Here is a 50,773-nt window from a genome sequence, read left to right as displayed (position 1 = left end):
TGATGAGCCTAGGCCAGTTGTCTTGTAGAATATCCCTCATTCTGGATTTGTCAGATTTTGTTTCCCTCATGATTAGATTCAGATCGAGCACTTTAGCAAGAATACTACCTAAGAGGTGTTGCCAACTCACAGGGACACATAACTCAATTATATTAGTAATGCTAACTTTGATCACTTGGTAAAGATGGTGGCTACATCTCTTCATTCTAATAGTACATTTTCCCCCATTTTCCCCTTAGGAACTGGTAAGCAATCTGTAGATTATACCTTGAGGCCATATGAATACCCTGTTCCCCAACTGCTTTATACAGTCCTTCACTGACTCTGTTGTTACAATAGGAGTTATAAATGATTCTGTAATAGTATCATGCCTTCTGTGTTTGTTAACTGGCTTTCTTTCCACACCTCCATTTTAGTGTTTTCATCACTATGGGAATCAAGGTGTTTTTAAAGTTATTGATTTAAAGGGTTTTTTTTAATTCAATATAATATACTCCTTTAACATCGTAATTCTTGTTGATGCTCAAATTGTCCCAAATGTGGCCAGTGGAAGCCACATTAAGCCATCTGTGTCTTTGACGTATCCCTATTAGTCCTTGAATGCTTTCTTGCTTCGATAACACAAGCTTAACTTTGTATATTTCCTACCCAAGACCTGGAATTAGCCCTTGTAGTTTCCCCAAATGGTTTTAACTCCCAAAATCTAACCAATTTTATATTACTTTTTAAAATTTTTTCAAGTCCGAGTGTCAAACCTCGGTTTCCTTTTGCACTTTGTTTACACCTGTGAAGGAACTGTGGAGGAATTTTTTGGTGAACAATTATTTCTAAAGGTAAACAGCACAGTTCTCACTTTAAAAAAATGGTCATAACACTATAAATAGGCAGCACCATAAAATACAGAAGTGTCTAGAAGCTGGTAAGAGAGGGGAGTATGAAGTTAATGTATTCATACTCTGCCTATGGTATCCTTACCTTTTTTTTTTTTTTTGAGATGGAGTCTGGCTCTGTCACCCAGGATGGAATGCAGTGGCACACTCTCAGCTCACTGCAACCTCCACTTCCCAGGTTCAAGCAATTCTTCTGCCATAGCCTCATGAGTAGCTGGGACTACAGACACATGCCACCACGCCTGGCTAATTTTTGTATTTTTAGTAGAGACGGGGTTTCATCATATTGGCCAGGCTGGTCTTGAACTCCTGACCTTGTGATCCGCCCGCCTCGGCCTGCCAAAGTGCTGGGATTACAGACCTGAGCCACTGCGCCCAGCCCGGTATCCTTACTTTTTATTTGCATTTCCATAGTTAACCAGTTGGTCTGGAAAAATGTGAGACTATTTCTGATGTGACATGACTCCTGATAAAAAGTTCTAGTGTAGGCCGGGCGCGGTGGCTCAAGCCTGTAATCCCAGCACTTTGGGAGGCTGAGACGGGCGGATCACGAGGTCAGGAGATCGAGACCATCCTGGCTAACACAGTGAAACCCCGTCTCTACTAAAAATACAAAAAACTAGCCGGGCGAGGTGGCGGGCGCCTGTAGTCCCAGCTACTCGGGAGGCTGAGGCAGGAGAATGGCGTAAACCCGGGAGGCAGAGCTTGCAGTGAGCTGAGATCCGGCCACTGCACTCCAGCCCCAGCGGCAGAGCGAGACTCTGTCTCAACAAAAAAAAAAAAAAAAAAAAAAAGTTCTAGTGTATATTTCCCTGTTTGTATACGTGAACCAAATTAAAACTTAGCCCACATCAAACATGTCCTCTCTTCAGGATACAGCCCCATGTCATCTCAGCGCTTCATGACAACTTTGGCAGAAGCCTGGAGGGAGTAGGAAAGATTTGTCAGTTAACTCTACTCTCTAGTTACTGTTTCAGCCCGAGGAACTGCTCTACACTGACGCTGCTGACCTGTTTTGATTATCACTTTCCTGGAGTGGTGTCCAGACTCCTGGCCTCTGTTATGGATTGGATTGGGTCCCTCAAAAATGCATATGTTTAAGTACTAACCCACAGTGTGACTATATAAGGAGATAGGGCCCTAAGAGATAATTAAGATTAAATGAGGTCATAGAGGACGGGGTACTCTAACCAGATAAGACTGATAGCCACCTATGAGCCAAGTCTCACTAGAAACCAACCCTGCCTGCACCTTGATCATGTACTTTTAGCTTCCAGAACTGTGAGAAAATAAACTTCCATTTAAGCCACTCAGTCTGTGGCATCTTGTTATGGTAGGGTGAGGTGACTAATACAGTCTCCCAGCTCTAGCATAAAGGATTTCCTTCATTTTTCTCAATACAACATTTACCACATTTTTCTTCTTCCTTTTGGATTATGAGGGCTATTTTTGCACCATGTATTTCTAGCACAGACTCCATGGCTTCTGGCACAATGCATGGCACACGAACTCAATATTTAATGCATAAAATTAGTTTCAACTCCTGCAAATGGGGAAAGGGAGTAAGAGGAAGAAGAGGTGAGATAAGGAAGAGTGCTGTGGAGGAAAAATGGCCCATGCAATGAGAATGGAGCTAACTTTCACTCTAAGTACCAAAAGCCCCCAATAATTTATCTAATCTTAATGATCTTTTTTGTTCCATACAATTAGCATGTTTTCCTATCTGTACTATAAAATTTGTATTAATATATACTGCTGACATTTGAAAGTTGTCCCACTGATTGCTTTATCTGTTTCTGTCCCTACCCACATTGCAAATGCTTTGTCAAGGGGCTTGTAAATTCTACTCAGGCCAGGCGCGGTGCTCATGCCTGTAATCCCAGCACTCTGGGAGGCTGAGGTGGGCGAATTACGAGGTCAGGAGATCGAGATCATCCTGGCTAACAGGGTGAGACCCTGTCTCTACTAAAAATATAAAAAATTAGCCAGGCATGGTAGCGGGTGCCTGTAGTCCCAGCTACTCGGGAGACTGAGGCAGAATGGCGTGAACCCAGGAGGCAGAGCTTGAGTGAGCTGAGATAGCGCCACTGCACTGCAGCCTGGGTGACAGAGCAAGACTCTGTCTCAAAAAAAAGTAAATTCTACTCAATCTTCATAGTAACTAAGCCAATACTAGACATGGTAGTGTTCGGTGAAGTCATGTTAATCTAATGACAAATGTGTGAATTTCAGTAGTTTCTCTTTGATCCAAAGGAACAGGCTTATATTTTCTTGTCTTTCAACAGAGAGCCAAGAACTCTTCAGAAATCATTTTCATGGGTTCCAGGACAAGTCTTTCCTCTTATGGGACAAACTGAAACACTATCTATTTTGAGGATACTCAAAAAGCATCTTAGCAACTTCATGTTTTTTCAATGCTATGATGGTGACTTTTGCCAATGCTACTTGGTACTCAATGTCCAGAATAAACTAGAACACGGTATTGACCTCCAGGCTGGCCTCTTTACATAGGCCTTCTTTCCAAGGACTCCACTGGGTACATGACAGGCATCTGAGAAGTACTGAAAGGACTAACTTCAAAAGACCATCTTCTAATAAAAATTCAGAACCAAATAGTTTTTTTAATGGTATTTCTTCACAGGTATTTAATAAATGTTTTTAGACCTATGATAAAAATATGCTCCTAAATGTTTACATATGCTTATAAACATATTAAATTAAAACACAAAAACTTCAAAAGTCTAAAAGTTTATTGCCAGAATAGCAAACTTCATAAAGACACCTTTTTAAAGTACATCGAAAATGACAAGCAAAATAAACAGAAAACTTTGACCAAAGAAAAGCAAAGATTGCTGCTGTCATGCACATATAGTCAAATTAACACCAAACCAAATAAGTACGTCAAAGACTATATCGGTTATACAATCCACACTCTAAAACTAAGGAGACTTATTCCAAAATGCTTGGTTTTGGGTTGGGGGTTTGAGAGGGGAGCTGGTACTGGGAGGGTAATTTTCTCCTAATACAGAATATGGAAATATTTAGATGAGAAGCAGAATGACTAAAATATCAGTGATCCATTTAATTTTTTTCTCCAAGCATAGAAAACTGTATTATAGGCTTCCAAAATTAAAGAATTGATCAAAAATCCAAACACAGAAGAGAAGAAACAAATCCTAAGTTCAATTTGTGTTACAACTGATTGGCACTTCAGACGCACTGCATCCAAGTGTACTACTTATTTAAGATGAGCTAAGAAGATAAAAGATAAAAGCCAGAACAGCCTTTACTATTTGATTTCAATCATGGCTATATTTTCTGTAAGCATAGGACGTCCTATCACTCTACTGCAATAACTGGGATTTTCTTTTTTATTATTTAATAAATTGACAATTCATATAAATGAAGCCAAGGTATAGCAACCACTCCCAACTGACTACTAGTGCCCAATAGAACTACTGCTAAATGAGTAGGAGTAAGAGTAGGAAGAATTCCCTGTGGCGTCAAAGCTTCCTCTCCGGGACCCACTGCGGGACCCGGAGCGAGATCCGGAGCGGGATCCAGAGCGGGAGCCGGAGCGGGAGCCCGGAGCCGAAGACATGTTGTAAGGGCTGGGTAAGCCCTTGGACGACACGGAGGCGGCTTCCAGAAGGCGCAGCCCAGTGATATCTTCTACCATGGAGCGATTTATGGCATCCTTATAGGATATTTTTAATTTGGTTTTGGGGCATGTCAGGATTTTGGCATAGCTGCTGGTGTCTTGCAGCCTCTGTGCGGCGCGGCCATCAATGAAACCCTTCCGGATGGCTTCTTCTGTGCTTATCCTCCCATGCACTTCCGGGTCAACAAGACCTCCCGTGAGGTACTGGAACTCCAGGAAGCGCTGGCCAGCCTCGTACGGGAGCCATTTTTCTTTCACTGCCTCTGCCGCCGACATCTTCTTCTTTCCCTTTACACCCTCGAAGCCTATGAAGGCTTTCTGAGCAGGCTTCAGCCTGGTGGCCATGTCTTGGTCAATCACACCCTGGGAGACTGCATCCTGAAGTGACAGCTTCTGGCCCGTGGTTGGGTGGATGATGCCGCCTGTGCAGGCCTGAGCCTCCAGAAGCCTCTGACCGGTGATGCTGTCGACGATGCCCCGCTCTATACCTTCTGTAATGGAGATTTTCTCCAGGTTTTCTGTGTCAAAGATGGCTGCAATGGGGCTCGATTCTTCCAGGGTGTCGGAAAAAGAGCTGCTCCTTATGGTTAAATTCCTGACGCTGGATATGGTGGAAATCTTACTTACTGAATCATGGCGGGTGCTGCTAAAAACATCATCGCTGACACCACTGCCCATGCTGCTGCTGGTGCCAACACCATTTTTCAAGGAGATCATGTCAGCAAATTGAGTGAGGCTGAGGCTGCCGGATCGGTACTGATCAAAGAACTTCCTGTCAACAAGGCCCTTGTCAATAGCATCTTGAATATCATACTGACTGCCTGTCTTTCTGTCTACCAGGACCACCCTGGTGGAGCCATCTGATCCCGTGATGGTTATTTCTTCCCATTCACATTCCTGCTCACACAGTTCTTTGAAGGTTTCATAATCAATTAGGCCCTTCTTGTAGGCCTCCTGAACAGACATTTCTTTATTGGTTTCTGGGTCAACTATGACCACTCTACGCTTCCTGAGGGTATTCTTTTGTGATGTCTGCACCTGTTTCTTCTTTTCTTTCAGAGGCAGAAGACAGAGCCCTGTATCCTCATCCTTAATGCATCTTTCTTTTAGTTGCAGATAGGTAAGATTTTCTTCAGTGTTGGGGTCAAAAAATCCTTTGGTATCATCACTTGGATCTGAGAGAATCTCACTGAGTTCCTCATTGAAATAGCCCCTCTTATATGCTATGTCAACTGGTAAACGATGGCTCTCCTTTGGGTCAATGATACCCCCGGTTGCAATCTGTGCTTCTAATAAGCGAATACCATGGCCCTTTTCAATGAGTTCCTTATTCATGGCTTGGAACAAAGAGATGATGTTTCCTGTTTCAGGATCATTATACCCAGTGACAGCTCGTTCTGCAGACAGGAGCTTCTCTTTGAACTCAATGCCCACCAGACCTCTCTTGTAGGCTTCCTCCACTGGTAACCTCAAGTTGCTAACAGGATCCACTATAAAGCCAGTAGCTGCTTGGGCTTCCAGTAACTCCAGAGCAGTACCGGGTCGGACTAAGCCAATTTTCATGGCCTCATAAATGCCAAGCTTCTGTTTTGTGGTCTCATTGTATATGCCTGCTATGCAGCTTGAACCCTGGAGGAAGTCCTTAATTCTCTCACCAACCTCGTCATAAGAAATCTGACCAGACTCCAGTTCATTGACAGTGGACGGTCTCAATATACCAGAATCTACTAGCTCAGTGACGGTCACAGGTTGTCTGATTCCTTGGAAGGACATGCTTCTCTTCTGTACTGAAAGCAAGAGCAGACCAGTATGTGGTTCGATTCTACACCGTTCCTTCAGCTGCACATAACTGACCTTCTTTTTGGTGATTGGATCCACAAAGTTTTTCTGACTATCTCGGGGATCATTCAGGGATCGATACAAATCTCTATCAATCAGCCCCCGGGCCAAGGCGACATCTTTTGGCAAAAAGACACTGTTCACAGGGTCTACTACACCCCCTGAAGCAATCTGGGCTTCCAGCAGGCGCATTCCAGTTTCTCTATCAATCAAATTTTTCTTGATGGCTTCCGAAACAGATACTGTCTTGCCTGAAAATGGATCGTCAAAACCAGTGATAGCTTTCTCTGCTGTATATATCTGCTGGCGGTCATCGAAGTCAATGAGGTCCCGAGCTATGGCACTGTCGACAGTCAGCTTCTCATTCCGATGGGGATCAATTATACCACCTGTAGCTGCCTGGGCCTCCAGAAGCATGACTGTGGATTCTGGGCTGATTAATTTCTTTCTCTTGGCCTCTACCAAAGAGTACTTTTCCTTAGGAGAAGCAGATGCTCCAGCGATAGATCCTGCACCCCGAAGGAATGGCTGGATTTCAGAAGCAACTTCTTCCACTGACTTCTTTCCCTTCAGTAGTTTGTCCAAGGTTGTTTTGTCGATGAGCTGACACTCATAGAGCTGCATTGCTGTCACCTTCTTCCTCAGCCCATCAAACACCAGCTTGGAGGTGTCAACGGTCCACTCACACTCAGTCTGGGTCTCCCGATGGGACCCATATGGGCGCTGTCTGAGTTTATCGATCTCCCTCTGATATCGGGAGCGTTCTGTTTCTAACTGTGACTGTGTCTCCCTGGTAGAATCCTCCAGCTTACGCCTGCACCTCTCTTCAATTCTCTTGATCTCTGCTTGGAGTCTTTCGATCTCACTCCTAAGACTGTTCTTCTCTCTCTCACTCTTTTCTCTTTCTGATTCTATCTTCCTAATAGCCTCCTCCTTGCGGGAATATTGAGTCTTCCACTGATTCAGGTCATTCTGAATTTGCTGTTTCTCACACTCCAGGCGCTGTTTCACCCTGGTTTCTGCCTCTAGAGTTGCTTTTGCACGATTCAGCTCATCCTCCAGCCTCTGCAGCCTTGCCTTGTCTTGCTCCAGCACTTTGATTTTCACCAGAAGGCTCTCTCTTTCCTGCACCACCTGAGTGCACTGATTCTTTGATTCCTGAATCCTATTAGATGCCTAGAATTGAAAAAGAAAGAAATGGGAAAAAAATAATGTTTTGAATCATATCATATTACTATCACAACTTCTATTCTTGTATCTATCTTAAAAAAAAAAAAAAAAAAGCCTTGCTTATTTTTTCTTTCTACATTTTCCCTGGGTACACTGTAAGCTTGCTATTTTACAAATTTGTGGGAAAAATTCTGCAGATATATGTTGCCACTTTGATAAATGGCCTCATAGTTACTATTTTTTTCTATAGAAGGAACTATAAGTTGTAGACCTGTCTTACTCTTAACAATAATTATGCTTGAAAAATGTGGGGAGTTTTGTTCCAGGTTATCATACCGCTATACCTACATCTCACCTGTTACAGCTAGACGAACATACTTAATGAAGCAATACAAATATATGAAGGTATCTATTATAGATAAATATATAAATATATATTATATAATTTTATAATTTTATATATAATATATAATACATACATATATACACACACGCATACACACACCAACCCAGCCATACACAATATTTGTCTGTAGAAGTTAAATGTATTAGAAGTTAAAGAAGTTATTTTTAAATTAAGGGTTAGGAGAAGAAAAGCCAAACAAAAGGAAACACACTAAGGCCATGATCAAAAGCGAACACCAAATAATCCATGCAAAAAAATCATCTAAGCAGGCAAAAGAAAAAGTGTTTTAAAAATTGCATAGGGAAACACTTTAGTATGACTTCTATTTAAGAAAATTTTCATTACAAATGTGTGCCATAGCTCACTAAATAAGAGCTAACTTCTAAGAAGCAGAATGGAACATTTGGAGGAAGTTATACATGTATTAGTGTTCTTAAAAGCAGGGCCAAACACAGGCTACCCAGAGATCAGCATTTGATGCAATGAAAGAACAGCAGGGCACAGAGCATTGAAATTATTTTAAAGCAGTTATCTGGATTATGACAGGAAGTAGTAGAGAAATAAAAAGAAAAATTAGATTTTCTATAAGCATCTATTTAAGCAGCAAGAGCACAGTTCAGATTAGATAATAATGTGATGAATAATTGGAGAAACAGTGAAGCTGTGATCAAATATTTGTGAATACCTCTAAAGCCTGCTTTTGGAATTTCTCAATTTCCTGTCTCAAATTTTCCCTCTCTCTCTGTAAATCATTAATCAGCCCCTGCAGTTCCAGGGTCCGGTTGTTGCTGATCTGCAGCTGGTTCCTTAGTTCCGAGATGGTTGCATTTTTATCACTGTCCGCTTCGCTTCGTCCCCTCCTCAGGTCATCGTACTCCAGCCTCAGGTTCCGCAGTTCTTCTTCCAACATCAAGTGCTCCTTGGTCAGGTTCTCTGTGAGAGACTGCAGCCTCTCAATTTCTATTTTGCTTTCATTTAAGCTTCTGCTTTTATCTTCTATCGCCTTCTGGAAATGCTCATTCCTCAAGTGAGCTTGTTTGACACTGTCCTGTTCCTGGAGTAACTGCCGCCTCAGGGCCTCGACCTCACAGGAGAGCCTCCTCAGCTCTTCCTGGGTCCTCTGCTTTTCCCTCAGGTGGCCATCCAGCACGTCCCTCTGCTGCCGGAGGTCATCCTCGCTCCTCTTCTTAACAATGGACGCCTGCTCCAGCTGCTGGGTCAGGTTGGTGATTTTGATGGCTTGCTCCTTCAGCGACCTCCTCATGCCTTCCAGCTCTTCCTCCAGCTTCTTCCTCTTGCAGGAGTCTTCTGACGCCGTCCTCTTCAGCCGATTCAGCTCCTCTTCCACCTTCTGCTTCTGCAACTGCAGGTCTTTCACAGAGCTCTGGAACCGCGTGATGTCCTGGTCCTTCACAGTCCTCTCCTGGGAAACCCTTTCATAGTCGATTCTCAGGCGTGTCAGTTCTTGCTCCTGAACCTTCAGTTTGTTTATTGACTCTGTTGCACTACTGTTTGCTTTCTGCAGGTCATACTGGACCCTTTGTAATCTCGCGTTTTCATCTTCCAGGCATTTCCGCTCATTTGTTTCTTTGTCGATCAGTTGTTTTAACCTTTCTATCTCCTTGTTTTTATCCTGGATGGTTTTGGCAGCATCATCAAGAGATTGCTTATATCTTACGCTCTCCTCTGTTCGCATCTGAGTGACTTGTCTCAGCTCAACCTCCAGCTGCTGTTTCCTCTGAGACACCTCAGAGCCAGTGGCCTTTTGCTGTTGGACATCTTCTTCCACCCTCCTGAGATTCTCTGTGGTCTGGGTTAGAGTGTTCTTCAGCCTCTTTATTTCTTCAGATAAGCTCCTGTTTTCGCGGGTGAGATTGTCTATCTGAGCCCGGTAGCCACTGGTATCCTCTTCCTTCTGCATGGTGAGCTGGTGGATGGTGGTCTTGGTGATGTTGATCTCGGTCTCGAACTGATTTTTTAAGCTAATGATCTCCTCATCGTAATTGTTTCTTACCTTACTCAGTTCATTTTCATATTCCCAGCGGCGCTTGGCCTCCTCCTGAAACTCAGCTTTGAGTCTCTCGATCTCCTTATTTTTGTCCTGAATGGTCTTGGCAGCCTCCTCCAGGGACTGCTTGTGCCGGGCATTGTCCTCAGAGCGCTGCTGCATGACCTGCTTCAGCTCTATCTCCAGATGCTGCTTCTTCTGCATTATCTCAGAGCCACAGGCCTTTTGCTGAAGGGCATTTTCTTCAGCTCGCCTTCGCTGCTCAGTGGCCTGCAAGATGCTGTCATTGAGCCTGACAATTTCATCCTTCAGATCTCGATTTTCCCTTGAGAGTCTATCAAGCTGGTTTCTAAGATTTTTGGAATCATCCTCTTTTTGCATGGATATCTCCTTGATGGTGGTCTTCGTAATGTTAATCTCTGTTTCATACTTGTTCCTTAAATTACTCATCTCCTCATTATAGTGGTTTCTTACCTTTGCCAGCTCATTTTCATATTCTCTCTTCCGGGCGCCTTCGTCCTGCAGAAGAACCCTCAGCCTTTCGATCTCGTACTCCTTCTCCTTGATGGCTTTCTCAGACTCTAACTTCTGCCAACCAAGGTTCTCCTTTTCACATTGCCTTGCTTTCTGCAGTTGGTCATAGTCATTCTTCTGTTGGTCAAATCTGTCTTCCACAGATTTTCTTCTTCTCTTTTCATCTTCAATCTCATAAGTCAGTCGGGTGATCTTCTCATTGAGTTCTTTTATTTGGCCGTAGCACTTGTCTAGATTTTGCTTAGCCGACTTCCCGTCCAGCTCGGCCTGTCTCTTCAGCTCCTCCAGGCTCGCAAGCTTCGTTTTGAACTGGGAACACTCTGCCTGGTATTTCTGCAGGTTCTGGTCCAGGAATTTGTTCTTATTACAGTTTTCCGAGTTGGCATCTCGGGCCAGTCTGAGCTCTTCTTCCAAAACTTCGATCTTGGTATTTTTCAGCTGTGGAAGTGAAATCAGAAATTATGTCAAAAGAAAAACACCTCACATTACAAGAAAGAAGCAGTACTTTTCCCCTCCCAGACCAATGTGCATTCTCATTTCTCTTTACACACGTGGACACACATGTAAAGAGTGACTAGGCAAAAATTCAAGAAATCTGGATTCTCATCATAATTCTTCCACCAGCTGCTCATATGATCTTAGCAAATGATATATTACCTTTGAGTCTGAGCTACCTCATCTGTAAAATGAGGTAATTTCTTTCAAGATCAAAAGCTTATGATTTCATAAATTATGTTCCCTTTATTTCCAGTTTACACTAAAGTAAGTTTACATATAAACTCAATTTAAGTATCATAAATGAGGAATAAAGAGATCACTCAATATAAAAAATTCAAATATACCTAGTCCAAGATGTTATCCTTAATACAAAGAAATACAGCAAATTCCTTGACCAAACATTAAATAAAATGACTTGTTTAGCAAAGTTGTTGCAATATTATGAATATTACTTAAGTTCATTTAAAGCAGTGTATTGGAGCATGGAAATAACCCCAGACTTACAAACAAGCAGTATTATATTAAACCTTTAGAGGAAATACAGTTTTACCAGGATGTGTCCAAATCCACGTTATAATGTGGAAGTAATAATAAGGTTCTATTCTATTTTCTTTGTTGATGCTCCAAGGAAAGATAGTAGTAAATTACCTTCAGATCTTCCAGACTCTTCAGCATCTCACTTAAGAACCTGTAATAGTCTCCAGATCTTGTAAGTAGTTCAATGTACCGAGCATGAACATCTGCAGCCTTGGAGAAAAGGAAGGAAAGAAAGAAAAAGATATTGCATTAAAAAAAAAAAAAAAGTCCTATGTAATTTGACCAATTTTGTTTTCTAAAATAGTGAGATTATGAAGAGTGAATTCTCTTTTTTAGTGTGTTCATTCCAAAATCAGCAAAAGAAAGTACAGCAAAACAAAGGGCCAAAAATGCATCCCATTCTCATCTCTCCAGGCTGTTTCCCCTAAACCATCTGACAGGCGATAGTCTCTGACATGTTTGAGAAGAGGCTGTCTTTTAGAAATTTCTATATTTTCCACTTTTTAGAAGTCTCTCTCATCAAACCCACAAATTTAAGCCCAGTTTCTACAAAGACTCTAAATAACTGATCATTTCTGAAAATGTGTCATACATCAATGACTCACACCGGAGGGCGCATAACCTGCTATTAAACCTCTTAAAGTGGATACCCTATAACGGGATGAAATCAGCGATGGTAAGGAAGACAGGCAGGAGACCGGGAAAAGGGAAGAAGAAGGAGGGGCAGGTTTTAAGAGATACGCGATGACATATATACCTCTTGCAGAATCACCCCAGAAGGGGACTGTATCATGGTCCTCTTGATAGGTATGTTCAGCAGAGTTTCCAGTCCGGAGGTATATGAGGCCAGCTGCAGCTCATAATCCTGCAGCATAATGAAGTTTAAGAAAAGTGTTCTTCATGGACTTAAAAAGCATCACTAACAGCTACAGTTCCACAGTTTCAAATCATTGGACTGCATGTCTAATTGCCAACCCCAAAGACAATGCACCACTAGTGGCCAAGCAGCTAATACTACATTACAAAACCGGCCGGGAGTGGTGGCTCACACCTGTAATCCCAGCACTTTGGGAGACCGAGGCAGGCAGATCCCCTGAGATCGGGAGTTCAAGACCAGCCTGACCAACACGGAGAAACCCTGTCTCTACTAAAAATACAAAATTAGCTGGGCATGGTGGTGCGTGCCTGTAATCCCAATTACTCAGGAAGCTGAGGCAGGAGAATCACTTGAACCCAGCAGGCAGAAGTTGCAGTCAGTTGAGATCACACCACTGCACTCCAGCCTGGGCAATAAGAGCGAAACTCCATCAAAACAAACAAACAAACAAAAAACCATTACTAAACCAAGCAGTAGATCTTTGTATGCTAAATGAAGAATGCAGCACCTACCACCAGTCGAAGAATAGAAACCAGCCATTCAAATGGATACTACCAATGTAGAATAAATTGAAGCTAACAGATTTTTAATTTTTATGGTTTGTTCAGAAAAGAATATATACAGACCATAATTACTATCCTCAAGAAGTGTATACTCTTCACAACAAATCAGCAAGTTATGCAGTTAATAATAATCTTGGTGAAACACCAACATTCTTTATGAAACCAACATACCTTAATTGAATTTGCACAAAGTTCAGCAATTTTTTGTACTTCCTCTGATTTGTCTCGTTTGCCAGATATTTCATTGTGCAAGTTCTATACAAAAAGTAAAATATTTACCAGTGTTAATGCATACAAGTATTTTTAAATAAATGTGATTTCACTCTTTTACCACTGTTATGTGTACCTTTTTTTTCAGCTTATTACTACATATACTTGTCTCATATTCTTATAGTTAGAGCTTAGGAGATGAGCATTTTTTCCATTCCAAAAAGAGAAGCAAGCTCTTTAACTTACTATCTGTAAGAGTTTATTTTCTGTTCAGCCTGTTTTCTGGGCCTATCCCCTCAATTTATAAAGATGATTTATGATAACATGAAGAGAACAATATTACATTATTTCTATGTTCATAATTGCATTTCCTTATAGACATCTCAGTTGCTTTTCCTCTGGGCATTCTTTAAGCCTTCACAAAACGGATTAATAATATTAAATATTCATCATTTCAAACCTAGGCTCTGATGCAAAAGCCAGAGGAGAAGACGAATTACACCCAATTAATCTCAAAACAGCTATGGAACAAAAAGTTGGCTTATACCTTCTGCTCATTCAAAAACCGCATGACTGTGTTGGAATCTCCAAATTTCATGGATTCTAAGGAATCCTGACGGCGTTTAGCATCATAGAGCCACTTGCAGAAGGCCTGATAGTTATCACGATAATTCCTCAATTGCTTGATTTGTTTCTCCAAGTCCCATAATCTGGGGGGAAATAGATACAATAAAATGATTATCTTATTAGTTCCTAAAATATGTAACAGAGAGTCAACCAGAAATTCACTTGGTATAGACCCAAGAAAACTGGTCATATTCCCACACAAAAACTTATACATGAATGTTCATAGCAGCACTTTTTATCCCAGCCAAAAACTGGAAAAAACTCAGGTATCAACTGATGAAAGGATCCACAAAATGTGGTACTGCCAAACAATGGAGTATTATTCAATCATAAAAACACATGAAAAAAATAGAAAATGACGTACTGAAACATGCTACAACACAGATGAACTTTGAAAGCATGATACTAAGTGAAAGAAGCCAGTCACAATGGACTACATATTGTATGATTCCAGTTATATACAATTTCCAGAATAGGCAAATTCATACTCCAGAGATTTTTTTTAAACTCTTATTTGCAGAAAGGCCTTTTTTTTGGTCTAAGATTTCATTTTCATAAACTTTTGAAGAATGCTAACTCAAAGCAGCTACTCCTTCCAAGAGTCATAACAAGAGTTTATAGGGCACAAAAGAGCTGGCTAAAGGGCTTCTGCTGTTTCTCTAAGACCCTGGATGGCACCTGGCCTGTACAGGGTTGGCTATTGCCATGCATTCTCCTTCCATTTCTAACAAAACTGCATACAGGCAGTCCATGAAAACAGCATCTGTTATGCCTAACTTACACAAAAAACAAAACCTGTTTTCTACAATGGCTCCCCTCAAGTGACATTATCTTGTGAACAACCAAAAGAGGAGAAGATGGGGAAGGACGGGAAGGAGGCTGGCACACCTGAAGTCGATCTGTTTATCTATCCTTTGCCAGCGGTCTGTCAGCTGTGTGACTTTTTCACTGAACTTGCCCAGGTCCAGGTCATAAAGCGGATACTGCTGTGAAGTCTGAGAGTGGATCTGCTGGGCTTTCTGTAGTTCTGTCTTCATGGTGGCCAACAACGACTTCTTCAAGTTCAAGTCATTTTTTATTTTCTGCAAGATGAAAAAAAAAAGATTGCAAATTAATCCCTTCTCCCATTGTATGCTACACCACCAGTCACCAAATCGGGGGGAAAAGTTTACAAAACACTTTAGAATATTCATAATTTAAAGTGTTAACAGTCAATCCAGGAAAATACATTTACTGAATTGCATTTCCCAGTATTTGTTCCAATAATCTAGTTCCTTGTGCTATCCTGTTACAATTATAATGTATATGAAGTTTCTAAGAAGTCCCACAGAAAAGAAACCAGTTTAACTCAGCATTCCCCAAAATAATCCCATCACGACTTACTTTCTCATATAGTTCCTGCTAACACAGTCTGGAAAACAGAGTTATACAGATGACAACTGATGTCAACCTGTGTGGCCACAGGAACCCAATAATCCTCAAAACTCATGAAAACCTAGTGAAGCTTTATAATTGGGAGCTCAGTTCTGAATTAGTTCCTGTAAATTGGGCCACGGTTATAAGCTTTCAAGTTACCTTCAGTCCACAGCGGTAAGCTTCCACTTTATCCAGGTCCAGACAGACAGTTTCCTCCTCAGTGAGCCTGGCTTCATAAACCTTTAACATGTCTTCTGTTTGGAGAATAGCCTGGAGCAGTGCCCTTACTGTGCATAAGCTGGAAAGGAAAAAAGAAGTAGATAAAGTTGCCAGTGACAGAATTAGTCTGTGAAGATTTGGCTCTCACAGCTAGTAATGAAAGAGAACAATGTCAAAGCAGATAAAAATTTATTTTGTCTTTTTTTTGTATCTATTGTGATTCAGACCAACGTTTTGTATTCACTGAAGAATTCTCAAGTTCTCCTTAGAGCATAACTTAGTTCTAAGATAACATTATAGTTCAGAATAGTGGAATTAACATGTGAGGCTAGCGGAATTAACATGCTCTCCAAACCACCGAAGGATGTAAGTAAATCTCTAGTAACAGAGAAACTGTAAGGCAAGCATCTAAAGCAAATGAAGTCTGACAAAAAGAAAGCTTGAGAAAAGGAAAATATGAGATTAGTAATAGCTGAGTTTACCTATTTAAGTAGCCATCTGTAACACCATTGATATTTTCCAGTTTCTGAAATAGTCCAAATACTTCATTCTGTAAATAGCAGTACTTTTCAGAACCTCTGAAGTTGGCAAGCATATCTTTAAGCTGGTTGAGAACCTCAGCAATTGCTTGTGAATCATTCTGCACACTCTGTCAAAAATGAAGGAAAGCTCTTTTGATTTAGCTGTCTGATTCTTTTTATTACTGTATATATTTAAGGTGTACAATATGCTGTTTTAATACACATAGACACAGTGAAATGATTACATCAGGTAAGTAAGTTAACATATCAGTCACTTTCCATGGTTATCTTTTTTTGTATGTGTGGTAAGAGCACCTAATATCTACTCTCTTAGAAAAATTTCAATATACAACACACTACAAGATTACTACCTGTAGTCTTCCTGCTGAATTTAGATCTCTAGATTAATTTATTCCACACAAATGCAAGTTTGTATCCTTTACATCTGCCCATTTCCTCCTCCCTCCCCACCCCTGGTAACCACCATCCTACTCTCTGTTTCTATGCATTCAACTTTTTTCTTAGAATTTACACATAAGTTAAATCATGCAGTATTTGTGTCTGGTGTATTTCACTTAGCATAATGTCCTCCACGTTCATCCATGCTTTTGAAAATGGCAGGATCTCTATTTTGTTTGTTTTTTTTTTTTTTTTTTTTTTGAGACAGGGTCTCGCTCTGTCTCCCAGGCTGGAATGCAATGGTGCGATCTTGGCTCACTGCAACCTCTGCCTCCTGGGTTCAAGCAATTCTCCTGCCTCAGCCTCCTGAGTAGCTGTGATTACAGGTGCACGCCACCACACCCGGCTAATTTTTGTACGTTTTAGTAGAGATGGGGTTTCACCATGTTAGTCATGCTGGTCTTGAACTTCTGACCTCGTGATCCACCCACCTGGGCCTCCCAAAGTGCTGGGATTACAGGTGTGAGCCACCACACCTGGCCCCAGGATCTCTTTCTTTTTTAAAGGTAAATAGTACTCCACTGTGTGTGTAGAGTCATGTGTCCAATAATGATGTTTTGGTCAATGATGAACTGCATACACAATGGTGGTCCCATAAGATACACACACACACATATATACATACACACATACATATAAACACATACACACACACACACACATTTTTTTAAAATAGAAGGGTCTTGCTCTGTTGCCCAGACTGGAGTATAGTGGTACAATCACAGCTCCCTACAGCCTCTAACTCCTGAGCTCAAGCAAGTAGCTGGGATTATAGGCATGTGCCACTGCATCCAGCCCCCATAAGATTACAATACTATATTTTTATTGTATCTTTTTGACATTTAGATATATTTAGATACACAAATACCATTGTGTCACAATTGCCTACAGTATTTAGTACAGTAACATGCCCTACAGGTTTGTAGCATAGGTGTATAGTGGGCTATACCTTCTAGGTTTGTGTAAGTATGCTCTACGATGCCTGCATGACCAAATCGCCTAACCATGCATTGCTTAGAATGTACCCCTGTCACTAAGCAACACAACTGCATACCGCAGTGTCGGCATACTGATCCCACAGAGGTTAGTACTCTGCATTGGAGCTGTGTGATTCTGATGACCGTTTTTGCCCTTAAAAAGTCCACTAAAAGTAAAGGATTCAAGAAAGAGAGAGGAGTTGACCTTCTATTTCTTTCTTGAGTATGGCCTCATTAGCACTGTAAATGTGGTCCTCTTACTTACAATATCTGTATTTTGGCCTTCCAGTGCCGTGTGCCCAGGCTTGGTTGAGGAGAAAACTCACTGAGTTAGGAGCTGACACACGTGGGCCGTAGTCACACTCTGTCTATGGCTTTGAGATTGTATCTCACCAACCAAATCTCTTCATGTCAGTGTCATGTCTACAAATAAAGATCATTCCCCCTGTCTAACCCATATCATAGGTTGTTCATGTCAGTGTCATGTCTACAAATAAAGATCATTCCCCCTGTCTAACCCATATCATAGGTTGTTCTCTGCAAGAAGCCAATTTAATGCTTGTGAAAACTTTTGAGATGGACTGTAGCCTGATTCAACAACCCAAAAACTGTGAAAACTTTTGAGATGGGCCGTGAAATGCTTGTGAAAACTTTTGAGATGAACTGTAGCCTGATCAGCAACACACAAACGAACAGTTTAACCCCCCGCCTGATAACCGTCTACAAATTTGGAAACATAAGACATAAGGAAATCCTGCCAGAAGCCTGTTTTCTTGAAAATTAATATTTTTGCCTAAGAACATTTAAACTAGGATTTTTTTTTTATTCATTTGCAGGTAAATAAAAATATACAGGGAAATCAGGCAAATACTAGCAGACACCTACCTTAAGCTCATTAATTTTCACTGTGATGTGGTGTGAAGACCCCTGGTCTGCTAGAGGGAGGTTTTTGAGAGTCATCCTGCCCTCGCAGTGCTCTATCTGCCTGCGAATCTTCTGCAGCTCCATCAGCATCCATGTTTCTTGCTTGTCATTTTCTCTGTTGGTTTCAATTACTTTATTATGATTGACATCTTGGCAGGTTCCATGATGAGTGATTTCAGTTTTGGTCACTGTAAAAAGAAGTTAGGGCCACAAAAATCAGAGAATACCTAACTATCAAGGTGCTAGGCCTCAAAAAACATCCACACTACCTAAAAGTATACCTTCTTCCTTTGAATTTCAGAATCAATTCTGAACATTTAGTGCATGAAGAACACTGGCTATATAGCATTCAGAGAAATGGTTCTGAAACTAGTTTTATGCAAACTCCTTTCTTTTTAAAATGGTATGGATGGTTGATACAAAGAGAAAGATGTCCCAAGCTGACCTGTCTGGTGCTGGGGGTGGCCAGGGAGCTGAATGACCAGGGTCTGGTAATGCTTCTGGGCATCGGTGAACTGAGACTGTATTTTCCGTTTGTCATCATCTCCAAACATCTCCGAGCCTTGGCTATTTCTGATGAACTCTTGGTAATGTAACTCAAGGTCAGCTATCGTCTTCGTGTAATCTTCCTGCCGCATTGTTTTCAGCTGAAAGGAAACAGGCAGAAGTGATCTGGGATTTATGACTGCCCCACAGTGCAATCAAGAAGAGTTGGCCAAAAATGCCACCTGCTAGATAGGACTCAAAGCAACACTCATCACAGGCTCATGAAGATATAAAAGGTCTTTTAGGGCTTAGACATTGCTCCCAAGAACCACAGGAATGGGCTGCTAATTTTTTTTTTCTTTTTGCGAAATATTATGCAGAAGCCCTAAATGTAAAGCAGAGCCCAGCAAAGCTGCTCCAACTAAAATGAGAAAAAGGGCTCAGGGGACCCCAAAAGGTATTTTCTGTGCCCCTCTCCTCACTTCCATCCTTGTCACTCCTAAAGGATCTCCCTCCCCTGCTAGGACTCTTCAGACCACAATCTGAAAACAACTGATTTAGAGTAACTAACACTTAGGGTGCTCTTCCAAGAATTCCATCCCACCTTTTACTTCTGTGATACCCAGTTAATCCTTTATGACCTAACTTTCCATTACATCGAAGGAGCATAGGGTCCAGAATCTTACAGGAGTGCATGGCTTTTCCACAGGCACTTCGGTCTTGCTTGTCAGGCCACCTGAATTAGTATTACCTCTTTCTCTCATAATCAGCCATATGCTAATCCCTCACGTTCTCTATTGGACAGACTAGAACCTCTAAGGAGGGCTGAGCTGACTTGCTTGATGAGACACAAAAGCACTGCTACACAGCAAGAAGGTCGAACTGTTGGACACAGGCACTGCGGAGGGCAGCGCGGCCCTACCTCCAGGCAGCTTAAGTGGCCCTGAGGACATACCTTGGCGATCGTCATGGCCCTGATCTTCTCTATGTCAATCATGCAGTAGTGCCAGGACACCAGGCTCTTCATGTTGATGTAGAGTTGGTTCCACAGAGCCAAGATGGCTTCGTAGTACTGCTCAATCCTAACAGGCACAAAGGGAAAACATGCTAGAGCCAGGCTTTCACACTTCATCCCAAATGGGAAACTTGGACATGCTCACACCACTGCACAAAAACCTACGACAGTCACTCATAAAGTAACAGGTGGAGGTATAACTTTGAAAACAGTTCATGGATTTGGATTCATCTACTCCCCAAAAGTATATTCTGAATTATCTACATTATTGGCTGACATATATACTACAACTTTTTGTTGTTGTCTTGTTTTTTGGCAACTTTGTGATTGACAGAGGTCTAAGGCAGGATGGTAGGTGCATTAGATGCCAATGACCCAAAGCTTGGTCATGAGCGCACAGCAGCTTACTACACTACTCTCCCTATTCTGTGTGTGGTTGAAGATTTCCATACTAAATGGTTTAAAGGAATCTGCCATGGACAATCTGTTAAATGAATGTTCTTCCTACAGTGAGTGAATGTTGATATTAAAGGCATATTATATTTGTGACTACATGTAAAACAATTGATTTTCTAAGAAGAAAAGGAGAACCTTAAAATGATGTCTTTGAAGTACATGACAAGTATTATTCACTCTGAACCCCCTGCAGTCAGACATTCCTTTTTTTTGTTTGTTTTTTGGAGATGGAGTTTTGCTCTTGTTGCCCGGGCTGGAGTGCAATGGCACGATCTTAGCTCACCACAACCTCCAACTCCCGGGTTCAAGTGATTCTCCTGCCTCAACCTCCCGAGTAGCTGGGATTACAGGCATGTGCCACCACACCCAGCTAATATTGTATTTTTAGTAGAGACGGGGTTTCTCCATGTTGGTCAGACTGGTCGCAAACTCCTGACCTCAGGTGATCCACCTGCCATGGTCTCCCAAAGTGCTGGGATTACAAGCATGAGCCACCACGCCCAGCCAGACATTCCCTTTTATCCTTCAATAACTATTGTCTCTTCAACAATTTGCAAGACAAAGTGAAGGTGACCTTCACAAGGTTCCTTTTTTTTCAAAAGATGGTTATTATAACAAGGCACCGTGTGTCCAAGCTTCAGATGTAAGCACCTGCCCTCTTCCTCCACCCTCACGTTCATGCATGCATGCGTGGCTTTGGGAACCTGGATGACTTACTTGCCAGAGAGGTCCACGGCCAGTGGGTTCGGAGGAGGGATGATCAGCCCCACGGAGGGAACGAGCATGTCAACGCCTCCCGGGCCCGTCACGTACCACTTGCTGCGCTCATTGTTGTCCTTCAGGATACACTCATCCCCCTTATGCACGATTTTCTGTAAGGCAAGCAGCCCCAGGGTTTGTCTTTATTCATAAGTATGTGTTTTTATTGTTTTTCTCAAAGATAGAAACAGAGATGAACACATGTAAATTATTAAAGCTTTTACCTTACTTGTTCCCCTCAAATGAAACTGATCATCATACAACTCAACAATACTGACACTTTAAATGATATATGTGAGCCTAAAAGGTATACATGAAGTAAGCTACATTTTATTTACTTGGTCTCACTATGTCACCCATAGTGAGTGACATTTACTTTATATGCAACATAAAAGTATCATTTCTCATTTCTTTTATCAGAAATTTAAAGATGAGAGTGATCACAGACAAGTTTTACATACTAGAAGAAAAGTATTAAGCCTTATGAATTTTTAAAAGTTCTAAAATTAACTATTGTCCTTATTATTGACAACTACCATATGATTCACAACAGAGCTGCTGCTTTTGTTCCATAGCTGCTGCTTTCATAGATCAAAGACATTGACTATGGTGATTTTTGAACTCTAGATTAAGTGTTGCTTTCTTGATGGACAAAAATTTGCATGTAAAGACAGGGAAAACTTTTGTATCATTCTAAATGAGTACACACCTGGTCTTGTTTGTAGTCACAGAGAGCCCTGAGAATAATGGGTTTATTGCTTCTGTAGTCTGGGTTACGAGGCTTCAGCTGTACAATCTTCTTAGACTTGTTTACCAAGTTCTGCACCTGACGCTTGTATTCAAGGATTTTCTCTCGTTCTTTCTGCAATTGTGAAAAAGATCATACTTTAACATAGGAACCCTGTGAGTTTAAGAGGAGATTTTCAAACTGCATTAATGTAGCTACACGACACACTATCACTGCAGTTGCATTAACTGTAAAAAGTCACAAATTCGTCAGCAGGAAACAGGAGAACCTTTCACGATAACACTCTCCAGAAGCTACACAGGCAGGAATTAAGTGGGCAGGGAAGAACATCCTTGTGTGAAATGGCTATGTTGATAAAATTTGAAGTATGCTTTCCCAAAGGAATTGTCACATGAAGTAATGTTCTCTCTGTTCTTATTTTCAACAAATTGCCCAGACTGAAGCAAAAGTAACTGTCAAGAGTAGTTGGGCATGTAAAGAAGTTCATTTTGAGAAAAGCCACCGGAAGCTGAAGAAGGCGCTGGCTTGGCTCTGGGCGTGAGTTGTACAATAATACTAATCAGAGCCAGCTGCATCCAAGGCATGTGTTTTATCTCCCTGACCAGGCGCAGCTGCGGAGGTTCTGGGTCTGAGACGATACCTCCAGCTCCTTGATCTGTTCCAGCAGGTGCTGCAGGGGCATGTTCTTGTCGCAGGGGTACTTCTTCCTGATGGAGTCCTGAAGCCCCTTCAGGTATGCTTCCGTCGACTGGGCCTCTTCAAAAAACTGTGAAGGATCAGAGTGATCAGTGAATGAACAGCAACTCAAAGAGCAATTTCATCTAGTAGTTCTGTTTCAAGGACTGTTATCCCTAAGCCTCTCTTTGACAGGTGGCTAAAGGAAAAAATTCGTGCAGAAAGTATTTAGGTATGTGACAGCGGGAAACTATCTGTGGGACTGATGGCAAGGTTACCAATCTATGCTCCTCTGCACTCAAAACCAATGGAGAGGATTTATGCAACATTTTCAAGATTATTTTCAGTGCTTTATAAAACACACTCAAAAGATTAGGTATTAAGACCTAAATAGTAATGAAATTATTCCTAAATATAAAAACCTGAAAGTAGGCAGCATTTTCTTTCAGATGAACATCAATGCACTTGGTGATCTGAAGAATCCAGCTCCACTGCGTCTGCAGAGTGTCCATATAGGCCTGAAACAAGAAAATGTCAGCTGTATTAGCCTAGCTCAGTTGTACAGATGCGTACGCACCAAGAGATAGGTGAGCTTGCATGAAAGCTAGTAAGCCGTTTTTATCCCATTCTAAGTCGAGCAGATATTTTTCTAAAAGTTGGAAAGAGAATTTCTCACCATATAACTCTTGGTAAGGTCAAAACTGGATTTTACAATCAGCTTTCACAAATAGACACCATGAGGAGTCTTAGTCAAAATATGTATCACCCGAATAGCAGAGATACTGACCAATCAGAACCATCACTGGGGCTAGCACCAGAGTGGCGTCCCTTTGCCACACCAAGCCCTGTTCCTGGAGGGTTGCTGAATCATGGGGAGGTTCAAGACATCCAAGCAAAGGGCTTAGGGGGCTCAAGACAGTGATTCTTACCAACTGATATGAAAGTTTCTCATTTATTTATTTATTTATTTATTTATTTTTGAGACGGAGTCTCGCTCTGTCACCCAGGCTGGAGTGCAGTGGCGCGATCTCGGCTCACTTCACTGCAAGCTCCACCTCCCGGGTTCACACCATTCTCCTGCCTCAGCCTCCAGAGTAGCTGGGACTACAGGCGCCCGCCACCACGCCCAGCTAATTTTTTGTATTTTTAGTAGAGACGGGGTTTCATCGTGTTAGCGAGGATGGTCTTGATCTCCTGACCTCGTGATCCGCCCGCCTCGGCCTCCCAAAGTGCTGGGATTACAGGCGTGAGCCACCGTGCCCAGCCAGGAAGTTTCTGGTTTTTTTAACAAGCAGTAAGGCCATACCAGTGCTACCAGCTAATATCAGCCTTGAGCATGGCCCACAGATGGCAGTCTAGGGCAGTGGTCAGCAAACTATAGCTCAAGGGCCACATCTGGCCCACTTCCTGTGTTTTTTAATAAAGTTTTATTGGAATACAACCACATTCATTTACACAGTGTCTATGTCTCCTTCTGCAATTTAATAGCAGAGTTAAGTAATTGTAACAGAGATCAAATAGCCTGAAAGGCTAAAATACTGATTGTCTGGTCCTTTCCTGAAAGAGTTTGCCAACTCCTGGCGTAGGGAATTGATCCCAGAATAAAAAATAAAGTTGGCATGGCTTTAAGTCTTATAAGAATTACTCATTTGGATAGTCTTACTTTATGAAAAGTTTCCTTTTTGTTTCCTAACAAAAATATAAACCTCATGAAGCCTACCTCAATTTTGTCTGAAGCTGGATGCTGATTGAGGACAAGTTGGTCACTTTCTTGTTTCAGCTTATTGAGCTCTTTTTCTTTAACTTCCAGTTGACTCATGCGTATCTGTGAATGAAGAAATAAGAAATCCTTTGGAGCAAGTCATCATTAAACTTCCAACACTCCCATAGCACTTTTTAAAAGTGAAATACAAAACTGCATTTTGGAAAGGAACAATGCCAAAGAATCATGCTGTTTTCCCCAAGAATCACAGCATTTTTAAGGCTGAAAAGGATGTTTGCTCCAGGTGAGGATGTGGCTGAGGCTTACTCAAAATGACACAGGAGGAAAGAAGAGCTACAACCATCCTGAGGTTTTCTAATCCCAGGCTTCCACCCACCCTCCTGCAGTGCCACACACACCCTGGGTTATCTGAATGTACCAGTTCTTACCCTCTCTAAACAAACTATGTTCTTCCGGCATATTAAACAATGTATTGCCCCTCTTTTTCTTTTTAACATTATTTTAAGTTCAGGGATACATGTGCAGGCTTGTTACACAGGTAAACTTGTATCATAGGGATTTGTTGTACAGTTTATTTCATCACCCACGGATTAAGCCTAGTACCTATTAGTGATCTCTCCTGATCCTCTCCCTCCTTCCACCTCCACTCTCTGCCCTCCGAAAGGCCCCAGTGTGTGTTGTTCCCCTCGATGTATCCATGTGTTCTCATCATTTAGTTCCCACTCTTAAGTGAGAACATGTGGAACTTGGTTTTCTGTTCCTGCATAAGTTTGCTAAGGATAATGGCCTCCACATGGAGAAGTTTTCAGGAAGGAAGCGTTTTTCATGACCATTTCAAAGAAAGTTGAATTGCAAGGGGCTGATTAAACTATTCATAGGCCGTTCATTCCCCAAGCTCCCAGCTCTTCAAGGCAACAGGCTCAAGGCAAGCGTCTACAGCCACGTGGGGCGAACTTACGGAGAAGGCCTCCTGTTTCTGAGCGATGTTGGTGTTCTTGTCGCTCCAGTCGTACAGCAGCTCCTCCTCCTCGCAGTCATTGATCCACATGATCTCCCGGGACGTGGCCTGGATGATGTTCTGCAGCTGTCGCAGGTGATCCATCCTCTCAAAGGACGCTTTCTACACAGGAAGTTCAAAGGCAGCATTAAAATAACAATATGTGGATGACTGGTGTTCTCTACAGGTTTATAGATTAACCCTGTAGTCCCTTTTACAAAAAAAAAAAAAAAAATCACACGGATAGGAAAAAATGTTAACCTTGTGCATTCACTGACCACCTGGTATGGGAAAAGACCTATCCAAACTTGCAGTGAATAAGAAGGCAGCAATTCTTTTTTTTTTTTTTGAGACAGAGTGTCACTCTGTCGCCCAGGCTGGAGTGCAGTGGCGCGATCTCGGCTCACTGCAACCTCCGCCTCCCAGGTTTAAGCGATTCTCCTGCCTCAGCTTCCTGAGTAGCTGGGATTACAGACATGCACCACCACGTCCCGCTAATTTTTGTATTTTTAGTAGAGACGGGGTCTCACCAGTTGGCCAGGCTGGTCTCGAGCTCCCAACCTCAGATGATCCTCCTGCCTCGGCCTCCCAAAGTGCTGGAATTATGGGCGTCAGCCACCAAGTCTGGCCTTAAATTTTTTTATTCTTCTACATAAGGTCTTTTTTTGGTATTTTTTACTGATATAGTTGTACATATTTTGGGGTACACATGATACCTGGACACATGCATACAATGTATAATGATCAAATCAGGATAACTGGGATATCCATCACCTCGAACATTTATCTTTTCTGTGTGTTGGGAACATTACAAATATTTTCTTCCAGCTATTTTGAAATATACAATAAATTATCATTAACTATAATATCCCTATTGTACTATCAACTATTAGAACTTATTCCTTCTATCTAACTGTATTTTTGTACCCACCAATAATTAGTTTTGGACTATAAGGGGGAAAATGGACTCAGAGAAATCAAGCTTTTCCTACCTTCTCCCCAAAAATTCAAAGTGCTATAACTCACACCCCAGCCCAATAGGAAAATCACTGTGTCACCACCAGTGATGTTATTTAAAATTATCATTGCCAACAAGGAAACATTAAAAAGTAAAGATTCAGTGACACAAATAGGCAGAAGAATGGAAATCTCTCCTCTTATGAATCAAGTAACTGCTATGACAGAGTCTGTCATAAAATTGTGGTGATGATCTGGTAGACCTCTATCTTGAGAAAAATAACTTTTATTTTTGCTTAGACTTCATAAAAAAGACTGCAATTCACAAGTGGCAACGTTTTCTTGCTTCAACTGCAAGTATTTAACAAGTGCCATTTATGTGACACAACTTGAAAACAGAACAGCAGTAGGGACTGTCTCCTGAAAACAACTTTTAGGCCAGGTGCGGTGGCTCACGCCTGTAATCCCAGCACTTTGGGAGGCCGAGGCGGGCGGATCACTTGAGGTCAGGAGTTTGAGACCACCTAGGCTAACACGGTGAACCTGGTGAAACCCTGTCTCTACTTAAAAGAAAAAAAGAAAAAACAACTTTTAAAATTCACTTCTAAAGGAAACTCAGCAGCAGCAACAACATTAGCATCGATGAACAGGCGCCTCCCCGCCAGGATGTGCTTGGTAGTTCTCGAACTGAATTGAATTGGAAACAACAGAAAGTCTGTGCACTTGAGAAATAAATCAGCTTACCAGCAGGTTTTCATACTCCTCCTCCAACTGGTAGATGGCAGATTTCTCACGCTAGAACACAACAAAAAGCAGGCAGATATAAATCCCCTTGTGGACTGTATAGAAAAGATTGGTCCTTCTCAACCTCCTTTTCATCAGATACTGGCCTCAGATCCCTCCGTACAAAGAAAGAAGTACTTGCTCTATGAAATATTTCACCCATGGGGACTTTTTCCTAGGCGGTTGGAAAGCAAACCCTTGTTGGCCTGGCAGCACCGTCTCCACAAAGGAAAGCCCAGATCAGGGTCACTTACAGGCTCACTTGTTAGAAAATTGTCTCAAAGTTTAAAGACACGATTTAGGATTCCCTAGGTCTTACAGAAATGAAGGAGAAAGTTGGTCAGGTGCTCAGGTGGACAAAAGTAAGCCCCCCAAAAAGCCAGAAGAAGTGAGGATGAGAAGCTTTGGTCTAAGATTGAAAGAAAAAAAAAAAAAAGTTTAGTGATTTACAAGTGTAGAGACCTGGGGGAAACGAAGCACTTAAGATCAGTTATGATTTTATGCTGTAATTCTCAACCCAGTTTCAAGTCTGACTTTTTCAGCACGGGAGCCGGTGTCAGGATGAGATAGGGCTTTGCTCAGTAGAAATAATGTTTTAATTACCACCTAGGAAAGGATTCACCAATGACACAAACTACTGCATATGACTGTTGCATTTCCCGTTCAAAAAGATGTTCTGCTTACTGCAGAAACAACCTGCCACCTCCAGAGATACTTATTCACACACTGCAAATGAGTGTTTGCACACCCTCAGCCTCTCGTTTAACTCCCCTTCGAGTGTTAACATAATCTCTAACCGGGCTACTAATTCCACTTCCCCATTTAAGAAATGGGATTTCTAAACCTTTCCAGTCTTTTGGGAAAGAAATAATAGCAGTGTTTCAGAAGAAACTCCCTGGGATTGAGTAATTACATGATCCTTCAGTAGATAATTTGAATTAAGACTCTAAAATGAAACACTGAAAAGTACCAGGTCGGCTTTAATTTTGTCCAGCTGCCAGCGATAGTCGCCGATGGCATTGTGGATGCTCCGGTGGCTGTTGATGTGCTGCTCCACTGAGGCCAGGTCCACGCCCCAGGCCACCAAGTCCATCTCCGCCTGGGAAGGAAAGACAAACAGAGGCACCCTTTGTTTTCGCACCTTTGCACCTGATTCACTTACATACAGCATCACGGCTTTACTTCGGGTAGAACCAAAGATGTAAATATGGAGTATTTTTTTTTTTTTGATACGGAGTCTCGCTGTGTTGCCCAGGCTGGGGTGCAGTGGCGCGATCTAGGCTCACTGCAAGCTCCACTTCCCGGGTTCACGCCATTCTCCTGCCTCAGCCTCCTGAGTAGCTGGGACTACAGGCGCCCGTCACCACGCCCGGCTAATTTTTTTGTATTTTTAGTAGACACAGGGTTTCACTGTGTTAGCCAGGATGGTCTCCATCTCCTGATCCGCCCGCCTCGGCCTCCCAGAGTGCTGGGATCACAGGCGTGAGCCACCACGCCTGGCCTATAAATATGGAATATTTTTGAAGCCAGAATATTTTTTAAAGATTCAAGGTTCCCAAATGGCTAATGCAGGGTTGCCAAATACTTCCCTCAACTTGTTTGACCCCAGCTCAAGATGGGCAGAGGAGGAAATTTGGAAATGGGAACCTTAAAACCAAGATCATGTCTTCTGAAGAAAAACAAATCTACCTGTGCACAGGCAAGCAAGCATGTGCACAGAACATATGTGTGCATATGTATGTACGCTATGTTATAAAATACTCATTTAATCATTCTTAAATGTGCATCAAAAATCACTGAGTAAATGCAATCATACACTGTTCCCCAAACTAAATAGTTGACCTAAAAGTATCTTTCATTGTTTATTTCTTTATATTGTCTTGATGGATGTAATTATTGGCTTTTTAAAATCCAGCATACACCATTCCCTTTCAGGATGTAAAACTCCCTGTGGCCCATTTTAAAGGGAAGTTACTATATCTACTCAAAGATTCACTTTCCATAAGTGTTGGCAATATTAGGATTGTGGGCTTAAGTTACCTTTTTAAAAAAATTAAATCTGACTAAATTTATTATTTGAGCCTCAAATTTAAAAATATTTCACAATAAGAATCACACACATTGCTCCACCAGTTTCACACTAGGGCAGATCCATTATCTCACCCTTCTTTTGCATGAGTACATATAAATTTCCAAATCACCTGTGTCATCTCTTGGACATGCCAAGGGCAAACATTCCAATCGGGGATTGCAGTAAGAACATAAAACACATTGTTCTAAGCCACATCCATGTTCTAATACACTTGGCAAGGCTTCAGAAAAGGGAGCCATTTCAGAGTCAGACAACAGAAGGTTACCCAGGACTTTGACCCTTCTCTCCCACAGCTGTCTCGGCTTTAAACCAGAGACAGCCAGGTGCATGCAGTGGGACATTAGCAACGAGACCAGGCTCCGGCTCACGCCTCTCATTACCAGCCAGGTGTATAGTATCTGACCTGTCCATCGGCAAACACAAATCGGGGAAACAAAACAAAGGCTCAGGAGTGCCTGCCTCCTGATTGGCTGCTGGGGCAACAGTTCCCTTATCAGCTGGGCACTGCAGCTCAGTCTCCTGGGAACAAGGTAAAGAATGCAGGGGAACAAGGGATAAGGGAAAAGGAGGCAGAGCAAATCCCAGAGCAAACCTGCAGTAAGCAATCAAACAACTTTTAGTTTGTTTGCAACCATGAGGGCTGCCTGCCTAATCTGGAAAGCATCGCTTATCAATTGCTTCTGTTAGAAAATGACATAAAACTGGCCAGGCACGGTGGCTCACACCTGTAATCCCAATACTTTAGGAGGCCAAGGTGGGCCGATCACAAGGTCAGGAGTTCGAGATCAGCCTGACCAACATGGCGAAACCCCGTCTCTACTAAAAATACAAAAAATTAGCCAGGCATGGTGGCAGGCGCCTGTAGTCCCAGCTACTCGGGAGGCTGAGGCAGGAGAATTGCTTCAACCCGGGAGGCGGAGGTTGCAGTGAGCCAAGATCATGCCACTGCACTCCAGCCTAGGCAACAGAGTGAGACTCTGTCTCAAAAAAAAAAAAGAAAATGACATAAAACTGAATTCATGTGGTAATACTTTTCCAAAATTTAAAACCATTGAGTATTACTATATTCTTAAAAAGCTACACTTAACATAAATACAAAAAAAAAAAAATGACAAATTACAGGCTGTCATCTTCTTATAACTGTCATACTAAGACAACTTTAGGGGATACAATGTTTCATTAACTAATTTGATTGGAAGGCTGTTTTGCCCATCATTGCAGATCCTTAAGACGTAGTTAAGCCCCATCACCTCCGCCATGTCTTCCTTTGACTGCTCCACTCCACAGGAGCAGGCCACCCTCCCCTCTACTCCCAACTAAGCAAGAATGTATTATAACTGATCTAGACAGAAATTTGGCATTTGGTATGCATCTTGTTTTCTTCAATAATATTCATTTTCAGGACTAGGGACCATCATCTTTGAACCCTCGGGTGCCAAGACATATAAAATCCTCAAGAAACGTGCTCAAAGATTAGAAGGAAATTTGAAAAATATACAAATAGGTTTGTATTTAGGTTTCTGATATTTTAACTGACTTTTGTTCTCTCTAAGCCCTACCTTCTGTAATAGCTTATATTCTTTATAATAAATGGGAGAAAAAGTTAACTGAATGAATGAATGAATGAATGTTTAGTCACTGAAGTCCTCACTACTTAGGAAAGAATACACAAAAATTTTAAAGTTGAGACATTTTAGAACCACTGCTGAATTAGTCTAACAACTAAACAAACCAGCTTTCTTACGACCACATCTACATTGCGTAACAGTCTCTCCACAACTTATCACTCTAACACATCCACATTCTCAAGGGAAGGGTTAGGAGTAGGTTTTCATTATAAAATTCCCATCTACATGATTGTGGCATATTTCTACCACCACCTGTTCATTATGGGACATAATGATTACATGAAACAACACAACAATCATTAGTCTTGACAAATACTTTGCAGAAACTCCAGTTCTAGGGAAAGGATCAGCAGATCCTTCCAACATTATTTTACTTCACTCCCACACCGGTGACGTGATGGTTGCACAATGAGACAACTGAGACTTCAAAAGTATAAGGTAAGCAACCAATGAGCCCAAACCAGAACGGCTAGTTTCACTGTTTCCAGCTCCTGCAATCTGTGAACATTTTAAATGAACCACCACAATGGGCTGGTTTTCAAGTACCTATGAGTAAAACAGATGAGGTCAGTTGCCACTCACATAGAACAATGAAGTTATTTAGCACATAAACTCCCACAACAGATTTTTCCGGGGGTCAATATAAGAACTGGATATTCAAAGTCTACTAACTAAATTACACATGTTAAATATGACCTGTGTGATAAAGGATGACTATAAAGCAATGAGGTTGAGTCCCCAAGCCACACTGAAATCTCATTCATTCCAAAATAGAAGACCATTTTTCAAATTGTGTAGGAGGAAAATCCTGCAAACAGCAAGCTGCTGCTGCCACCTGAGGTCTAGAAGACTCTTCGTCACACCAACACATGGGCTGACCCCATTGTGCTGGAGGGCCTGGCCTGCACAGGTTTGGGCTGTTCAGGAAGCTACTTACCCTTTGCTGCCTCATCCACCCCAAACATTCACTGGTGACGTGCTTGGTGAACTCATCCCAGCCAGAGCCGCTCTGACAAGTGTAGCCTCCACCACCCTTGGAGCTGGCCCTGCGGACTCGAGGGACACTGATGGCTTTATAAAGGGCTCGCATTTGCTCTTGGAGCTGAAGAAGTCTGAAAAGAAAAAAAAAAAACCTTTAAACCACTGCAGGAAAACAGCCTATGAAAACCCATTCTGGGCCAATTTCCCCTTTTCTGAGTCTTTCGTGTCAATAGAGAAGCTATAAACGTTTTATGGTATTTGAAGATTTTTTTTTCTTTACCCCAGGACTTAAGTCTTAATCGCATACAAGTTAAATCTTAGGAAGAGGTTCAGAGCGTGAAATAGCATAGAAAGCATCACTGCCTTTGCCTAATCTGAGAGTAACTTTCTTTTTTTTTTGAGACGGAGTCTGGCTCTGTCACCCAGGCTGGAGTGCAGTGGTGCGATCTCGGCTTACTGCAAGCTCCGCCTCCCGGGTTCATGCCATGCTCCTGCCTCAGCCTCCCAAGTAGCAGGGACTACAGGTGCCCGCCACCACGCCTGGCTACTTTTTTGTATTTTTAGTAGAGATGGGGTTTCACCGTGTTAGCCAGGATAGTCTCGATCTCCTGACCTCCTGATCCATCTGCCTCAGCCTCCCAAAGTGCTGGGATTACAGGCCTGAGCCACTGCGCCCAGCTGCAACTTTCATTTTCTCATGAGTTTTGTCCTGGGAGTTCTCCTAGTACCCTGAGCCCCAGGCAGTAGTAGAACAAATTTAGACTACATTTTTCTGCCTTATAGTCTCTGCTTCCAACTCTAAGGGTCTCATTTTTGTATTTATTCAACTAAGCTTGACTTGATATTTTAGACCCTTAAGTGACTCACACCTGTAATCCCAGCACTTTGGGAAGCCCAAGACGGAGGATTGCTTGAGCCTAGGAGTTCCAGATCAGCCTGAGCAACATGGCAAAATCCTGTCTCCACAAAAAAAATTTTTTAATTTGCCAGGTGTGGCACATGCCTATAGCCCAGCTACCTGAGAGGCTGAAGTGGGAGGATTGCTTGAGCCCAGGAGGTCGAGGCTGCGGTGAGCCACATTTGTGCCACTGCAGTCCCACTTGGGTGACAAAGAGACCCTGTCTCAAAAAAAAAAAAAAAAAAAAGGCCTTTCTGTCCTCTGAAGGGAGGTACAGTTAACATCTATAATGAATCGATCACTTTATTGTATTAGAGATACATAATAAAGCTGCGAAATACCAACTAAGCAAGCCTTTCCTTGAGAACATTTGTGCTGCCTTCAAAGGATGACCTAGGTCATGGAATTGAGTGTAACTGGATATGTGGTGTTCTTTTTCATGGGGACTGCCCGATCCATGCTCTGTGGACAATACCTTTTCTGGTAAGCATCACAGGGCTGGCCCATCTGCCGCATCTCTCTGATCAAGCCGTCGAGGATTTCCATCTGGTCATTGGCCTGGGCAAAACACTCATCCAAGTCTCGACTCCGAGTCAGCTGCATTCCATCTCCATACTTCAATTCCTGAAAGAAAGCATTCACATCAAGGAAAAGCTTCCTGTGCATTAATGGAAGCAAGAGCTTCCACTGTAAGCCTGACAAAAACTGTAAGTTTCCTCACTGAAAATGATCTTATTGAGTTAAGAAGGTAAACAGAGGGAGATTCATGAACCAAAGTTTGTGGACTATCTTTTAAATTTGCTTGGCTTTTAAAGGCACATTTACCGAATGCTAACCTTCCCCTTGCTTCAACATGTTACATGCTGATCTTTCATATTTACACACAACTCTCATCTAATGGGAATTTCACTGTGATAGGGACACCGTACGGTTATGCCAGATGGGGCCTCTTACGCACAAACTGGGTTTTTCCTATACCTTATGGGAACATAACGTTTTAGTTCTTCTTTTTTTTTTTTTTTTTTTGAGACAAAGCCTTGCTGTTGCCTAGGCTGGAATGCAGTGGCGCGATCTCGGCTCACTGCAACCTCTGCCTCCAGGGTTCAAGCGATTCTTCTGCCTCAGGCTCCTGAGTAGCTGGGACTACAGGCATGTGCCACCACGCCAGGCTAATTTTTGTATTTTTAGTAGAGACGGGTTTTCACCATGTTGGCCAGGCTGGTCTCGAACTCCTGACCTCAAGTGATCCACCTGCCTCGGCCTCCCAAAGTGCTGGGATTATAAGCATAAGCCACCATGCCCGACCAATGTTTTAGTTCTTAAAAAGAAGGCTTCTGCCTGGTTAACTGTATTGGGCCAATCAATGTCCTGGTTTTGATGATGACTATAATCATATAAGATGTCACCACTGGGAGAAGCTGGGTACTGAGTAGAGACCCCTCTGTACTATTTTTGCAACTTCTTATGAGTCTATAACTATTTCAAAATTTAGAAAGGGTTTTGTATTTAGAAAAATAAAAACAAAAACAGAAAGCTTCCTCCTCTGCTTCAGTGCCACCTGAAGCAAAATTCTCTGGAATTTTCTATCTGCTGCCTTTACTTGGCTTTAGCCAAATGAACCTCATTTCTCTAAACAGAAATGTTAGCAAATGTGACACTATTTCCCTAACCTGTTTTTATTGCACGTTGATGCATATAAGTAAAAATAAACTGAGAACATGAGGCCATGCAAATTTTCAGAGCTACATGTAAAACGTATCCATAGTCACTACACACGACTGGTGTGTGTGTGTTCATTATTAAGTCACTGGTTCTACTATTTTGTTTTGTGTAAAGGAATTGGGCCACTGTGAGGAACATTTCAAGGAGTATGTTTCAAATCAGACACTCGAAACAACTAGAACTAGAGCCAAGCTAGTTTGCTGAGCCCCAAATATCTCTAAACATGGACTAAAGTGACATTATTTTTTTAATTGGATAAAGAAACTCAGAACTAGAACCCACACAGTATCTAAATTAAGAAATTAGAACATTAAAATACAAAAAGTTCATTTGGTTAAAATCTGTTTCAAATGTAGGTTATTTAAAAGGGGTACTTTGTAATGAGGCAGATTCCAGATGTAACCCTGATACCGATGTCAGCATTAGGGAAACTTCTCTGAAAAGATTCAGTAACTCAGGAAAGGGATAGAACAGATGGCTACGGCCCCACCATTCTCTATTCTGTTTTTAGCACACTCGGAGCAAAGGCGAATGCTAGTGTTTTAAAATGAAGACTTTACACAGCAAATACCACGAACTCCATGATTTCTAATCTGGATTAGATGAGATCCTAGGATGTCTCAGTTATCTCAAGAAACATCTCAAGGTTCTCGCAAATGTTACCATTTCTCCTCAATTTTCAACTGCCTATTTTTCCACATTTTTCTGTTTCCTGGATAGAACTGTTATCTCAATATAGTCATTTTCCCTGAAAAAAAAAAATCATACTAAATTGATGGTGCACATGAAGATCCATCCCAGCCCAGGCACAGAAACATGCCAGGCTGCATTTCTCAGAATGGCAAATATCAAAATGTCACGTAAATCATAAATTGCTTTATTTCCAAAAAGGTGGCAATCTGTAATGTAAACATTTGTTGGGGGACGACGGAGAAGTGTTTGAAAGCTGGTTCCCATTGTTAAACCAACATTACAAATAGGTTAAGAAGACACACATCTCTCTGTAGTCTGGTCTGAAAAACAGCATCTCTAAACACTCCGTGACAGAGGTCAGTGAATAGGGTGGCCCTGGGCAGCAGAAGCTAACCGGAGCACAGTTGGGTGTGGCCAAGGCTTTGGGAGAAGCGATGGGAACAGAGAAAGCTTACAGGCTGCACGATGAGCTCTGCTCGCATCAAGCAGTCGGAGCAGTTCTGCAGCAGCTCCTGGATGGTGTTCTGGTTCTGGTGCCTGGACATCGTGCCGGTTTGACTAAGGAGGCAAACACAAATAAACCAGACATAAAATAACTTACTTCAATTCTGAAATAATTTCAAACTTGCAAAAGTTGCAAAAACGGGACAAAACCACTCCTGTGAGACCCTTTACCTGGAATCCCAATTGTTAACATTTTCTTATGTTTCCTTCATCCCCCTTCTCCACTCTCCATAGATGTGTGTGTATTTATCTATGTGTATATATTATTTTTTTCTGAACCATTTGAGAATAACCATGCCCTTCTACCGCCAAATATTTCAGCATGTATGTATCTCTGTATACATATTATTTTTTTCTGAATCATTTGAGAATAAACATGCCTTTTTAACCTCCAAATATCTCAGCATATCATTCCTAAGGATAAAAACATTCACTTATATATAACCACAAAACAATGATCAAAATCAGAAAATTTACGATTGACACGAACAATTTTCCAATTAATAGAACTTGTTCAGATTTCACCAATTAGCCCAATAATGTCCTTCATAGCAAGTTTTCCCCTCCCAGGTCCAGGATCCAATCCAGACATTATCTCTTTGAGTTATAAGAACACACTTCCGGCAATGACAATGACACAGAGCTATTTCAGCTTCACTCCTGCTTCATTCCACAGCGGTCCCTAATCACAGTCCCCAACACCACAAGTCCCTCTGCAGGAAGACCTCACGGTGTCAGACACAGAGCATGAAGATTTCACTGGCAAGTCTGGCTGAAGGAAAGGCAGGAGAGGAGAAAAAAGCTTACACTACAAAAGTATTGACCAGACACAGTGGTTCACGCCTGTAATCCCAGTGCTTTGGGAGGCCAAGGCAGGAGGACTGATTAAGTCCAGAAGTTGGAGACCAGCCTGAGCAACATAGCAAGACCATGTCTTACAAAAAAAAAAAAAAAAAAAAGATTGTTTTTAAATTAGCCAAACATGGTGATGCGTGCCTGTAGCTCTAGCTACTCAGGAAGCTGAGGTGGGAGGATCACTTGAGCCCACAAGTTGGAGGCTGCGATGAGTTATGATCACACCACTGTACTCTTGCCTAGGTGACAGAGTGAGACCCTGTCTGTAAAAAAAAAAAATATATATATATATATACACACACACACACACACACATATATATATATTCTGTAATTCCTGTAAAAGACAATAATGGTTTTTTAAAAATCATGGTGTGAAGAAAGTGATGGAAAATTTAAATACATTATCTTTATTGCAAAACAAACCCATTCTCCTTTCAAGATGTTCCTAGAATACCTATTTTTCTCTATAATGAAGCTCATTCAATGTACATTCCAAATGAGGCACTTTTCTGGAAGACTCCTAGAAGAAACCTTAAAACAACAGTGGTGTTGACGAAAAATGTTGCAGACGGTCTGTATCTTAAAGAAAGAGATGACAGAGTTTCATTTGCTCTTCAAGCAAGGCATAACCGAAATCTGGCTTTTAAATCTACCAAGATGTACTATGCCACAGCACAGCCCACTGTAGTTTGGTTTCAGAGAAGTTTAAAGCAGACCAAGTGATTATTTAACATCTGTGAAAAGTCCTCACGGATGTGCTACAAGAAATTGGCTCTTCCTACCCAGTCCTTCAGTCAGGGCCAGCCTGAGCCTGCTTTTATCTGATGCCTGTCTAACCAACTGGATATTGTGTGTGTGTGTGTGTGTGTGTGTGTGTGTGTGTGTGTTTTAAAGAAAGAATTTCACCGTTTAAAAAAAAAAGTTTGACAAACAATGGCTGCATTATGCATAGATGGGATAAGCCCACAGTAATGTGGGAGTTCTTCACAGCACCTGCCTGCACTGTCTCACCATAGGAAAGCACTTTCTTTTTTGGCCACCCATTTGGGGTTCCTCCCTGCAGGCAAGACTCCCCAACAAGCCAGGACTAGATGAATGTGGGTGAGGAGCCCAGACCTCCCTGGGAACTACTCCCCAGAGAAGACACAGGCTCCTCCAGGCAGGTAAAGGTGAGGTGGTGCCAGAGTCATCCACCTCTCAAAACCAGGACTGCCCCCACCCATCACCAACGCCACCAGTCTCTGTCTTCCACTCCAGATTATACAGGAAATGAGGTCCATTTCTCATACTGCTGAGATATAAGCAAGATCACATGTGTTGTCCTAACTTGTACAGAATTCCAACTGACTTAGAACACCTTCCAAAACATATCTGTTATAAAACAGAGGAAAGAAATTCGAGAGACAAAGGAAAACATTAAGAAACCCGGCAACCTCACTTAAAACCCTAGGATGAATTAAAAAATTAGGAAGGTCCTGTGTAATTATTTTTATTTTCTTTATTGAAGGGACATAGGAATACCTTTATTCTGAAACATTAAGAAATTCTGTTCAGCAATTTGGCTCCAAGGGCTATTCCCACAAAGAATGCCAGTTCCAAGCAGATAAATGAAAGAGCTGTCTCTTAGCACAATGGAAAGTCAGAGTTTCCTAAATGATTTAATGTGTGCTGCTGTAAAAAGGATCACAAACTGAGCTATAAGATGAGGGTGGGGCACGCCTGTAATCCCAGCACTTTGGGAGGCCAAGGTAAACGGATCGCTTGAGCTCAGCAGTTCAAGACTAGCCTGGGCAACACAGCATAAACCCCAGCTGTTAAGAAAACAAAATGATGGAGGCAGGGGAAACTGGGTGAGGGTACACACAAACTTTGTACTATTCTGTAACTTTTCTACAAATCTAAAACTATTGTAGAATTAAAATGTATTAAAAAACAGAGACAGGGAGGACAAACACAATTGTTCATTCACAATTGTGAATGAACGCACCGAATTGTGTGAATGTTTTTATTCACACAATTGTGAATGAATGCACCGAAGTGTACATACACCTTTTTAAAAGTGAATTTATGAGACCAAATTCATTTGACCACAAAATACAAAACTCACCAGCTTCTTTTTACCCAAGAACTTAGACTAGTTAGTTATACAACAGTTAGAAATGAATTACATCCAGGATAAAGGAGGTAAGGCAACCAAACATTGGCTTAAAACATTGGTGGGTTTCCTCTATGTTTTAATTCCCTCCCCCTAGTTTTAGAAGACATTCCTATTTCTCTAGAGATCAGTTGGCATCCTATAAAGAGAAGACACCTTACCTGCCTCCCCTTGCCTACCCATATTTGAACTTAAAAAAAAACAAACAAAAAAAACAGGTAACTTCATATGCTGCTAATAATACCAAATAAATTCTTCGTGCTTTTCTAAAGGATTTCCATATGTTCTTCTTTTCCCCTCCCCCTCGAGATGGAGTCTTGCTCTCTCACCCAGGCTGGAGTGCAGTGGTGCGATCTCGGCTCACTTCAACCTCCACTTCCCAGGTTCAAGTGATTATCCTGCCTCAGCCTCCCGAGTAGCTGGGACTACAAGCATGCACCACCACACCCAGCTATTTTTTTTGTATTTTTAGTAGAGATAGGGTTTCACCATGTTGGTCAGGCTGGTCTCAAACTCCTGACCTCAAATGATCTGCCCGCCTCGGCCTCCCAAAGTGTTAGGATTACAGGCGTGAGACACTGCACCCTGTCTCATATGTTCCTGATATCCACTAAAACATTTAAATGTTTTGCATGGCATGTTAGTAAATAAATTAACAACTGCATAGGAATGGGGAATGCACAAAAATCTAATCCTTTAAAGGGTTGAAAAAATAAAAAGCTAAAGTGTTGGAACAATGAAATAAAGAATCTTTGATATCACTATTTGTCCATTGGGAAGTGTGATCTGCTTAACCAAATTTCATCATATACACAACTTTTCAAGACTGCATCTGATCCTTAAAACAAGGTCTATTTCTATCTTTCATCTGTAAGAATCCAACTTCAGTCTTAGGTGTGGCCAAGAATTCCCTTAGGAAACAGACTGAGGCGAGAAAGGGAACTAGGTATACACCTCGTGAATGACTCAGCCCATCAAAACAAGACAGAGGGAGACTCAGGCCAACTAAGGTATAGGGAATCCACCTTGACAGGTCAGTTTGCTTGTTTTAGCCCAGTGAAGAATCCACACAGAACTCGCTGTACTTAATCAGGGAAGAAGTCTGGGGAAAGGATTCCGACCCATCGAGTCAGGCTGATGTCAGACAGACACCAGCTGTATGTGTAGCAATGGATTCTTCAGCACAAGAGCCAGAAGAGCTTGCTTCAGGAAACATGCCTATTTTTTTTTTTTTTTTTTTGAGGAGTCTCACTCTGTCGCCCAGGTTGGAGTGCAGTGGGACAATCTCGGTTCATTGCAACCTCCACCTCCTGGGTTCAAGTGATTCTTCTGCCTCAGTGTCCCACATATCTAGGATTACAGGCACACTGCCACCGCGCAAAGCTAATTTTTGTAGTTTTAGTAGAGACAAGGTTTCACCAAATTTTGGCCAGACTGGTCTCAAACTCCTGACCTCAAGTGATCTGCCCACCTTGGCCTCCCAAAGTGCTGGGATTACAGATGTGAGCCACCGCACCTGGCCAGGAAAAGCATGTTTTTAAAAGCTGTAATTCAAACCCTTCTAAGTCAGATTTTATATATATATATATATATATATGTATTTTTTTATTGACCACATAATTTTAGATTTTTTTTTAATCTCAGAAATTTCTATCTCCATCTGTTGGGCTAAATGGTATGTAAGATTTCTTTACCTCATTCATTCTGTAACTCAATTTTAGGAAACCACCAAAGTCATTCTTCCTTACTGAAAATAATACAAATGTCTATGTTAAATTCATGGTAAATAAATATATTCATGGTAATTGAATTAAATTTAATTCATATAGTTCAGTTTGGAAAAATGCAAAATTCTATTATGTATAAATAAATAATTTTAAAATGATGTACTTACTAACAAGTGTATAAAAATTTTTTTTAACCCCTAGCCTCAAAGAAATTTTTTTTTTTTTTTTTTTTTTTTTTTTTTTTTGAGACGGAGTAGCCAGTGGCCAAAGAAAAGCTTCCCGGGTTAATACTGCTACATATAGTTGGGACTACAGGCGCCCGTTTTCTGGGAGACGGGGTTTCACCGTGTTAAGAGATTTTCAAATTACATGTTTTTAATACGTTACGAATTAAAGTAACAAGCCATGAAGTTCAATTTTTAAATCCCATTTTGGTGGCAGAGAAGATGGCAGATGTCATGTGCTTTCCTTTAAAAAAAGAAAAAAAGAAAGAAAAAGAAAATAACTCATTTGGGTCAAATTTATCAAAAGAATATTGACTTCTAAACCAAAGTAATAGGTGCCCTTTAAAAAAATAACTCATCCTTAAAAGTTTTTAACTCTTCTGAGAGATAAATGAGTCATACTACAAAGAACCTACCTGCACATATTTTTTTTAAAGTTCATGCTAAAACTTGTTTAAACAAGAAAGGGTTCCAAATATTTGCATAGAGAGCCCTTCACCGGTGGTTAAAAGAAAACAAGTTCTGCATTCTAATCCAAAGACGGGCCACATGAATGTGTGAACGGTATTACCAAGATTTCAAGGTTTTATTTTACTACCTTCGAAAAAAATTTTCTTTAAAATTAGGACTCCAAAACTAGCTGTCCTAAGGCATTAGCTTTACATGTGTTCCCAAAAATATTATTTTTAAAAATACAAAACAAGGTTGGGCGCCGTGGCTCATGCCTGTAATCCCAGCACTTTGGGAGGCCGAGGCCGTCTGATTGCTTGAACCCAGGAGTTTAAGATCAGCCTGGGCAACATGGCAAAACCCCATCTCTACAAAAAAAAAATATAAAACTTAGCTGGACGTGATGACGCACGCCTGTAAGTCCCAGCTACTTGGGAGGCTGAGATGGGAGGTTGAGATGAGATGGTTTTACCTGGGAGACAAAGGTTGCAGTGAGCCAAGACTGCACCACTACACTCCAGCCTGGGCAACAAGAGCGAAACTCCGTCTCAAGAAAAAAAAATTCATTAAACACCCTATATATACATCAGCTGAAATGCCGTGTTAGCCATCCTTCAAAAGTTCAAAACTTCAAAAGTTACAGCCTTCTGCATGGAGCTTTCCATATCACACCTATGCATCCTCTCCTCTCTTGCATTAGTTTATACACACCTGGCTACGTACTCCTGGAGAGCAAAGTCCCACGTCTTAGTCATCTTGGACTCCTACAAACACTTAACCTAACAACATAAGGTTCTGCACACAAAAGGTACTTAATGCATGTTTGTTTGGCTTAGTAAAGTGGAAAAAAAACAAGGCAAACAAAAGACCGATCTGAAGATATTTTGGCTCATCGCATTACCCTGATTTCAAAGCTCAACCAGAGAGCACAGCTGTCCCCTCCCCACTCCCACTCCAGCAGTGAACAAACATGGTGGATGTTTTTCTCTATAGATTTTAGAAAGGCAGCCTCCTTTGATCCTGCATTTTGTCTTCGCCCAGGAGCTACAGAAACAGTTCTCTAATAAAAGTTCTGCTTCTTTTCCAAGCGGTTTTCTTGATTTTCACACTGAGTGCTTGGCAGATTGTGTTTGCGGGGTAGTGGAAAACTGATCACATATCATTAACTTCAGAAGGGCTTTGAAGTAGGGCACAGTTAGAGTCCACGCCCAGCTCAGCCACTTCCAGTTATACAGCCTGTGACCTTGAGCAACTTAAAGTGACATCCACTGGCGGTGCCTGGAGCTTCTGCCTCTAGGACAGGTAGAACACCCCCATCCTGGGGCTGAGGTGAGGCTCAGAGGGGCACTGCAGAGGCGGAGATAGCTTTTACTTGCGGAGGCTGCTGCTGTTGTTATGGTTCTGAAATTTCTTTCTTTTTTTTTTTTTTCATGGAGTCTCACTCTGTCACCCAGGCTGGAGTGCAGTGGCACGATCTCAGCTCACTGCAACCTCCGCCTCCCGGGTTCAAGCGATTCTCCTGCCTCAGCCTCCTGAGCAGTTGGGACTACAGGAGCACACCACCATGCCCGGCTAATTTTTGTATTTTTAGTAGAGACGGGGTTTCACCATATTGGCCAGGCTGGTCTGGAACTCCTGACCTTGTGATCCACCTGCCTCGGCCTCCCAAAGGGCTGGATTACAGGCATGAGCCACCACACCCAGCTGAAATTTCATTTTTGTGTTTTGTCTTTGCCCCAGTCCACAACTTTAAGGATGTCCCACAGCAAAATGGGGGTGGGGTGAAAAGAAAAAAAAGAGAAAGAGGAGAAGGAAGTAATGGATTGGGTATTAAGTGTGAGGTATTTTCAGGAGTTCCTAAGGTTCCTTACAAGACTCAAATATAACTGAGACAATTCATAGAGAGTGATACACTTTAACAGCACGAAAGAAACTTATTGAGGGTAAGAAAATTCAAAGGCCAGGTGCACTGGCTCTTGCCTGTAATTCCAGTACTTTAGGAGGCCAAGGTGGGAGGATTGCTTGAGCCCAGGAGTTTAAGACCAGCCTGGGCAAGATAGTGAGATCTTGTCTCTACAAAAAAAAAATTTTTTTAATTAGTTGGGTATGGTGGCGCATGCCTGTGGTCCTAGCTACTCGAGAGGCTGAGGTGGGAGAGTCACTTGAACCTGAGTGGTCAAGACTGCAGTGAGCTATGATCATGCCACTGCACTCCAGCCTGAGCCACAGAGCAAGACCCCATCTCAAAACAAACAAACAAAATGTAATTCCAAGCAGAACCTTAGATCTGGTTGCTGCAGCTTCTCACTAAACTGTCTTCATTTTCATGAAATGTAGATTTCACATTCATGAGCCCTTCCAGCCCAAGGTGTCGGTGGCGAGGCATACATTATTGGACTGCACTAGTATTTTACAAGATGTCACCTCAAATGAGCAGCTCATGTCTGAGTCTTGGGATCTGTGGGGCCATGGCTTCAAATTCAGAACCACACCTGAACGTTTTCAAGTGGCAGGGCCACTGGGACCAGCCCAGCAGGAGGGAGATGGAGAAAACCAAGGGGTGTGGCACTGCTCCCAGCTGCAGCAACAAGGCCTCCAGACTGAAACCACTCCTTCTAGAACCTCCTGGTCTGGAAAGACTGGTTAGCTGAGAGTGAAGACACACTCCCCAAGTCTCACACCCAAGCCCTCCTTTGCTCCACCCTGAGAAGTCAGCATGAGGCATCAGGGGCATCAGCAGTTTTCCCCTTTCCAAGACATTTCCATTACCTGAACAATGAAATTATGCCCATATTTAGAGAAAAAAATGACTGTTGAAAGCTGTATTGTCCCATTAAATAGATCTGACTAACAATTAGTTGGCTTAATGCAGAATCAACTTGAGTTTCTCTTTTCCTAAGCCGATAGAAACTCTACAGGAGTATTAATGAAAGAATACAATGATTATGAAATATTTCACAGGAATGCAGGCTGAGGAATTCAACAGATTCAAAATAAGCAATAACTCAGATCGAAAAGGGTTTACAAGTAGAAAAGGTGAATTCTCACACTGCAGGTTTAATCTTCTCTTGGGTCCTTGCGGTATACTGGATTCAAATCTAGCTTAACCACTTAACCAGCTGTGTGACCTTAGGCAAGTCATTTAAATATTTTAACCTCAGTTTCCCATCTGTAAACTGGGAAGTTTGTTATGAGGCTTGAGATAACAAACGTACTATACCAGGCACATCACCGTGTGTTTGCCGGGTAATGGTAACTATTATTAACCACAGACCTGATATTTTTATAAAATATACAAGTTAAATTTCATAATCATGTAAATGTTACCTGCCATATACTCAGCTAAACTAGATCTTGCTTTGCAATCGTTTCCCAGAAAAGTGTTTAGACTATCTACGCTCTGAGTCACTCGAGCTCTGCGCCTGTTTTCTCAGACTCTCCCTTGCCTGTCGCATCCAATTCTTAGCTGAAGCTGTCACTCCACCTTGGCAATACTTACTTTCCCATCCACCGCCCTCACCCTGGTTCAGACTTTCATTCCCTCCCTCCTTCACTGGTGCAATGGCTTCCTTAAGCCAATGCCTAAGCAGTCCAGAAGCTCAGTTATGATCGTCTAACTTCCCTGCTCCTCCCATGGAAGAGACTTTCAATGGCTTCAGTGAAAACCTGCACCAGCTTCCCTCTGCCTATCCAAATCCCTCTCCAGGGCATTCAAGTTCTGGAATGCCTTGGTCAAAGAGGATGCTTCCTCCTTTCACCTGACTGCCTCCCTGCTCAGAGCGAATGCTCAAAAAGGAGATCACTCCACAGGCTTTGCAGACTTTTCTCAAGCTCTTCTCTCCCCCGGAAGGCTCTCTGCCCACCCATCTTGACGCAGCTGAAATCCTCCAAAGTCCAGTTCGACATCACTTCCCTTATAAAGTCTTCCCAGTGCCCCCACGACAGATGTTCTCTCACCTCCTTGTGACGTCTCTGAAGTCATGTACACCGCTCCTGGGCATTCGCTTTTGTGTGCTAGTCTTCGTGTACTTATCCTTGGAAGGGCCTACGCTCCTTTCAAGACTATAGATTTCCACCTCGATCTCCCCTGACACAACACAGAATGCAGCCGATGCTCAGTAAACACTTGCTGAATGAAGGACTTAATGGAATGTGAGATACTTTCATGGTGTAATTACAGGCCTGTCCATTCTAAAAGTCAGGCTGTGAAGGCACAGGGAAAACCAAGGTGAGGATCCTTGGGTCCTCAGGCCAACCCAGCCATAAGTGGATTCTGGGATCTTGGGCACGTCCTCAGCTTCCTGTCTCTAAAGTGTGCATGTGGGGTTTCTGCCTAGGCTAAGTGATCCTTAGGGGCCCCCTGCTCTAAAATTCAGGCAAATGGACCTGTTTGTCTCATGGTAAGAAATAAGCTTCTCTTAAAACCTAATTTAAGACTAACTTTAAAATGTTTATGAAATAATGATCACATGTATCTCAGTTTTGAAATCATGAGATCTGAAGAAAAATAAGCATTAATATTATAACCACATATTTCTGAAGCTTAATGACTATTTTCTGCTTTTAATCCTCCCACAAATCCACCCTTTGATGGGTGAAAGATCTAACTGTGAGGCTTTGTTACTTTGATAACAAATTTCACTACAGATTTGTAATTTGTTTTAATGACAGGAATAAGACTAGAGTAATTCTGCTGTAATTGAAAACAGTATTAATATAACATCCTATCCAAGAAGAATCCAAAATTTACATTTCAAGACATGTACATGTCTATTATTTCATTATCAAGGTTGTAACATTTACCAAATGTTAACAAAATTAAGTAGCTGCAGATTCAATTCAATCTAAAATAAAGACACAAAGAACAGGCGGGTGGTAGGGGAAAAAAAGGGGATTATGATACAGTGAGATCTAATACTGTCCTAAAAATGGGTAAGTGCTGTTCGTGGAAAGGACAGAGAGAGGGAGAGAGCTGTTTTAAAGTCATTTTCAAAGGAAAACTAAGAGTTGGGCCCTCTACACATTCAAATTACTTTATTTAGGGAAGGGCTAAATACAAAACACTCAGCTCGAAAATCACCAATCTATTAATAATTCAGCCATAAATAGCAGTTTTTGAAATAAATGAGTTTAAAGTCAACCAATAGTTTTTATACTAGTTTTGGAGCTTAAAAAAAAAGGAAGAAAAGAAGAAAACCACAAAAACCTTTATTTAGAAAATCTTCGGGTCAGAAAAATACTTATGAAATTCTTAATCATCATTCACTTAGCAGAGGGCAGTGGCTCCCTTGGGCATAGAGGGCACCCTGCTTCTACAAAGTGCATGGCACGGCCAAACATATCCCTCCACACAAAACCAGAATGCCACGAGAAAAACTGCGACATGCCCTGTCTTCAGCCAGTCGCTATTATTTGAAAACGCAGCAGTCAGCATTTGTGGGCGATTTTGTAGTCAGTAGCACCATTGCAGGCTGGGGCAGGCTCGGGAGGAAACTCCATTGCCAGGATCCCCAGAAAGAATGACCGCCTCCCAGCTCAAGCCCTGAGCCTGACGCCCTGCTGCCAGGCAGAGCAACATTAATGAGGAGAGAAAACATCCTTCCTCAAAGTCAGGTAATTTTTCACTTGGGTCTCTTTCCCCTTCCCAGAGATGGGAGACTTGGTAAGTTTTATAATTAGGCTTTAAGTTGGAAAAACAGAACACAAGAAATGATACTACACGATGAAAAAACATGGAGCCTGCCCAAAATTAAATGTTTCAGTGAGGAATCCTAACAAAACATGTATCTTGATGCAGTTCATTAACCAATTAATTTATTAAAGTTTTACTTCTCTACAAAAGGTATAAGAAACCAAGGGAGTGAAATATTCGATTAATAATACTGATTATTGTCTATTTAAAAGATAAGAAATCCAGGCTAGCAAAAGCATAGTTACAAATAATAATCAAAATAAATACTTGGTTCATAAAAATGCCAAAAAGAGCTGCTAAAGAATCCTTCACATTCCATTCTGACTTGGATTTAAACTATGTGTAACCCGCACATTTAAAGGTAGAAGTGCGTCTCAAATCCTGGAGGACTGCGAGAGAAAATTTAAATTTCAGATTTAAATGGCTGGCAAAATTTAAAAACAAATGTAATGAAAACCCAACTTTTCATTCCTCCTATTGCTTGGCACATTTTCCCTGGAAATCCCCAGACACATTTTGTTCAGGAAACAAAGAACTCCCAAGATTGAGACAATTCTTTGCTAACTCAAAAAAAAAAAACCAAAAAAAAAAAAAAAAAAAAAAAACAGGTGAAATAGATTTTCAGGATGCTCCAGAAATAAATGAATCCAAGCAGCAAACAGGTTGCAACTCGAGTAGTCCCTGCCTTCAAAACTGCTTGCAAAACAAAACTGCCCTGGAGCGCATTCAGGTTGCTCCTCCCAGGCCTAGGGCCACAACGCCTGGTAAATAACGTCCGACGCTCAGCCTCTTTCCCAAAAGCCCAAAGTGGGAAGAACTAGCAGGGGGCGGGGAGGTGCAAAACGCGCACCGCTCACGTGGGCATCTAGAGTCCAGCTCCCGAGACCTGGGACAGGGTCTCTCCCCACCCACCCAAACGACGCCCTCGGTCTGTTTCCGCGAGGATCCGGAGAAGCTGACCCTCTCAGCGCGGGGTCTTCCCGGGGCACCTGGGCCAGGGCGGGCCCCCAGCGTCGTCCTCCCCCCCACACTCCCCTGCCCACACATTCTGGATGAAAGCGGACGCGCGGCTGGCGCTCTGCGATCCAAGGCACACTGGGGTCTTTCATCCGGTGTTTTTAAAAAGGAGGAAACAAAAGGCTCAGAGGCAGGGCCACAGGTGCGCTCGCCCGCGGGGCTGCGGCGCGGACGACCGAGGGGAACAGGCAAGTCCCCGCCGAACTTCGAGCGCCGGGCCCGGCAGCCACCCCGGCGGGCAAGTTTCGTTTGCGGGACAGGGGAAGCCGAAGCGGGGCCTCCTCGGGACAGGATCCCGCGCCGCCCGGACGTGCAGCCTTCATACAAACGTCCTCGGGTGGCCGAGGAGTCCAAGAACCGCCGCAGTTGTGGTCTCGGGGTTACCGGGGATTGGGGGTGAGCGGGTAAAGACCGCGGAGCCCAGAGCACCACTCGGACACCAGATAGTGCCGGGGCCCCGCTCCTTTCCTCTTTTACATTGATTACGGTTGGAGAGGTTGGGTTTTGTGGTCGCAGGCCCACCTCCCCTGACCTCCCATTCGCGGGCTGGGACAAAGGCGACTGCAGCCGAGTTCGGCAGGCAGAGGACAGCCCCGCGCTGGCCCGACGCCCCCTCTGACCACCCGCCCGGGCTCGCGGGAGGGGAGAAAGGTAGGACCGAGTCCCCGCTCGCAGGACAGGGCCAACCTGTCCCTGCACGCGTCAGGACACCCGGGTCCTGCTCCCAGCGCGGCCGGGAAGCTCTTTCGGGACCCGGGGCAAAAAACCTTTCCACCTTCGGGACTCGAGTCTCCCCGTCGCCCAGAGGAGGAAGCTCCCTCCTCGTCCCGCGCGCCCCGCAGCCCGCGCTCTCCGGGCAGGTACCCACCAGTAGCCGTCCGAGTTCTGGTCGGTGATCACGCCGCGCCGCGAGTAGTAGATCCTGCTGGTGCCCCCGCCGCCGCTGGTCATCTCGTAGCGCAGGTCCGGGCCAGATTCGGCGCGGGTCATGCGGCCCAGAGTGTTTATCCGCGGGTGGGAGCCTCCGTTGCAGCTCATGTCGGCGGGCAATTGGGAGAGCGGCTCAGCGCCGAGGCATAAGCGAGGCGGGCCGGCGCGGAGAAGGCAGAGGGGGCAAAGGACAGGCGGACGGCCGGGGAACCGGGCGGGAGTGCGGGGGCCTCGCGAGGTCGCTGCTCGCTACCTGGGCCCTCTCGAGGCCGCTGCGAGCGCGGAGACGGCGACGGGCCGGGGGCAGGAGCGGGAGGAAGAGCTGTGGCTCGAAGGGCTGCAAGGGCGCAGAGGAGCTGCGTCGGGGCTGGGTGTTGGTGTTGGTCGGCGGCGGCGCGAGTCTCCTCCCCGCTGGCACCGGGCGCCGAGGCCACACCTGGCCGGTTTCTTCCCAGGGCGGGGTGCGGCCGCCGCGCCTTCCCCGCCCCCCCGCGGGTGTCACCGACGCGCTCCGACCGCCCCTCCCCACCTGCGCCCGCCGCCCGCCGCCCGCGGCTCCGCCCTGCGCCACCGAGGCCTGAGTAACGCCGGGCGGGGCGGGGTCCCCGCGACCCGAGCGCCCTGGGCGCGGCCACCGCGAGGAGGACTTGCGCTTGCGGGGGCCGCTGCGCTCTGCGCTGGGGCCGCTCGGGCGGGGAATGCTTGGCTCGGCTTTTGAGGATTTCCTTGGTCCCCGGGCGCAGATAGCTGGAATGGAGGGGCCTCTCGATTGGAGAGTTACTGGTCAAATATTTACTTTTGTTCATCACTGGAAACGCTACCTACCACGCATTGACTAGAACCACAGTGAGGAGGGAACGTTTTAGATGATAGAGTTTTGTTTGGGGGCTTGTTCTGTTTTGTTTTATTCCAGGAATTCAGGAAATTGCCTCAGAAGTCCGATTTCTGATGCGTAAAACCTTTTTTTACAGAAAACCACGACTTCCTGGAAAAGTCTTCCCCGTAAATATTAATCTCTTTGGCATAAAGAGGAAAACACTACAGCTATCTTTTCATGGGATAACATAAAAATATAGGTTCCAATTTATTTTATCTTTTCCCTTTTGATGCTCTTTTTAAACGAGGAGTAAAGATTTCAACTCCAGGTCCAGTTTCCAGATTTTGTACCAGAACCTTGCGGATGCTTGTCTCTCGCGCCCTTCTCCGCAGACCCAACCCTCTCCGGAACTCAGAGCTGTTCACCCAAGTCAGCGGCGGAGGCCTCCTGGGACTTGAGCCTGAGGGTGGCAAAGAACCCTAGACAGAGATCAGCTTGGTACCGATGAGTGACGCGGAGCTTGAACATTCCAGCGACTTGCTCCAGAGCCACCCCCAGTTAAGAGACTGAGTGTTATCTACACCGTAGGCTCCACGAACCGAACCGGGTTTGGATACAGACACAGCCACACCATCCATGAAAAGCTGTTTCTATAATATGGAAAACTGTTAAATGACGCTTTAGTAAAAGCCATTTAAAGATCTTTCTAATAAATTTTTCATCTTTCCAAACAATGCCGCTAATTACCTTCTGATAAAATGCGTTTCCAAAATGTTTATGAACTGGAAACAAAAATAAAAAACTACATTTTCATGTTGTAAAGAGAGTGGGGGGGACTTTCTAAAATGTGTCATATTATACCATTTCTCATGACACCTTGACCCTTTAAGGCATAATTTTTGACAAAATGTCTTGTTCTTTTTCTTTTTACAGCTGAACGTCTTAAATTCAAGGAGTAAACACATATAATGAGATGAAAGTTTATCACTGTTAGCACAACCAATAATTTGCATCGTAGTCTCAATTTCCTCGAATCTTTAATAAAAGCAAAGTGGGCAAGTGTTTAAATGATTATGCAGATTGAGTACCCCTTATCCAAAATGCTTGGGACCAGAAATATTTTGGATTCTGGATTTTCTCGGATTTTTGGTATATTTGCATAGACGTAATGAAAGATCTTTGCGGATGGAACTCAAGCCTAAAAAGGAAAGTTATTAATGTTTTCTATATACCTTATACACATAGCCTGAAAGGAATTTTATACAATATTTTAGATCATTTTGTACATGAAACAAAGTTTTGTCTGCATTTTGACTACAAGGCATCACATGAGGTCAGGTGTGGAATTCACCACTTGTGGTCATCATGTCAGTGCTCAGAAAGTTTGGATTTGGGAGCATTTTGGATTTCAGATTTTCAGATTAGGGATGCTCAACCTGTACAAACACTGA

General features: G+C 42.7%; 1 protein-coding gene across 2 annotated transcripts; it reads right to left on the bottom strand.

Annotated features, from left to right (window-relative positions):
• Positions 1-3,622: 3,622 nt before the first annotated feature.
• On the bottom strand, positions 3,623-48,955 carry DSP (desmoplakin). 2 transcript variants are annotated; one of them, XM_050787448.1, is made up of 24 exons: positions 48,444-48,955; positions 35,405-35,507; positions 33,010-33,158; positions 31,593-31,767; positions 27,906-28,034; positions 26,897-26,947; positions 25,157-25,318; positions 24,196-24,300; positions 22,898-22,993; positions 22,441-22,566; positions 21,762-21,914; positions 21,011-21,165; positions 19,778-19,904; positions 18,782-18,983; positions 18,298-18,524; positions 15,938-16,104; positions 15,396-15,534; positions 14,709-14,902; positions 13,741-13,903; positions 13,155-13,238; positions 12,301-12,408; positions 11,655-11,753; positions 8,652-10,946; positions 3,623-7,566 (listed from the first exon to the last, which is right to left on the bottom strand). In XM_050787448.1, exons 1-24 carry the CDS (start codon positions 48,611-48,613, stop codon positions 4,330-4,332), a joined length of 8,616 nt encoding a protein of 2,871 aa, XP_050643405.1. In that variant the 5' UTR covers positions 48,614-48,955; the 3' UTR covers positions 3,623-4,329. The 2 variants fall into 2 exon arrangements, with proteins under 2 accessions (XP_050643405.1, XP_050643406.1); XM_050787449.1 differs by having other exon boundaries at positions 10,449-10,946; positions 48,444-48,919.
• Positions 48,956-50,773: the final 1,818 nt, after the last annotated feature.

Source organism: Macaca thibetana, chromosome 4 (assembly GCF_024542745.1).
Source record: "Macaca thibetana thibetana isolate TM-01 chromosome 4, ASM2454274v1, whole genome shotgun sequence".
Lineage (NCBI taxonomy): Eukaryota > Metazoa > Chordata > Mammalia > Primates > Cercopithecidae > Macaca > Macaca thibetana.
The sequence above is the reverse complement of the archived record's forward strand: the minus strand, read 5'-3'. Positions and strand labels throughout refer to the sequence as shown.

Bases quoted from the DNA above. Each gene is read 5' to 3' on its own strand.
- DSP (XM_050787448.1), bottom strand. From the start codon at position 48,613: ATGAGCTGCAACGGAGGCTCCCACCCGCGGATAAACACTCTGGGCCGC. The intron at 24,301-25,156 runs GTAAGTTCGCCC...CTTCATTCACAG, and splicing joins AGAAACAGGAGGCCTTCTCC to ATACGCATGAGTCAACTGGA. The intron at 21,166-21,761 runs GTGTGTACTCAT...CTTGCCTTACAG, and splicing joins GTGACTACAAACAAGACCAG to AAAATCGTGCATAAGGGGGA.